Source organism: Thunnus maccoyii, chromosome 20 (assembly GCF_910596095.1).
Source record: "Thunnus maccoyii chromosome 20, fThuMac1.1, whole genome shotgun sequence".
Classification (NCBI taxonomy): Eukaryota; Metazoa; Chordata; class Actinopteri; order Scombriformes; family Scombridae; genus Thunnus; species Thunnus maccoyii.
The window spans coordinates 16,991,592-17,058,791 of record NC_056552.1 but is presented as its reverse complement, the minus strand read 5'-3'; the positions used below and the strand labels follow the sequence as shown (position 1 = coordinate 17,058,791).

Sequence of the window (67,200 nt, the reverse complement as noted above, 5' to 3'; positions counted from 1 at the left end):
GCCTTTGAATAGGCCTTGATGTTTCTGAGGCTGAAAATAAATGACCAAATCATTTACAAGCAGCAATTAAGCACAGAGGTCCCTATGGAGTCTGTTTCATGTGATATAATAGGGAAAATATGAAAACAAATCTTCCTGTAAATATTTTAAACCTTACAGAATCAGTTTCAAGGTAGTGGTGAAAGTCAAAGACACCATGATGAGCCTTTTTCTGACTTAATTATATTTACAATGACATTTGTGGTGTTCTTTAAATACATGAATACACAGTAATCGTCTGTGTAAAATGAAGTATGAAAAACTGCCCAGACCAGTTATATTTGTGCTGTTAAGCCATAGCAACATGCTGTTGGTAGAAACAGTGAAGGCGTGAAATCATGAAGCTGTTGACTCTGAAACAAGATGGACACAGACACACGGGACCACCAGCCATCTTCAAATGAACTTGAGGAGCGACTTCATGCTCTAACAGCGGAAAATGTAAGTAAATGAATAGTCTTGCTGTCAGTCAGTTGTCAGTCTTCATATGGTTGTTGTATTATTATTTTTATTTGCAACACAATCAACAGGTGATTTGGACAAATAATTTTGTTAACTGAAAGGATTTCAGGGAATGTACCTTCATTGTAAACAAGTCTGTTTCTTTTCACCTCACTGTAGTTGCAGCTATTTGACAAAAATGAACGACTTTTTGCTAAAGTGGGTTACTTAGAGAGCAGACTAGGTCATCTGGCCAGCTCCAACACAGATCTGTCCTGCAGGCTAGTCCAGAGTGAAGAGGAGAGACTGAAGGTACAATATGTCAAGTATACATTAACTATAGGTACAATGTGCTGTATCTGTTCAGTATATATAACCTAAAAGCAGAGGCATTTCTTTTTCCCGTCATCTTTCAGATATCTAAGGAGCTTGTGGAGGAGAAAATTCAGACAAACAAGACGAGAGAGCAGTTTGAAGAAGAGACATTTGAGCTAAAAAACAAGGTGAGGGTTTATCTGAAGTGATAAATAAAAACAGTGGATAAACTCAGGCCTTTATCTGATGAGTATAACAGATACTCATTTCAACTGAGCATACTTCTAATGAGTGTGATATATCTGTATACAGCACTAATCTTTACTTTTTTGTTTCACAATAAAAGGATTTGAGGACAAGAAAGATTTAATCAGCCTAAAAAAGTCTGGGGAAACTGTATTCTATGTGATGGAAATCTGGAGTTGTATTTCAGAAAGTACCAGGAAACCTTCAATGTCTTAAGCAAAATAATTTACTGACACTTATTTGATTAACACGACATTTGGATACAGTTTTAGTGCACAGAGTTGACACCATGAGATGCTACCTAAAATCTGAAGGCAGAGAGGTAAGCAACACCTAAAGTCCAGATCAGAATTAGTTTAGCAGAGTAGTTTTTGACTTTTTCACATCAAGGATCCCCAAACTGACACAAATTAGACAACGGATCCCCGTCTGATAAGATTTTGCTTTTAGATGTTTTATTACACAAAGTATATGAAACCCATGACCAAAATAATCAAACATTTTGTTATTGTGTTACTTATGGTTGGAATTATAGTGAAAATAAATTATTCCCCTTTTTGCTGGGGACCCCCTGGAACCCCCTCAAGCACCCCTAGGGGTACTCGGACCCCAATTTGAGAACCACTGGTTTAGCAGACAGCCTTGGCTTGAGTGATAACATAATATACTTAAGTGCAAGTTCCCATGAGAACAACCGTGAAGAGAAGTCAGCTTGACCCGCAGAAGGCCAGACAGCTGGGATGGAGAATTCCTTCACATTCTAAGGGTTAAATTGCATTTTCAGAGGTTTACCCTCCACTACAGCCCTGCTCAAAGTTTAATCCTGAAGCAATGAGGCTGTCTGTGCTGCTCTTTATTTCCCCTGCTTAGATACTGAACCAAAACAGTGTGATAACAGAGCTCGAGATGGCGCGAGACAAGTTACTCGGGGAACTCCAGTCAGCCGAGGCTCGACTGAAAGTGGGAGAGAAGAGTGGCCAAGAATTGACAGAGGAGTACGCCACACTCAAGAAGAACTACCTGGCTCTGGTTGAGGCCCATGACAAAGAGCTCGCTCAAAGCGAGGAGCTGAGTGCCGAGTTGCTGGCCTTGGCCCAAGCTCAGGACGTCCTCCGCAGACAGCTGGAGGAGCAGCAGCAGAGTGTTAAGAATACCACCCAGGGCCTTCACAGAGAGCTGGACAGGGTGCGGGCCTTAATCAGCCGCATGTCACATAACAGAGTTAAGGTGAGACAGTAATAGTGGTACTTTAAAGGTAAATTAAAGATCCCCTCCAGACATGTATTGAGATGTTTAAAAATACTCTGTGACATGTTTTTTCCACAAAAAAGTATAATTACCACGTTAAAATCCTTAAAATTACTCCCTCATTAAAAAATTCTAGATTCTATGAATATGCAAATATATTTCATTTTAAAAGTTTAACTGCTGGACACAAGATGTCTCCTACTTCACTGTAAAGTTCATTCTCAGTGTTTGTGCACTGAAGGCTTCAAGTTTCCACATCACACTTGTGTAAGTTGAATATTGGACTAAAATCGGCTCCAAATTGGCATGATGTCACAAATCACGCTCATAGGCCCAACCCTTAAAATCGGATTTTCAATAAGCACAAAGAAATTTTCCACTTTCAGTAGTTAAATGTGAAAACAGCCTTCTAGTGTCAAACTGCACATAAATCATTCTGCACAGTGAAGCTCAAGCATCCAACTGTATGAACAAGAGGAAAAACATATTTTTAAGTGGAGGGGGACTTTAAGATAGAATCATTTCTTAAAATAAACAGACACAAAGCATGCTGGTCCCACTCCAGACATCCAAAAGAAAATTCCTATTGACACTCCAACATAAGCAGAATATGTTTCTCACATTTCTACATGCAATGTGAGGAACATGATGATGTACCTCTGGTCTTGTTTTTTACTCACTGAGAAAGCCTCGGTCACACAAAATTAACCGTTGTTTTGGGATTGTAAAAGTACTATGTATGTATATAATATTCTCATTTGACCAGTTTTAATTTTAGGATAAACTGGGCTAAATATTAAATTTGAAATATTACAGTTGCCCACTTTTACACTGTATTAACAGCCCGAGGATCTGGCAGCTTTGGACAAGGAGCAAAAAACTATAGAAAAAACTGTGAGTATCTCTGTACAAAATACATTATATCTCCTTGTTGGAACAGTGGCCAGCCCGTTTGTTTTACAGTAAGAAAACTGTTTGACTGGAGTTTCAGTAGCTTCCCCTATGCCATTTCTTTCCTCTATTCTCACATAGCTACTTGGAAACCAAGATGAGATCAAAGACATGCTGGAGAAAATGAAGAACAGCTACAAGGAGCAGCAGAAGAAACTAGAAGAGCAAGTGTGAGGGCCCGTGAATGTTTGTCATTTACTCGTGCACAAGCCTAATTAAGATGAAACGTCATTATCTTTCCATTTCCAGTCATTGATACACATCTCTGGATGTATGTCCTGGTGTTCATCACATCTGCTCTGCGGTTTCCTCTTTGATTTTTAGCTCTTAGTTCTAGTTTAAAGCTGCGGCTTTATTTGCTGTGTGTGTGTGTGATGTGGTCTCTTTGCCTCCTCCTGTGATGTGGCTGTCTTTGGATTTTGGTCACTAGTCTTTTGTGGTTGAGCCTGTGTTTGGTCATCAGGGAGGCCATGGGTAAAGAGCACCAGGAGAACAAGAGAGCAATCCATAATAGTCAGCAGAAGCTATCAGAGCAGAGTGCGGTGAGCATGAAGCATCCCAGCTACTGATACTTTACATAACATTCCTACGATCATTAAAGATACTATCACTGTCCTGCAGCCTCTGATTGAATGTTAAAGAAATTTCTTTTGCAAGTTACAGAAGTTACATGGAGGACATGTGTTCAAATTCAAATCACTTGGATGATTTTGTGTTTGTGTTGCTTCCTTTCAAGGCCCTCATGTGCTCTCAGAGCCAAGTGAAGGAGGTAGAAGAAGAGAACTCAAAGCTGCAGCTGCAAGTCAAAGAGCTTAATGAGGAATACCGCACAAGACTGGTGTGTTATTTACAGGACTTAGCTGTGAGTAGCAGTACAAACACTTATATGTCGGTAAAGTCCTTCAGCACAACATCCGCCCCCACCATGACATCTATCTGCATGTGTTTCATTCAGGATTACATCGATGCATGTGGAGAAAATAAAACCCCTTCAGAGGGAAGTAAGATGAAGGTGTTTGTGGACGACATGCTGCAAGATGTTCGTTCATCCTACAGGGTCAGAGAGGAGCAGCTCGCCTCTGCTGCTCGCTCCTATAAGAAGAGACTACAAAAGATCACCAAGACCCATCACGCCCTACTTATTGCATACAGGTGACAGTTTGTACATTATATGTTCTGCTATTTTTTGCTTTGGACACGTGTGTTTACTTGTCTATTAGTACTATTCAGGTTATATACACCAAGCCACAAACATCTTGCTATACATATTAAGCTTCATATTTTGTATAGTTTTTCTGCATTATTGGCCCTGAAGTTTGCGAAAAGAAAAGGTTGCATCTCAAAAATCAATCTCAAACATGGTGCTATAAGGCTCCATCTGCAGAACATCAATCAGATCTCTGGATGTAGACAGGAGGAGAATCAGGTTCTGCCTCTCTGGTTAAAGGAGCTGAAAAGCTCTTAAGTTTTGAAACCTCCAAATTGATTATTTTATCAGAATAATTATGTATGACACTGATACAAACACTGAGTTAAAGTCAGTTTTTTTTTCTAATCTTGTTTGAGCTCAGTGAGAAGCAAATTAGCTACCATGCTAGTCAGCTAGCTTGCTGAGTTTAATTACACAGTTAGCACAGTTGTTACCAAAAATTACTGTTATTATTAACGACTTAAGTTACTTAAGTAAATTTGGGAGCAGAAAAGGACAAGAAAGGCTCTGCAATGAAGAGAAATAGAGACTGCAGTAAAACAACAACAACAACAACAAATGAGTGTTTTTTTTCCAATTTTCTTGAATTTTGTTGTCAGTAAAACTTGATTAACAGTATTATCAGGTCAAATCTGTCAGTGAAAACCAAGTGTAGTTATGTCTAAATTTAAAGCAAACAGCTAAATTGTTGTCTGTGGCCAAATATTGTAAATTATAACTCCCTTCATTAGTTGATACACTGATTTTGTGTATTAAAAGAAAATAAGACTAATCTGTCTACTTTTTTCAACAAAATCACTTTCTGTGAGGCCTCGGCAGATCGAACCTTATAATCCCAAACAAAAAGAGTTCTCAGAGTTGAAATCTATTTGATTTATTTATTGATTGGGACAGTGTGCAGTTTTAAACATTAAAGATGCACTGCACCGGAGTTAGCTCGAAGCTAATTTGCATCCATAGTCCCCCACAATCAAAACATACAACAGCACAACAAAAAACAGTACAAAGCAAAAAAACAAACAAAAAAACAAACAAAAACAAAACAAAAAAAGAACCACCCAAAAAAACCACACAGAACACACCATACAAAATACAAAGCTACACACAACAGCACATCACATACACCCACAATGTCAATTATCACCTGACTATAACCCCATGTAAAATGTGATAGGATTTTGATATAATATTTTTAGAGTACATTACATTTTACAAATAAGAGATCTGTGGTGTGTATCAGTTTTGCTAACTAGGATGTCAAAACTTTGAACCTCAATAACTCAAAACCACTTGGAACACAGATAGAACCTGATAACTATGAGGGGATGAACAGTCTATAAATCAATACATCTGCACCTACATCTCACTCTATACATCATGATATTAGGGTTCAGAGGGAACAGATTTTGGCCAAACCAGAGAGCGGTCTGGACTCTGGACCCCCAGAAGCCCGCTTCAGCCTGGATCCCAGTGAGCTAAGAGATGAAACTGAGAAGGAGCTCCAGCACCTTTGGCAGGACAAGGCAAGGCTGGAGGGTCAGCTGCAGGTGGCCCGAGAGCAGGTAGTGCAAAAGAAAGATGGCTGCTTTGAAGTGGATTGATCTGCTTTTGTTTTGTCTGGTGAATGCTTGTATTTGGTCTGTGGGGATTCTTCTTTGTGTCCATACTTCCTCTATTATAAAGCCTTAGAGCATTTGTTTTGTGAGTGCTGAACTGGAAAAACATGACTTCAAAGTTTATGTCCTAGGGCGACAAAAAGCATTCCTGCTGCAGAGGCAGATTGCAGATCATGTAACAGTAACATGGACGGACGTGAGATTTGTTGCTGTTAAATCTTAACTTGGTGCTGTAACTCAATGAGTTTAGTGACTTCTTCAGTGATTTCACCAGTTAGATTTCTACTGGATGATTTCTTGGCCATGTATACAGCTATACCAGTTTCCTAATTGGCCTTTTAAATGCACACATGCACATGACGAAAACTTGCTGTATTGCTGTGACAGCAGAGAGGGTGGATGAAAGAGGAGATAATTACACATATTTGCACATATGGATCATTGAATTTTCTTTAACCTGTTTAGATGTGTGTTTCTTACTAAATTGCCTCCACCAATAAAGCTCCCATAACAATAAATAACAAATAAACAAAAGAAATAACAGTTTTTCCACTTTTTAGAGGCAAAATGTCACATACTCAAAATCTTTTATTGCTCCACTGGTTTACATGAATGTGTTGATGGTGACTTTTCTGTTCCAGGTGGCTGTCCTCAAAATGCCAGTTCAAACTCTAAGTCATCAGGAGTGAGTGTCATTTTTGTATTTTAATAACTGACAAAAGTGGTCAGCTGTGGCTGACATAGAAATTTATGAAAAATGTGACTCCATCAGGCCGGCAAAACTGGAGCAGATAAGCGAGGAATCCTGGCTGGACATACAGAAACAGCTGAAGGAGATCATAGACTCTACACTGGTAAACAAAACTCTCTCACCCCTTAAAATCTTCCTGTTTTACAACTTCACTTTTAAAGGCTTTTCCCTGATGAAATAGACTATTTCCTTTCATAAAGGTGGTTTGAAGAGTTCCTTTGTTTCCAACAGGGGAGCTCTGAGAAGGAGCGCGCTCTCCTCATCACCAGAGCTACAGTTGCAGAAGCGCAGGTGTCGGAGTTGCAGGAGTATATTGACAACCACCTGGGCAGGTCAGGAAGTCGCTGCATGTGTGAGTCATATAATGTTCACTTTCAGAGGAGTTGTTTTATCGAGCTTTACCTCTACCTGCAGGTATAAACAGGAGATCGCACATCTCCGCAGGCTGCATGGGATAGAGGAGGCTGAGCGCTCCCAAAGTGCTCGTTCATCACTCAGTTAAAAAACTCTGGCAACGAAATCTGTACTCAAATATTATTTAAACTATAGTTTTAACCTCACATATAAGCTGAAAATGAGAACATATGGTCTTAAACATTTATTTCTGTAAAATCATACTTCAACAAATCAAATCGGTAAGTGTAAGCTGTTTATAATCAATCTTTTTTAAATGGATTCTCCATATAAATCATAAAAACATGATGTTTGGGAATTGTCCAGGCACTAGGGGGTGCTGCTCATTCTAGTGCTTTTCTCTATGAAAGGCCCCCAAAGAAATCTGGCCTTGAGAAAAAAATGCCTGGAATGTTTGTAAAGCTTATGTCAATTTCACGAGCTCGGGAGAAGAAAGCGTGGTGACAATGAGGGGTCACCCTGGTGAGAATAATGTCATTACACGTTACCCAGACACATACACACCCGTGGATACTCTCCCCTCAATGCCGTGCTGTGAGCTGTGGCGCAAACAAGCCAGCCTTCTCCAGAAAGAGGATTTATATATATATTTATAACCTCAGTGTTGTTGTGAATACGCATACATTCCCTTTAAATCCCTTTAACGGTGAAAGAGTCTGCATTTTTTTTTCCTAGTGTGTTGGGTGGTTGGGTTCATGCCATAGTTCACAGCTGACATAGCTTTAAAAGCGGATGGTCCTTTTAAACGTGTAATTAATTGAAAAGTTTAGTTAAAAAGTGTCAAATCAACTCTTATGGTGAAAAAAACAAAAATCTTGAAATTAAAATACTCTGGGGAATGCTGGGAAAAAATAGAGGAGAGGGAAAGAGTCATATGCATGTCACCCCAATCCCCTTTTCAGGGGGCATGCCAGCCATGGGAGAGGGGGAGCAGGGGTGTGAAAGTTTGAGAGGAATGGGAAGTGGGATTTTGTTGGTAATGTATTACACTCCCAGGGCCCTGGGAAAAGGGGTGGGGGGTGTTCAGCTTGGGTTTGTGCCAACATAGTCACTGTGCCAAAGCGCTGGGTGCTGGGGACCACTCCTCTCACCGGTGGATCTGTGGGAAAATCAAAACCAGGTTGTTCTTTGCTGCTCCGCCAACAAAGACAGAGAGTGTCTGCAGAGGCTTCTGCAAACTTGTACAAATGAAATGTACTCTGAGTAAACAAAAGGCAGTCAGGGCAGTAGTAGAAACTGTCACAGACGCATCGAGTAAAAGTTGAAGTTTGCTGCAGCACAGCTGGTCCTTGAGGCAAAGTGCCAAGTTTTTTCTCCAACTTGGGCATTTTGGAAAAGTTGACTTCTTGGACTGTGAACAACTATTTACTGACCACTGTATGTGGTCACTATTATGATGTAAATAATCATCATAATAATGTGGTGACAAAAAAACTCCAGTTTGATTTTGGTTTAAAGCTTTAAAGATGTTGAAAATATGACAAAGATTAGTTTGTTTTTTTTAAAAAAGATCCCAAAAAAAGAAGCAGTGGCTGATATCATCTGCAGTTACTGTAAGATGAAACATTTGTGCCCAACATGCTGCAGGGTCAAGTGGCTTTTGATAAATACACTTATAAATTTATCTTAATAAAATCTTAATAATAACAATCAGATTCATTCAGTCAATTCACTTTTCTTAACCAAAATGTGGACAATGCCTCCACTTCCAATGTCATACATCAACCAAACCTCAAAAATTGCTTACGATAAATCAGTCTGAGTGAAACAATGATTGAGTCACAAGTTCTTACTTGTTCATGTGTTGAATGTCAGCTCAGAAGGAGAAAGAGTTAAAACTCATCATCCTCTGTCCTCCTCTGTCAGTTTCACTCCAGTTTCAAACCAGCAACAGCATCATTTAATCAGTGTGATAAGCAGCTTGTCTGTCCAGTTGACCAGTTCATCATATTTTATTCACATCCTATTGTTTCACCCTAATGAGTATTAATTTATCAGTTCAAGATGAATGCCAGTCACAGTTGACTGTCACATGAGGTTTCCTCCTAATCCTCTCATAGCTTCATTTAAATCATTAAAATAAGCATTTCTTACTATTTTAGTATTTAAACTGCTGCGTAAATTTAGCCTCTGTATTGATGAGCTCAATGGCTGCCTGGAGTAAAGCACATTAAGATAAGGTGTGAAGTTGCCAATTATTGATCATTACAATGATGGTTTTAATGTCTTACGTCTGGTCTTTGGTGAACCAGGGAGTTGCATTTGGTTCTTCAATGTAATGTAATCTACAACACTTAAAAAAACACAGCCTCAGATATTACCATGGAGTTCATTTACTGAACATTATACAGTAAGTTTCACAAAGGAAGCATGCAGGACTCTTCCACTGGATTGTGTAATATCGTAGAGGTGTTGCTGCATTCACCATCAGTAGTGAATAGTCCAGCACTCAGTTTCATTTTAGCCTATATTAGCAAGATAAAAGTCACTTGCATTACATTGTTAGTGTGTAATTGTCACACTTGCCCTCATTTGATGATAATGGTATTTTGCATTAAAATGTGGGAATTGAAAACATTTAAAACTTTTAATTACATAATAAAACATTAAGCTTGTCTACTGTCAAGCCAGTTTTTTACTATGACACTGCAAACACAGACAATAATACTTTTGTTGCTAACAGGAGGTTAAGTCAGATTTAATTTATTCATTTCATATTTAATTTATGTGAAAACTGCAACTGTTTTAAAGAAGAGAACGAGGACATTAGCATTGTGGTATATGTAAAATCATGACATTGTAAGACCCTGATTGTATACTCCTCAATCATACTAATCAACATTACAACTGCAAGTAAACATCTGATGCTTATCCACTTCCTCTACACTCATCTATTTTGTTGGTGATGCTTATTCGGCCACAGATTTGTTTTGTGACCAGCACAGTGGGGAAAAAAGGGATGAATGTGTCGTTCTGAGGATGGGAAGCAGGGTGGAGCGAGCGATGCAGAGGAAGTACCTCACATGGCCTGCGATGGGCTGCTCGTCAAGAGGCCCTTTGTTTTAGGAGGTTAATGCCTAATTGATACAGGCTTAATGAGAGCGAGCTGTGTGTGCAGAGTGTGTGAGCCGGGGGGCAGGACGGCCCAGCCATAATTGGAACGGACAAGCCTTGTGTGGAGGAGTGCACAGGGAAGAGATTTATGGGAACGCAAGGAAAGGAGAGAGAGAGTGGGAACCAGGAAGAAAAGGTGACAATGAGTACGAGGAATGCGGAGGCAGTGGGAGAGGAATCCGGTATGATAGTGAGAGTATCGAAAGATCATGAGAAAGAAATGGAATGACAATGGAAAAGTGAGCATGAAGGACATTCCCATGGAAGTTTACTCAATGCTCATTCAAGTTTCATGGGCTGTTTCTTATACTTTCCTTGATATGGTGATTTTTTTAGATTGCTGCATATTGTTTGTGCAATATACCAATGATGAGGTTAGATTTAGTACTTTTTTTGTGTTTGATATTAATAGATTAATGCAAAGTTGCCAACGTAAACTGTAACTGTCTGTTTTCTGAGACACCTGTCTTTTCTTTTCTGATGAGCTGTCTTTTCGCCCCCTTTTTTCAGTCTGACAGTCTCAGACTATTCATGTAAGAGTCCCCAGCTTCCCTTCCAGACAAGCTTTCAGTATGAAGGCTGGAGAGGCATTAAGAGGGAGGAGGGAAGGGGCAAGAGAGGGGAGCACAGAAGAACCGTGCACTTCAGAAAACCTTGAAGAATTAGGACTGAAAGCTATGGAGATTCTGGGTGGCTACAAGCGAGGGGGAAAAAAATAATGAAAAGAATAAAATATAAAGGAGGGCAGTGTGTATAATTATAAAGATAAGAGAGGAGATTTACCAGGGAAACAATAAAAAAATACTTTTGGAAGTTAGGATTAAGAGAGTTAGCTGTGAAAATATATACTAAAAGGTAAAAAAAAAAAAAAAAAAAGTATGTGGTGGAAAGAATATAGGGTGAGAAAAGAGAGGAGGAAGATAGTTACAGTAAGGGTGAGAAAGGCAGGGGAGGGAGGCAGCTCGATGAACAAGAGCGAGTGAGAATGAGGCTGAGTGTCGGTGAGGGAAGGAGAGAGGGACAGACCCTCTGCTTTCCCACACTCAGCCGGTTCCCACAGTGGTCCCGGCTAATCCCTGTCTTAATTGGGGGAGAATTCCAGCGCACATGTTCCCCTGGAATGAGTGTGGAGCGAAGGAAAAGGAAGGCTCGGGAGCTTCTGACACATCAGACGGGCCACAACGGCTGGGCTGATGCACAATGTGTGAGTGCACTTTGTTGGAATATAAACATGCCGTCTGACTGTCAGCACGTCTGATGCATAAATGGCTTCACAACTTTCTCGTCTTTTTTTTTCACGCAATCCAACATGAAAAGTGCTCTTAGCAACCACTTAGTTTTGCATAGTCACATTCCACCATGACAGAAGAATGTAACTTAAAAGTTTGTTAAAAGCATAAATATATCCGAAAACATTCTCAGACTGTTAAAGGGTTAGTTCACCCTAATTCCTTAGTGGTATCTAGCCATGAACAGTTTCAGTAATACGTGCCAAAGTTTTAAGATAGTTGTCTCTAAGATTCCTGGTAGTGTCCAATAAAATGTTGGTGAAAAGAATTTTGTTTATGGTGCTCAAAATCTTATTAAATGCTATTTCACCAGGAAATTCTTGCTATAAAAACTGTTGACAATTAGATATGTGGATTATCCAGAGCAACTGGTATGTTTTCTGTAGAGAAATGTCACTGTAGAGTTTTTCAAATGTATTTATTTAATGATCTGAGGATCACACACTTAAATCCCTTTACCCCCATTGTATTGGATTGGCAGCAGAAGTTTCAGCGGTTAGATATCTTAAAATCTGAGCACTAAGACTGAAATTATCTGGATGGCCACACTCCTCTAGGGGTAAACAAGAAAACCTATTCTTGTAATTTGGGTTAAGTGACCTTTAACTGTCCCAGCTGGCCAAACATGGAGAACTTTGACAACAAGTTAAGATGTTGCTGGCATAGCTTAAAGGAAAAGTTTGACATCATGGGAAATATTACTAGTTTAATATACTATTCGATATCTGATGGAGAGTTAGATGAGAAGATCCATACCACTTTCATGTTTCTCTATTAAATATAGGGATATAGCCAGTAGCTGGATAGCTTAGCTTAGCATAAAGACTGGAAACGGGGGGAAATGGCTAGCATGGCACTGTCAACAACAACAGAATCTCACAATCATTTGTTTAATCTGTAAGAAAAACCAAAGTGTAAAAATAGAAATTTTCAGTTTTATGGGGGAATATATATTGGAATAAGTGGGATTCAGTTAAAGAGTTTTAAAATGTTCTGTGTGATCTAAAATACCAACCGTTAAAGTTGGGTTTTTGAGGGTCCCTAGAATCAAAGTACAAGAGCTTCTTTCTAGAGTCACCATACTTACTTATAAAGAGGAAATCTGTAGTAGAAAGACTCATTTTCCATCAACAGTAACCTCAATAGACCAGAATGCAATGCAGCTATAAGACATGTTGAGCTTTGATGAAGGGATTGTGATCAAAGATATGCAGCATCGCTCATGGATTAGTTTGCTAACAGTATGCAAAGCAACAACATTATAGTTTTACTCTGGCTATTGATGAAAGTAATTCTGGGAAATGTAGGATTATTTTGTGTGTGAGAGGCTGGTTGAGAGACTAGTTTAGAGGAACATTGGAATTAACTACTTTGTCAATATAAATGTTATTTATTAATAATAGCTAGCACCTTTCCATGTCAAGTGATGTATTTTTCCTTTAATACTAATAAATAAACACCTGTACAAGTTTCATAATGAGAGTGGTTTTAAATGTCATTGTCATGTTTTCACCTATTTCACAGCACTGTGCACCAAGCATATCTGTTGACAAATCCTACCCTGAAGCTGCAAAATGCAAAAGAAAAATGCAAGGAGATACTAGTGACATAACAAAACAACTGTGAGTGGCAGTTTCGTTCCTGCCTACCTCTTTCCTTAATAAACAAGTCGAACAAAAGGCAAAGTGCAATATGTCTCTGAGGAGGTAACCCAAGACAACTTCTCTGAGGGGGAAGATAGCAGGCAAAAAAAAATGGGTGCAAATGAGGGAGGCCGGGCAGCGCTGTAGTATTGCAGGATTAGACGAGAGAAACACAGGGGTGGGTGGCAGGTAGTGAGAGAAGAAATGAACTAATCTACTAGGGAAGTTTCTCCCCTTTGTGTTGACAATCAGACAGGTTTTGTCAGAAAACCATAATCCTCATGGTTATTTGGCAGGGTTTTAGAGCCCAACAAAAAACAGGTGTGTTTCTCCGTAGTGGGTAGACTCACAGTCTGGGGTTAAGTATCCAGAAGGCTGACGTCAGCCACACAAGGACACAACACAGAGAATTCAAGTTGTATAACAGAGAGTTCTGCAGACAGATGAGGATTTTGGCACAGACGAAACTGTAGGAAAATGCTATTTATCCTGTTGGTCTGTCGAGTGGTCAGTCAGTCAACCATTTAAGCCCAGGCTGAAATATCTCAACAACTATCAGATGTAGTGCCATGAAATTGTGTCTAATATTCATTGTCTCCAGAGGATGAAGCCCACAGACTTTGAGGATCCCCTGATTTTTCCTCAGGCATCACCAAGAGGATGGCCTCGTAGGATGCCGCCTGTTTTGACTCATCCTGACACAGTGAATAGCTCTAAGTAGCCTTATTAGTGCATGATGTCAGTGTTTGGGAGGTTTTTGTGATTGTACCCCCTGCAGGCTGATGTCAGCCCCAGGATACAGTGAGGAGATGGCAGCTGTGTTCAGTTCAAACGGAGGGGTAGCGGGCCTTCATTGGAGGGGGTCGCAATTCATTCCCTGTCTTTCCTTACAATACTTTTTTTGGCGGGAAAGCACCAAAGACGCTTGTTTGACCCAACTTGTGTTTCTTTGCGGGACCCCCTCCCTGAGAAAAGTGTCTCCCGCCTCCACTCTCATACACCATGTCCACTCTGTCTTGATTGATTTTCAGTGCGCATTTTGGAAGGGATTACAGCCATCTGCAGGCTCTTGAGGAACAAAGGGGGCTCCTCGCTCTCCTCCCTTCAGTACTTCAGAGGGATAACATGGCCAGATAAACATGCTCTTGCACCGCTCTACACTTGTTCTCTATTCTGCCCTGACCTCTCAACCCACCCAAACTGCCCACTCTATTTTAAAGCTGACCATGTTTTTCTCTCCCACCCTCACTTTCCTCCTTGAATAGGCTCCACTCTTTACTCATCAGTTTTTACAAACTGCTTACAACAGAAAGAAAATTGTGAGTCATTGCCTTACGAAAACTCTTGTGTTGCAAGACTACTGTCTGGCATTTTCCAAGCCTGAAAATGAGAATTAGTGAGTTGCAGGTTAGCATGGTCACATAATTTCCATTTGGGGATCATCACTCCCAGCTGTGCGAGGGTGTTATGGGAACAAGGAATCGTCAGCTGGGAAACTGGGATGCCAGTGTGGTCATGGACTTCATGCTCACGCTCAGCTGGTGCCGAGCTGATGGAGAGGGAGCAGGATGCACAACCACTGAGTCACAGGAAGAGGTGGACAGACCACTAGGCTTAATGTCTGGTTGCAGCGGGTTGGATTACCAGTTATGGCAAAATCATTTGTTTACGTGGACAATAAAGCCTCTTGAAATCCACAGCTGTTTCTTCATCATTACTCTACCATATGCAGAAACTGCAAAGAAGCCCTCAAATGTCTTCCCCTTGACGCCTTTTTTATCAGACTTGCTAGATAAGACCTTTTCAGCTAATTAGCTTCTCAGATATTTGTATATTTTTGGACAAACTTTGGGATATTCACAATGTAGACACCAAAGGCCATTTGAGTGTGCAGAGACTGAGAGTGCTTGAGGGGAAAAAATAACATAGATGGATTGTTATGTCTTGTCTGGTTCACAAGTGTTTGAAGGACGGTTAGTTCATGCAGAACACCAATCTCGCTCTCTCTCTCTCTCTCTCTTTCGACCTGACACTGAGAAAACAAGATTGATGTGGAAAAATGAAAAGCAGCAGAAGAGCAAATTGTCTGTTTAGTGATTCAGAGGCCTTAAGTTTCTTTTGGCAAAAACAGGGCGATATGATTTTGTATGATGTCAGAGCTTTGCAGCCACAGTTTCCAAATCAGCATCCGACACACCCAGCAGCTGTGGTCAACATTATGGGAAAGATCAGATTCTTGATCTCATGAAAAGAAAGTTACAGTTGATTGAAGTCCAAGTGAAGGATGAGTTTGAGAGGGCCCATCATGCACTGAGAGAAATCAAGCTATGGCACAGTAAGAAGCTGAAGCGAATCAACTGATATTCCTGCAGTTATACAACCTAACCTTGGTAAAGAAGCTGGTTTCAGATTTGGCATTTAAAGACAAACAGCCAAGATAAAATCATGTAAAATCCATAGACTGTAAAAAAAAAAAAGGATGTAGTCACCGTGATGTCATCCACTGGTGTGTGGACTCCTGTTTTGAACTCTTTATACATCCATGGTTTTGAAGCCTCAAGTTTGCATTTTGACTGTCGTCATCTTGGAATTTTGGAGCCAGAAGTGACCATATTTGGATGAGAGGATGGAGCTAACCCTAACACTAGCTGCTAGCTTGTTTAGCACGATGCGTTCACAATCTATGGTTTACTGTGATAATGCTAATGCTAATGCTATTTCACTAGCGAAAAACAGGCTTAAAACCATTAAAACAAAATGTACTTACTGGAAAAAAATGAACATCCCACTCCTTAGAGGGTCTTTTAGTACAACCAAATGCTGAACAAGGCAACGAAAATGTTACAATTAACTTTCATGAATTGAAGACACAGTGAAATAGCGTCAGCTATGGCTACGCCTATACTCCGTGAATTTGGGGTTATGCCATGGTTAACCAACGCTGTTGCCGTGGTAGCGACTTGCGTGTGACGGTACACCCCTGTCACTCAAAGCGGCAATTCCCTTAATTATGCATAACATTAAGCCTCAATAAAATTTAAATGAGTGAGTTTTCACTCATTTATTCACCCCCTGTATAGTTGTCATGAACAGCAAATTAGCTATAGAGACCAAATCTGTTTTTTGTACCAGCCTGTAAACATGTTTACTTCTGCTGAAAAGTTGAGCATTTTAACATGTGAGTCTATGGGGACTGACTCACTTTTGGAGCCTCAAGTGGCCATTTGAAGGGCCGCAGTTTTTGGCACTTCTGCTTTGGCTTCATTTTTCAGCCCCGGAGATTGCCGCTGGGTAAAATCATGTCCATGTATGTCAAATCTGACTTTGGTAACAATGATTTTATTGGAAAGAAAAAAAAGGAGAGTTACCTAACCAGGTATTAGTGGTGCAGCTGATTCTATGAAGTCATGCAGAAGTAAATATAGTGAAAATGCTCTAACAAAGTGCAACATCATGTTAACTGTGTAAATTTCAGCAATTCTGCAGACAATGATGACATTTTTAAATAATGTAAAAATGTATTTGTGCAAGCCATTATGATGGAGAAGAAGGAAAACTGCGAAAACCCGGAAGAGAGATTTCAAACAGAGATCTCCCACCCTCCATTGATGGCTGGGGTTGCAACAGGAGCTATTGAAGGGCTATGATGGTTACAAAAAATAAAGTAGATGCAATGAATATATATAAATAAGTCCCATTTTAGACTAGATAAGGAAGTCCATAATCAGTCTTAGTAGAAGTCTAACATCAGGGGTTTTTGGTCTGATTTATGAACCTTTATATAGTTGGTTATTAGGGGAAAGTTGCTGCTAGAAACACAGGACCTGTGTGCTGGGTGGAGTGTTGTTATGCCAGACTGCAAGGGAGTGTCCAGGAGCACTTTGCCCCCGCTTGTGCTCTCATCTCTGGAGCTTTGTCTCTGGCCACTTCCCTCAAACTCCCCCAGGGGCTGACGGAAGTCCACACCCAACAACTCTGTCCCATCTCTTCTGATTCCCCTTTCCTGAGTGCTTCCCGCACCTCACCTCAGCCACACAACAGGACAGAGTAAAGAGAGGTGTTGGGTGGATGGGGGAGGAGGGTTTACTGTGTGTCTGCAGCACTCTGCGGGGCCGCCAAATAACAGATGAAAATAAGTCAGCATTGAAATGGTGTGTGCAGTCATTTCCAGTGTTGGATGTAAACATTAGATGTGAAAATAATTTTTATTTGAATTGTGGACTGCATGCATGTAAACAGCAGTAATTCAAATAGCTTGTTTTAATATGTGCAACTATGCCACTGTGTCATTGTAGGTACACTGACATTAATACTGCAGTTTGAGGGGTTCAAGCCGAGGTCGCAAAGAAATGATAACAATGCAGGAAGTTGAGCTTTGTCAAAATGTCACTTGATGTATTAGTTGAGGGAGTATAATTTGAGTGCTCTTTGTTTTGGCTTATCAGCCTTGCAACAGTAACCTCAGATGGACTGGATGGGAGGGGGGCAGAGGAGGTTGTGTGCAGAGCCGAGCAGCTCGGGGCCCCCAGCTACGGGATGTTTTAAAGGAGCACTGAGGCAGTAAATAGCTGGGGAGGTTGGAGGTTCACTCACATGAACTACTGATGCGGTGGCAAACCAGTGTCAGGGTTTCTATGGGAGATAGCTTGCCAGACATGGGAAGCATGTCGTGCTTTTGTGAGTCTTTTCCATTTAAGCTAAACACCATGGTAATTCCCCAGCTGCTCTTTTTCAAATGGATTTACTGCTTACAGTAAATCTGAGATTTTACTGAGGTGTGTGCAGTACAAGTTTATGCAGAATTTTGCAAAGAGGAGAAACAGGTGGTGAATTTATCATAGAGATTCAGTCATATGGGTGTTTCTGGATTATCTAGCATGCAGCTCCTCATCTGTCAGAGCGGAAATATGTACCGTGGTCAACCACAGCAGGTAACAGATATGTTATGTGATGCTGTAGATAAAATCCAAGTTGAGGTTGGAAACAAACGTTTGCTCCAGGCTGAAGACACATGGCCAAGTGGAGTGGAAAAGAGATTTGGTTTGATTGTGTCCTTGTGCACACGTGGTCAGGATGGAGTGAGCGACTGTGTGGCACCTCAGCTCAGCCCAGTCTGCCATGCCGCTCCCTTAATGGCAATTTATTGCTTCCTGAATCCTGAAAATGGGAGGCCTAGGACAACAGAATTCCAACCTCTGTTTTCTACGTCCTTCCCTGTCTAAACGCGCTCAGGGTCCTAAACTCTCCCTAAATCTCTCTCTCAGCTTGCTCTCTCAGGCATGCCATTTGTTCTGAGCTTTCAGAGGTCTGATTCATGGGTACTTGAAGTGACTTATGTCTGAGAAAAGTTTACCATGGTAGAAAACCTTTGGTCGCACATACTCTAATGTAGGTTAAACAGTTTTGACACTAACAGAGAGTTAGTGTGCTGACAAACTAATGATCCAGCTGCATTTTGTTTATGGAGCATGAAATGACCACATTGAATTAAAAAGCCTTAAAGAATCAGCTAAACAAGAAAATAATTACATCCCAAAACATCCAGGTTGTTTTCTTAAAGTATATTTTAATGACACAGACAAACATGAAAATAATCCACAATACTGAGACAGTGTTTTTTTTTTTCCATAGGCGTTTTTCATGCCAACATTTCTAGAATTTCTTATTGACATATTTACATTCACATTGATATCAACATAAATTCACATAAAAAAGAAACAAACAGCAAAATGGCAGTGTATGCATTTAAGACATACCGCTTCAGCACATCATGGTCATTTGGTATGATCCCCTCTCCTTGTTGATATAGTGCACATTAGATATGAAATCATTTTACAGAACAGAATTTATACACATTAAATGCATATTTTGTGTTTGTCTTGAGCTAGCCTTGTTCAGTGTGATAACTTGTTTTTCCACCAATAACTGGTCACAGGATTTTTCTGTATATTCCTCCATTCTTACCTTTACAGCACAGAATATCACTGGACATCAGTCATGAATGGCTGTTGTCGTCAGTTCTATGAACATTGCTGATTATATACAGGTGAATAAAATCTTTTTTTTTTTTCTTTTTACTTCACAACATAAAATAGCTTCTTGGTTTTAATGTCTTGTTATGTGTGTCTTAATAATATGCTGCAGCATAATCGGAGAGCAGTAATTGACTTGACAACAATCAAACTTTTAACTGCTTTGGCTACACTGCTGCAATTTATCTCCAACACATGCTTTAAATAATTCTCTTTACAGTCCAATTACCGTACATAAAATCTTGCAGACATATTGGATGGCTAGTGACATGAAACTATGACATGAAAGGTGTGATATCTTACAAAATGACTTATTTAACAAACTGCTCTTAAAAGCCTGCATCTCCTTACAGAAGTAAAATCTCAGAGTTGGCGAGAGTATGAAAAGTGCTTTCAGCACTAGTTTGAGCTGCTCAGATAGCCTCAGCTTTGTGTTACTTCTGTATGTGCTCAAATTATCTGTACATATATTAAAATTCTCAATCGCTCCACTATGCTACATATAGTTGCTTTTTATTTGGTTTTCAGTGCTTGCAGCATCACTTTCCAGATCATTCCCTTTCCTTTATCAGTGCAAATATTTTTTTTTTTACATTTCCTTTTGTGAGGACCTTTTATAATCTCCTTAATAATAATAGTAACACTGAGGAGGACCCCAGCAAAGGGGTGGCCACCAAAACATGCTAAACTCACTGTCCTATGGCTGTCTGACTGCTCAATATGTAGGCCAGACATTTTCCGAACAAAAACACTGTGGGAAAAGGTAGGAAATTTGAAATCTTGGACCACAGCAACACCTGCCTAGGGTTTTATCCTCACTGGGATAGCAACTAAGGCAGTAAGCTTTCTATAGAACTTTTCATAAATTTTCCTGAGTTTCAAAGCAATGACTCTCAATAGGCCTGAATTAATGGCTTGACTTAATTTATCCCAAATGGAAACCCTTTCAAGAGATTTCCTCTGAATCTGCATAATGGCATCACTCAAACCATCCAATGCCAAATGCGTATAATCTTCATTTCAACCATGTCCCTCATGTCACAACTTCACCAGGTCTTGGGGACCCGGAGACTGCATATTGCACTGAGATGGTGTTGGAAAAAAGCCCATTTCACTCCTCAGTCCTTTGGGGAAGACGATATCCATTGGTGGCGCCATGGCTACATCGGCCATTGCTCTTCGTGGCTTCTTCCAAAACATGGAACAGGGCTGAGTTTGGCCTGACTTTCAGTACAGCCTCGATTCTGCGTGGTAGACAAGCTGCTGGAAAGTTTTTCAGCTCAGTCTACTGGCAGTTCACAAGGTATCTGCTGGGCTGCTTTGGCCATCATGTATGCCTGCTGGAAGTCCTTGTAGCGGGGAGCGCAGCCCAACCAGGCCTCCCCAAAGTGGACCCGACCGGTGAAAAGGAAGCTGCCGGGCCCCGGTTTGACACCACACTGCAGCAGAGTCCTGATTTCACCCCGGCTGGTCAGGCGACTGTTGCCGGTGAACAGGGCGTACTTTTGACGAAACACCCGAGTGGCGCTGACCTTGATCACTGCTGCCCGTAGGTTCTCGTCTTCTTCCACTGACTTGATGTTACCTCGCACAACTGTGGATAAAGAGCACATTCTGGTTAATTTCCAATTCATTTCTGTGATTATTTTTTTACAATGTGTTTCTTTTTGTTCACATAAAATGCTTTGCTGTATTTTTGCCATCTTGCAAATGTTATGTTGTCAAATTCCAGCAAGAGATACGGTTCTTTGTGGGATACCAACTGATGGTAAAAGCCGTCCCAAAACCAAAGCCTGTCCACTAATCTTTCTAACTTTTGTTGCCAGCTGAACTTCCCCTCAGTCCTGTTACAGCTCAATCAGGGGCCTGGAGATTAGTCCACTGCTTCTTCTCTAGGGGGGTGATGTGAGGATTAGTCCACTACAGCGCCTTCATTAGGGGTTCTTGTGTGTGTGGGTGTGTTATGTGTGTGTGTTGGGGCTGCAGAGAGCTGCTGTTTCACCTTTAACCTTTGCACTTTTGAGAGGAGAGGATTTGGAGGCACTGGGGTGCTCTGCCTTTAAACCAATTCGATACAACCGATTTGTAGATCCTGACAAGAAATCATTATTTTCTGTGGATTTGCTGCAAGGACTTCTTGCCATTTGGTGGTCTGGTTAAATATGATAATCCTGACTGAATTAGAGGGAGGAGATTTCTGTGTGACAATGACATATCATTCCTGATTTGCTGTGTTCTTCCATGTGTGATCGGCAGCTCTTTATATCAGGTAACTTACCAAAGTCACTGGTACAGACAGCCATCAGAATCTCTGTGTTGTTGCAGGGTCTGCAGGCTTCTGGAGAGACAAGGAGAGGAGGAAAAAGAGAGAAAAGAGAGTCAGTTGGTGACCTCACATAAAACTCTTAACTGTTAGAAAACACCTATATGCTAATACTTCTAATCAGCCTCTGGAAATCAAAGACCGTATTTCCAGATAAAAGATCACATGCACAGGAATGTGAGATGTGAATCTAGACTTAATACTCCACGCAAAGACGAGCAACAAAGGAACGACCAACCACCGCGTTCTAACAGACAGCTGCTACTTTTACAGTTGGCAGAGGAGGACCAGTGGAGCTTTAAGGTGCGAGGCTCTTCCACCCCAGACAATTTAAAGGCCAAATGAAACTTCCCCCCTAAAGCCTTCCAGGGTGTCTACAGTCACACCTCATCAAAGCCTGCTCGACAGGGTCTGGGGAGAGGGAGTGGGGGAGCACTTCAAAGATTTTTTTTAAGGACCACAATCCCACTTCTCATAAAATACTGCCCTTCCTTCCTGCTGAGGCCTTTTTGAAAACTGGGGAAAAAATACTATCTATAATATATATCTATATCTATAAATCTATCTATCTATCTATCTATAAAATGCACCTTTCTGAAATTCATAGCAGGATAGCCAGACAACCACAACTAAAGATTAAAATCAAACCAGCAATGCTCTGGCTGTCTGAATGACTGAACTGTGGGTAGAATAAAAAAGAGTCATGGCATTTTTTAAAGTTCTCTTCTCCTTGTGGTTCTTTGGAGGCCCCTTACCCACCCCACACATTCTCCTCCATAGTGAAAAACCTCTTGATAAATGAGATTCCTTCCTCTCTAGTCCACAGCAAACCCCCATCCAAACCTAATCAGTGTGTGTGTGTGTGTGTGTGAGAGAGAGTGTGGGGGGGGGAGTACACTCCTACAGACAAGTCTCCCCACAGAGAGGCAGCTCAACAAAAGAGGGGAGCATCTCAGCTGGGTAGAGGCCTCCCTGTCGCCTAGGCGACGGCAGTAATCCCAGAATACTCATGCGGCACCCATTCAAAGGGCTCTGGACTCTGGAGAAAGCCCCACATACTGTGCTTTTGTCCCCCTCCCTCCCCACTCCACGTCTCCCCTTCTCCTGCTCCAAACCAGCACGCCTCTGGGGAAAGTTTGGCCACTTCCTCCTCTCTGCACTCTGCATGGGCTATGGAAAGTCCAGCCAGCCCACAGAGGCCTGTTATTAATTATGAATCATCTACGGAGAAGAGTTTATATCATCATCACTGGTGGGTTAAAACCTTACATCTCCTGACCTTTTCAGGATGGAAGAAAAAGCACTTTGACCACATTTTGGTGGTTTTTGTGAAGAGTTTTATGTAACCAAGAAGTCAGATATTTTTTGCCTTTTAAAAATTTTTTTGAGGTGTTCACACAGCAACAGACACATACTGTAGATTAGTGAGATTAGAGTAAACTGAGATTTAAGTTTTCCGTTACAAAGAAATAAAACTTCTCCCAAGTTCTTCTGTACTTACTCTGTTCAGTAAAAGCTCACTAGAAATGACAAATTGAAGTGAAAAACTTCACTGTGTCTAATTCTGTTTGACTCAAAGCAGCTCTGCTCAAATCAACATGGCTGACTAATGCCTCACTGACTCACCTTCACTGCTGATGGGGTTGGAGTCAAGTGACAGGCGAGCAGTCCAATCCCCTCTCAGCTCATAGCGAAAAGATGCGATCCGCCGGCTGATATCCTGGTGAGGTGTAGCTTGCAGGAAGAGAGCCACCCTCTCCCCCGGCAGGCGGCTAAAGCAGCGAACCCTCGGCGGGGGAGAGGATTCCAAGCGGTCCCCTACCAGGAGCTCCAGGACCCCATCTCTCTCCAGGTATAGCTGGGCTCCGTGGAACTGCTCAGAGGGCTTGACGCAGGCTGTGATGAGGCCTGAGCTGCTCCCGCCGGGCCCCACCGCCACAGAGGGCAGGCGGGGTGACAGGGTGAGGCGCAGGGCTCCTTTGGGATACAGCCAGTCCAGAGTGCCCTCAGAGCAGTGGAGGGAGATCTGCTCCACGCTGCCCTGCTGCTGGGACAAACCACTGTGTGAGGGGAAGAAGAGGGGATGGTTAAACAAAGATTTTGGTATTATTTTTCCATTTACAAATTGCTGTCACAGTATGGGCTTGAAACCTTCCTAAGTTCCTAACATCATCATCATCAGTGGATACTTTCCTAAAACAATCACACTGATTAGCTGCAGGATGGTTTGAGATGGTTTAAACACAAGTCATGCAAACAGCTAACCAAAATGCTCGTAAGAAAATTGTAGAAAACCCAAATTATTTTTTAGTTAGAGAGAAGTAAAAAAACCCAAAAAGTTTAATAAGAGAAAGCGCCGCCTAGTGGCAGCTCTGTGAGACCAAGGGCCCTTCACATCATCTATAGGGCCAAACTTATGTGTAAGTATATACATGTATCCTAAAAGTCCTCTGCAGGCATTTTAATAATATCGCTACTATGAAGCTGACTTCAATAACGACATCCACAGTATGTATCTTCTCCAGTTATCAGAATTAATCCTTCCGTCTCCTGTCTGTCTGGACCCTTCATGCCTCCTGCAGACAGCCCGGAGGCGCAATCGCAGCAGAGCTCGAAAACATTTTAATTGCGTCCTAATGACTAGTCTCAACATGTTGTTGCATTCAAACAAGCATCCTTTCACGCACTCCAAAAAAACAAGCAAACAAGCAAAAAACAATAAAGAAGAGCCACCTGTAACATCTCTGAGCGACATTTGAAATAATGTTTTCATTTAGCGCAAAAATAGCGAATAGAGGAAATATAAAGTACTTGCCTGCCTCTCCAGCTGCACTGGTCTTCCGAATAGTTCGAGAGAGCCGCGTCAAAAAGGACCAAAAGTAAAATCCAAATTGTGTAAATCCGAACTCCAAAACCAGACATTTTCGACAGATGATGATGCAAAGTAAAAAAAAAATTGAAAAAGATTATTCCAAAAGCTGCAAATTCCTCTATGAAACAAATCTAATCCTATCTCTGATAACCTCCATAGTTTTGTATCCTCTTACCCTGATGTGTGAGATAAGAGAACACCGCTGCAGCCCACAACGCTCCGAGCTGCTGTGCGTCAGGGGACGCGCAGCTCTGAAGTTTATTCCCCCTCAGAAAAACTTCAGCGACCAATCAGAGAGCGACCAGAGAAACTTTAAACCACTCACACAGAGGAGGGGGAGGTACGTCTGACCTGCAGAATGAGCAACAGTTTGCATAAGATAAACCATGTTACAATTCACTATTGTGTTGGACATGTCTGCATAGAAAATACTAATTAACTGATGCTGAGTGAGTTTGTGAGTAAGGAAAGTTTAAAGTCCCATCCAAACATGTTTTAAGACATTAAAAATGCTGTACTTTGAATAATAATTTGTGTTTGACATGTCCCCCCCCCCCCCCCCCAAAAAAAAAAAAAAGTTTTATTAACTTGTTTACATATCCTGCTTCTCCCTCACTGAAAAATCCAGAAATATTGTTGTATACAAATATAAAACAGATTCAGCTCTTGAAGTGGATGATATCATCATCAACTAAACATTTTTGGGTTTTGAACTGTTGGTCGGACAAAACAAGGTCGATTTGAAGATGTTATCTTGGGATCTGGGAAATTAATGGACAGTTTTTCATTACTTTTTGACATTTTATAGACTAAACAAGTAATCATCGAAAAGATTTTCATTCTGCACAGTGAAGCTCAATAAAAATCCAAGTGAAGTAACAATAAGCAAAAAAAAACAAAACAAAAACATTTTTGAGTGAAGGGGGACTTTAAATATTATATAAAACAAGTGTGTTTGCTGCTTTGTGATGCTGCTTCAGGCTTTAGAGCTGAGATATCTTCGTTTTCAAAATGTTCTTTTCTTTTTCTTTATAAACGCATAAAATACTTTTTATAATTATAATGAGTTGTGTTTGTCTTTTTTAAAATCCCAAATCCCCTGACCTTGAATAACCTTGTCATAAAGCTTTACATCAGCAGCCCGTTTTACATCTGTTTCATTCTGCAACATTTTATACTTAAAAAAAAGGTCTTGCCATCTCAAGAGCTTCTGAAATGTAATAAAATATTGACTTCTTAAGATCCAGAGGTGATATTGGAGATGATATTGGTGAAACAGACAAAACAGGAGACATAAAGCACTGGTCACAGTTCAATAATGCTAACTTGATTTTCAGGAGCGACATATATGATGGTGAGGATGATGAAGATTTTGCCTCCTCTGGTTGTCGTGCCCTCTGCCCTTTCCCCCGCTGGGCTTCTCTTTCATGTTGCGGTATTTATAACCAAATCAAATATTCTTTTGTGCCTATATTGCCCATCCATCTCCCCGAGCCAGTGACTTTGAGTGTACTTGTGTGTGTGTGCGTGTGTGTGTGTGTGTGTTTGATGAAAGTCTAGGCTCTCTGATGGAGTTATGACAAGGCCTCAGACCAAGACAAAGGCACATGTGCAGAAATCCAGCTGCTTTATTGTCTGCGGCAGGACAGAGCTTTGTTTTCCACAGGGCATTTCAAAGCAGCAGAGTTTAAAGCGCAGAGCGACAGGGGGGTGACCCACTCAAAGAAAAATGAATACATTAGTGCCTAAACTTAGTTATGGACTTCACAAATATGTCAGAGCATCCACGTGTGTGCAGAGTTTTCAGACGCCAACACTCAGATTTACACACTTTGTCAAACACATCAGTGTGCGTGTATTTATACGCGTGTCTATTAAAACATTAGCACACACGCGCTTTGTGACCCGCATGACCTGATCTACAGTCTTATCCAGTCTGGATCATATTCAATGCTTTCATGTGGCTGTTTAGTGTTCTGCCATGAACACAAGGATCTTATAGTTCCAGCATTCTGAGAATAAACTCACTTGATGTGGTTATCAACAGTTTCAAATTTCATTCCCACTCTCATTTAATGAGGGTTTTCCTCATGAAAAAATAGTAATAGAGCAAAGAACGGAGAAGACAAAACTTATGTGAAAATGACATTTATTTTAGTTTAAACATACATGAACTCATATGCAGAGTAAAACCAGTGCATGTAATATTGTCGTCAAAAACTGGATGCCTTGGTGCCAAGGAAATTGTTTGACATTTTGGGAAATACGCTTATTTGCTTTCTTGCAGAGAGTTTGATGAGAAGATTGATACCACTCACATGGTTAATATGAAGCAACAGCCAGTAGCCAGTTAGCTTAGCTTAGTATGAAGACTGGAAACATGGGGAAACAGCTAACTTGGCTCTGTACAAAGGTTCAAAAAAACTCTGCATACCAGCACGGATTAAACAAACAAGATATAAAATGTTAATTAGTGAACTTGAACTTTGTTTACTTTGGACAGAGCAAGGTTAGCTGTTTCTCTCTGTTTCTAGTCTTTATGTTAAGCAAAGTAGAGCTGCAACTAATTATTATTTTCATTATTGGTTAATCTACTTATCATTTTTTTGATTAATCCATTAATAGCTTTGTCTATGTCAAAAAATAGTGAAAAATATCTGTTATAGTTCCCTAGAGTCCAAGGTGACATCGTCAAATTTGTTTTGTTCGATCAACAGTGAAAAATAAAAAGATATTCAGTTTACCATCATGTAGGACAAAGAAAAGTGATAAAGTTGAAACTAGCTAATTTTAGGCATATTTGCTTAAAAAATGACATAAATGATTATTTAATTATCAACCTGTCGATTGATTAATCGACTAATTGTTGCTGCTCTAAAGCTAAGCTAGCTGTCTGCTAGTTGTAGCTTCATATTAAACGGACAGACAGGACACTAGCCTTGGCATAGACACATCTTCTCATCTAACTCTCGGCAAGAAAGACCTATTCCTAGACCTGTAGTTCGTTTTTTGCCTTAATCATTGATACATCAATATATCAACTAAAATTCATGCTGGCTAATTATAATAAAAACATTTCATTTGTTTATCAGAAATACAACAAACTTTATTTGGCTTCACTAGAATCTTTGTATTCCACCTGGTTGTATCACAGGACCATTGTGTGCACAGAAAAGAATCACAAATTACACACCAGTGTGCAGAGCTGCAACCAAGCAGTGTTTGAGGTTAGTTTGAGTGTGTGAACCGTCAGACCTGGTTGCTTCTGTTCTACATCGAGAACAATGCCATCTTTGACTGTAATGGCTGCCCTCATACTTTAACCACTGAACCAGATTCCCGCTGTTGTAGAGTTTCAGCTCTCTGTGTCTGCTGCATTCTCACTGGCCCGCCAATGAGAGTGTCTTCAAACAGTGCTGCTGTATGCATACGAGAGTTGCATGCATGTGTTAGAGCTGTGTCTATTTGCGTGGTATTCTTTATTCCTCTATGTGTGTGTGTGTGTGTGTGTGTGTGTATGCAAACACAGAGAGGATGTAGTGACAGTGTGGTGTCACCGGTATTTATGGGACTTTGACATTGTGTGTAACTTTCTCTCACTGTCTCTTCTCGCTGTCTCGGGCACATAGAGACTCTTTTCAAGGCTAAAAAACAAGACTTATAAGCATATTTTAGGGTTATAAACATGTTTAAAGAACTAGTAGAAATGCACCAATTATTTCAGTAATTTGAATGTTTGTTGAGTTTTCTCCTTTGAATTTTAGCTAGGAAATCCCCTCTGCTGCATGTTCCCAGTTAAAAATTAATCAGAGTTCAACACTTCCTGTCTTCTTCTGTAACACCACACAAGTCTAACATGACTGACATCTAGAGACCTAATCCTGTAGTTTTGTACGAGAGAAGGCCGATGGGGTGCAGAAGTTCTATATTATTCAGAGAGGTTTGGTGTAACAGTATTATACTATCTAAAACATCATCGACGTTTTAGATAGTAGATCAACACCAGAGGGAGACTAAACTGAGTTGGAAAGATGAGATGTCGCCGTTCCCAGACTTTTCAGCAGCTTCCCATGGCACCTCAGTGCTAATCCGGCTGATCTGACATCGCTGCTGTTTGTTTTCCAGCACAGAGTCATCTATCTGCTGGTAATGAGATCTAAGACCTTGTCCGGACACTCTGATAATCAGCCTACGTTCAGGGTGGCAGAAAATATGCCCTTCCCTTTACTGGATTGTGCTGCGTCTGATGTTTTATCTGGTTAGTTTGCGGTTTGTTCATGGGAAACAGGCTACGTTTGATTGACTGATTTGTATATTATTTTCGGCCAACAAGTGAAAAATCTTGATATCCTGAGTGCCAGAATGCAGAATACATTTAGTGAAGACTCACATATTTTACATACACTTGTGGTGTTGAAGGAAATTATCATGCATTGTTGTCCTGGATCATAGCCCCAGATATTAATGAATAAAATTCACTTGTCAAACTGAAAACAGGGCCAAAGAAAATTAAGTTCTTGCTTCATTTATGACTGAAAACCAACATTTAGTAGAGGCATGTGGATTTTGTCACTATTACAGCAATTTTTTCTTTATTATTTTCACTTTATTATTATGTCACTGCAATTACAGTGTAGCTGTACAGCCTGTCATGCCTTTGGTAAAAAAAAAATGAAATTATGAATATTTTCTAACAACTTGAAAGCACAACACCTCTTATATATCTGTTAGCTGTAAGGGACTCTCTATGGTGACTCATGTATGCAGTTACAGGACAGACGCTAAGTAAACAACTCCAAAACTCCACTGGAGTAAGTTGTTGTGATGAGTCAGTGAGAGCAGTGAAGTTGGCATTTTCTCACCTCTTCATGCAGGTGAGGGAACTCTTCAGTCAGAGTCGAATGGCGGCCAGAGGCCTGTGAGAAGAGCCAACGCTATTGGAGCACGGAAAAACTTGCGCTGATATTTACCCTCCGAGCCCCCATGAGAGCCGCATGTGAAAACTGACACCTGCTCTCTCATTGCACTTTCTCAGGATCCTGATTGTGCTTGTGTTTGTTTGTATGACAGTAAATTTCTCTTTGTGCCTCCCATCTTGGTTTGTGTAGTTTGTGTGTGTGTGTGTGTGTGGGACAGTGTGTGTGTGTGTGTGTGTGTGTGTGTGTGTGTGTGTGTGTGTGTGTGTGTGTGTGTTAGTGTAAAGCCCATTGGGAAACCGAATACAAGAGGGCCATATACCAGATAAACAGAGTCAGAGAGGGTTGATAGCAAACGCAGCTGGAAACGCGCAGACACCCTGAGAATGCTCTCTAATGCTTTTCTAAACATGTAATAGATCACTTAGCTCCACTGTCACAATACTCTTATGCGGCCCTTGTGTGCTTTAATCTTGTCCATCGGGATCTCACATAACTTTTGCATGAAGATATGGTCCACGTGTTGTTGCATTGAAAGGGCTCAGATAAATTATCTCATGTTTTTGACACAAATCACAAGAGATTTGTTTGTGGCAGCTGAGGTCAAGTGTCAGTTTACACATTTTCTGTGAGGATATGCGGTACTCTCTCACACATATTTGCATGAACTTGCTCCTCTTTCTGTGTCTATCTCTCCTTTTTTTTTAACTCACAGTCTTACACACATGGTTTTGTTTTAGTTTATTGTACTTATTTAGTCTCATTCATCACTGCCATGTGTGTTTGCGTCTCTTTAAAGTACTTTGTGGAAAATTAATTTTTTAAAAGTTCTTTTATTTGTTTCAGTGCCATAGCTCTACACGCTGACTATCCACTTTTGGCATTCAGCAGCTCCAAATATAAGCTAATTATAGTGTCTGAGGTCAGAGGTCACAGCTGGGTGCCCTGGGGACTTTTCATTAGCAAAATGGAGGGAAGAGGCTGCAGGTGTCTAAAATGACCCTCTACATATTCTGTGCCCTAATCCAGGCGATTCTTTATTGCTCTTTGCATTTTTGCAGTTTGTCTGTCTTTAAAAAACATTTCAATAATAAATACACTTTTTTCCACTTTGAAATTCAAACAAATCATTTGTGCATTGTGCATTTTGTTGAAAAGACATTTTGACTTTTGACAAAACAGAATTAGCAATGAGAAATTTCAAAACTATGTGCTGTCTTTACATGGCTTGAGCAGAACATTGATCTGATTCAACCCTGGAATTGTTCAGCAATGCAGCTTGAAGTGCTGATTAATGACAGCAGAGAGCTCAACATGCCAGTATCCCACTGCAGCATCTCTGCCAACTAACTTCTCTAACAAACATCTGCAGACATTCAGTTTCATTCAGCTTTGGTTGGACTACTTTTTTGAACTTAGCTTCGGTCAACATATACATTTATTATCTCTCTAAACATTAAATTAAAGTAATATAATGGTAGGGTTAAGACATTTATCTCCACTGTTTGTGCACCTCACAGCTCTTCTAAATTGCTCTCAAAGTGCTTTTGTGATAAAAATTGATCATCCTTGAAGCCTGATAATTATTGTATTCATATGTTGACAAAGAGGTTAGATCCAAACCCTTATCTCAGTTTAAACAGATAATGATAGTGTCATTGCACTGAGACTGACTTTAAACAGGGACAGCGTCAATAGTGCAGCCAACCTTGATGTCCTTTTGCACTGATCCTCACATTCCTTAGTGTTCAAAAGCACACAAGGGAATAGTTTAGCTTCAGGGAAAACAGGCCAGACTCTTTTTAAGTGGTTCTTCACACAATGTTGCTACCACCACTAAGTCAGAAGATTTTTCTTTTGACAGTCAGTGCTTGATTGCGAGCAGCAGACGGGTGGAATAACAGATGAAGAAGGCAAAAAACCCCCCCATTGCAATCACCGCAGAATGCACAGGAAGTTTCCTGCGGTACATGAGGTTTGAGGGTAAATTTAGACTACTAAGCATCTGCAGCCAGCACCACAGCTTTTGATTGTAGCCAGATTGGAGTAAGCATGTGTCGTGCTACTTCATGAAGGTTGCATTCCCTTATTAGTGTGTGTGTGTGGGTGAGCTTGTCTTGATTGTCTGACATTTAACAACAAAATCAGGTCTGTGAACGACGTGGTCTGTCTTGTTTTTTGGAGGGAAACGCGCTTTGTTAAGACGGCATTTCCAGCCCCTTTCACTTCACATTTATGACTCTCATTAGCTGCAATTAACAGAGCATCACCCAGTCCCACTATTTGTAATCCAGATGGGAGTATTGTCACCAGCAGCCCAGCGGTGCTATAGCAATGCCTCGGGCTTGAGGGGGTTGATAAGCAGTGTTGTTGGAGCCCAGCTGGGGGTCAGACAGAGGTTCTCCTCTGTCTGTCTTGTTTGTTGCTCCCCTACCCCCACACCTCTTCTAATTGGCTGAATCAATTTGGAGGGAAACTTAACAAGTAGCAGGATCCCTCCAAAATTGACAATAGGTAGAGTGTTTTACATATGTCCACAGGAAAGACAGATGTTATCGTTCTCGACCACATCCACATTTGAATACCCTTATTGGAATACAATGGAAGACAATACAAAAGGGTTATATTTTGGCGGTCAAGGCAGATGCATAAATTTGGCGGTCAAGACAGGTCCATGTTCTTAAAGTTGCAGCGATAGACTCCTTGTAATTTTGATGCTGTTGAGTGGATCGTTTTGAAATGCTTTTAATCCATCAGTAGATTCAAATTCAATGTCCACATCTGTGTCAACATGTGTCAACATCAGTTCGTTTATAAGGCTCTTCCTGTCTTCAGGATAGTTCTGAGATATTGAACTTAAAAATGTGCACCAATTGCATTCGACAGTGACAGGGGCTTTCTTTTAGAAATTACAGCCTCCAAAAATCCTTATCTAAAAATAATACAACATGCAGACTTCAATTAGAATAAATGTGACTAACTAACTAACTAATCTGTAAAACCTTATAATACTATTGTCACAAATGCTGCCATTACATCACAAAACATTTAATATGATACACTTTTATACAATATTCTATTATAATAGAATAGATTTAAAAAAAACAAACAACAACCTGCATAACATACAAATAAAAACTAGTATAACTTAAAGTACCCCTCCACTCAAAAATGTGTTTTTCTTCTTTAAAGACCCCCTCCAAACATGTTTTGAGTCATATAAAGATAGTGTGATTTGATTAATAATGTGTGTTTGATATGATTTCCACAAGAAATTTCATTTAAAAATTTTTAAAATTACATCTACTCCTTCCCTGTCACTGAAAAATTAATGAAAAATTTTCTTTTAAAAAGTTTAATTGCTGAACATAAGATGTCTTCTGCTTTACCGAAAAATCCCTTCTGTGCACTGGAGGGAAGTTTCCACATCACATATGTGTATGTTGCATGCTGGACAACAATGGTTTCCAAAGTAGTTTTGTTGGTATGTTCATGTCTTAAAACTCAGATTAAAGACATGCACATACAGACAAAGTTTCCACTCTCAATAGATGAAGGTGAAAACATCCTTCTAGTGTCAAACTCTGCTCATGTTTGTCTCACTGAACAACAATTGTGCTCACGCATCACATTCAAACAGACACGCATCAAAAACTCACATTTATAAAAAGCTACAAACTAAAAAACAAAAAGAATGGATGGTCAGTTTTTTTTTTTCCCTCTTTTGCTGCCTGACTGCACTCAGTCTCCTCCTCCGCCTCCTCCTCTGCACTGCATCCTGCTCTGTGAATTGAGTTTGGTCAGTGTAGGTCATCCTTGGCTGTGCAGAATATAATTAGCCTGCCTACACACATACACACACAGACACACATACAGACTTTAAAGTTTAAACCCCCCCCCTATACAAAGGCCTGGTTAGACAATAGACACATGCCAATACTCTGACCCCCTCGGCTATCTCCCCATGCACAAAAACCTCCCTGTTCATCCTCAAACTCTCCACCTTCCTGCTCACTCAGCAGAATAATGAGACTGATAAGATTACATTTTTACATATCAGATTTCACATCATATCATAGAAATAATAAAGAGCTTAACAGGTGCTGAATCTCAGCTGTTCTTGTGGAGATTTGAAATCTGGCCGGTGGTCAGACTTACTCTTGACATCGTCTTGATGAATTACATTTGTGAGAGTGATAAAGTTAATAAAATTTTACGGCTTCAAAGCTGGATGCTGTGAAGTTTGTAACCAAAGATGGAGCTGAGTGTTTCCCTCATAATCCATTGAAAGTAATGATCTGAGGTCAGTGCTTTCTATTTTAAGATTTTGCCTTTTTTGACTGCTGCATACTTGCAGTATTTTTTTGTTTGCAAGTATAACAAAGTTCTTAACACTAATGAAATGATATAGCATGATCATAAACTTGGATTAAATGCAAACACCAAAGGACAAGGGCTGAGTGAGAGACAATATGGGAATAAAAATAACAGGATTAAGGCATCACATAATAGCCCACGCGATGTGATTTAATGATCATTCTGCAAGCCTTAGCAGTAATCCACCAATCTTTACATTTCAGCCCCCCAGATGATAATTAAAATCTCTGAATAGGGACTCAGTGTGACCATAATTGCGCACCAAATCTGATTCTTTTATCCCCCCCCCCCACCACCTTTCATCAACTCCATTCAGTCTCCTTGGTGACCTGCAGCTTGTCCCTGAGCCTCTTTTGATCTAATTTTTAAAATGCCATCGCATACAGGCATGCCCTCCCCTTTGCTCTCTCAGCACCTGCACTTCAGTGTCCTCCGGCTCATCAATGGAACCTGTCTTTTAAAAATGTATACATCTGTTGCAAATGAGGAGCCTTTGTTGGCGGGGGGAAACCCTTGAGGGGACCGCCAAAATTTGGTGTCTCCCTGGCTCCATCCATTTGAGTAAACCCCCCACCCCGACTTCTCTGCCACACTCACTCACACACCTCCTTACTTCAGGGATATCATATCACTTATCCCTTGGGGTGTACTGGTGTGCAAGGCTGGATGTTCTCATGATAACAGGTGTATTTGAATGTATACAACAGGTGGGATGAATGTCGGAAGAGAAAACAACAGATGTTTTCTTGGATTTTCTAAAGTTTTCTGTGAGTTTTATTTGAAAGAAGCAATGCAGCCATGTGTTTTATGGGTACTTTCAAATGCTGGACTTCAATAACGAACACTTTGCGATATTTATTATTGATGTTTTACATTTTGGACAAGAGATTGGTGGTGTCATTGCTACCTGTAGTGGCAATTAACTCCTTATTTTTCTCTTTTGAGGATATTAGGAATTCAGCAAGGCACGCCAGAGTTGATAAATATTTATCTCACAGCTCCGTGTGGTTATTTTGCTTTATTTTCTTTATGTGGCCCAAGACTAAAGCTGATAGAGGTGAAAAAGGAGAGGGACAAAACAGAGCCTGTCTGAGTGACTCTTCTATAGAGAAGGTTTCTTTATGCTGTGAACTGTGTCGTCCTGCAGCGAAGTGCAGATGAGTGAGAAAGCAAAGGAGGGATCGAAAAGAGGAAAAGGGAACTTGCTGAATAATTAGAGCATGGAGGATAGTCCTGAATTGCCTGACACATTCATGCATGCACACAGACTTTTTGTCCTCTATATTCTGTACATGCACGTACGCACACACACACACACACACACACACACACACACACACACACACACATACACAAATTCATACATAGTCCCGACTTGAGGATTTTGGGCCTATCTGCACATTTATGCAGGCTAATCAGGGCCTCTTCACAGACAGAAAGCAAAGGGTCACTCAGGGTGAGATGTTTGTGATGGAAATTTGGACGGCAGGCGTAGGAAAACAAAGCTAGAGACAGGACGCCCCAGAGACTACATACTTTACACATGAGATAACACACATTGAGGAGTTACAAAAAAAAATCCTTAAAATAGGATCACAAAGCCGTTCTAACGAATTTCACTCATAAAGAGTTCAACTGCAGGTACTTTCATGAAATTATAAGAGGAAAGTCGGATTCTAAAACATTTTTGTCTGTAGATTTAATTCTGAGAGATAAAATAAGATAGATAAGATAAACTTAAATGCCTCAGTAGGGAAATTTGTTCTAGACTCTGTCCTGCAGTTACACAAAAGATAAAATCATACATACTGCATAGTAAAAGAAAAAACATCAACATCTTAACATCACATGGCTTCCGTACACAGTTTGCCTGTACACATATACACATACACACTTGCTGACAATGGCAACATATTGCACAACCCTCATAGCCAACATCTACATTACATGTTAGTGTTGAGAAGTTTAATGGACGTAGGCAGGAATGATTATTTATAACAGTTTAGCCTGCTCTGGGGAACCTTGAATCTTTTACCAGGCAGTAACTCTGGGTGGAGAATGTGAGTTGGATCAGACACTATTTTCTGTGCCTGTCTGATTATAGACTGATCATAATTTGTTTGGAAGGACAAGAATTTTTAACCTCCATAATTTTTATAGCAGTCTGTACCAGACGAGTGATCTATGATTTCAACTGTCACGTCAAGTTACCATACCAGGCTGGCAAGAAAAAGCATTTCATCAAGTTCTAAGATAAGAAATTGCTTGAAGTTGGATTTATACAGACAGACACACAAGGTTAAGGACAAACCTCAGCTTAATTTTGGTATGGGTTGCACAGAATCATAAATCCAGCCAAATGCATGACTTTCTCATTAGTATTTTTCCTAAAATTGTTCAAAATAGTCATATATGGGCTGTTTTCTTTCTCTCCACGTTGCTTCAGACATTCTGTTTTCAGCTATTTTCCATCTTGTCTCCATCCAAGAACAAGGATGTTACTTTCTAGATTGCATATGATCCAACAGTGAAGGTATAATGCCGATCCGGTCACTCATTCCTTATTGGAGCCAAGTACATATAGATTTTACTGGGCGTAGTGGGTACACTGGGGGTATCCAATGGAACCTCCGCGCCACTCACTGAGAAATCACACAAAGATGGGATTTAATGGCCCTTCGATTGAGCGGTTCTGAAAAGCCAACCTCTGACCGCCAGCCTTGACCCCTGGCAACCCCTCCCATCCTCCAGGGTCCAGTGCTTGTCATTGGTCATTTGTCAAACTCCTCACACTGATCTGATTACCGTCCAATTTGGGATCTGCCGACTACACACTTCTAGGATCAAGACAAGCGGCTTTCAGCAACTTTACATGACAACAAATAGCTGGATTGTTGCAGGAAGAGTTAAGGAACGAGTATTTGTTCTATTCAGGCAAGAGAGACAGAAAAACTTTAAATAGACACCAAACCGTGGTGTCTTCTAATGGCTTTACATTCTTCATCTAATGAAGAACTGATGCAAATAGGATACAAATAGGCAGATTTGTATAAAAAATGTTCAAGAAAACACACCATAGTCATATTTCATTTTAAATCAGGCATCATAACAAAGAGAATGATGTCAAACTATGGAAAATAAACAGATGAATCATCGTATGAATCACAGAAACTAAACATATCTCATGCTGATCCCATCCAAATCTGATGATTAACAGTAACCAGACACAGGAAATTTAAGCTAAAAGCTAAGCAACAGCACGCTTTCAGTGCAGCGCAAATGATGATTCTTAATAGACTAAAATCTAAATTTACTGCTCAATATAGAGTAAACCTATGGGTATATATACAGTATGTAGAGAATAGTGAATGACTGAACAAGGGAGTAATTTCAGATGGAGTGGTAGAGGCCTGGTGATGTGGGTACCACTCATTAGAGTTTATGTACTAATGTAGGTAATAATCTAACAGCTAATATACTAGCCAGCTGGGAACCTGTCAGAATAGCTTTCTGAGCTTCTTCCTATTTTCTCTGTACTTTGTACCTTTAATCCTCAACAGCATTTTTTTTTCTCAGCATTGTCCCTCATTTCATACAATAAAGATGATGTAGGGGAAAAGCTCTCTGGCTAGCTTGCTACACTGTTAGTTAACTAGAATTAACTGCTAGTTCTTGCCAGCTCTTCATTCCCTCGAAGGTCACTACTATCAACATAATTTGCCATTGGTCAATGGCACAAATTCATGTGTCAAAGTTCACCAAAGTTGAAGTGGACGCACTGATCCCAGCAATTCCATTTGAATGAATGGTGTGAACGGGCCTTAATATTGGATTTGCTTCAGCTTTATGAGTGAACAAACCATCCTGTTGAACAGCTTAGATGTCAGAAATGACCACAGACAGTGGGAAAGGTGCTTTGTAGGTCTGAACCTACTGTTTGTACTTTGGATGGTGGTATAAATGATGGAAGAGCAGTTTGTGTGTCACTATTAATGTGTCTCTTCATGACTGACTGCTCTGAAAATCTTTGGTAAAGGACTGTCAGTAAATCAGATAAATGTCCTTTTCCAATTCTTCCTGAAGGACACACACACGCATACACACACACACACACACACACACACACACACACACACACACACACACACACACACACACCGCTCTACCCTCAAAACAAACCTCTGTCTGGCCAACACACACACACACACACACACACACAATTAGCCCATACCTCATTATGTCTGCTTTAGCTCCTCTGGATTGTGTTGGATGGTGGGGAGGGAGGGGCGGGGGGGGGGGGGGGGGGTGTGGGGGGTGGGGGGGTTGTTTGGTGACCCTGGAGAGCATGACCTGAGGGGACATTCAGGGAGTTAAGGGGGGGAGGAGCACAGTGAGACAGGGGGATGGGGCATCACACAGGGAGGGAAAGTAACTTCTTGGTGCCCCTGCTGGTTGTGTTCACTCCTGTGAAGATCCCCATTGATTTTCTAAGTTAAAACACACTGATTTGTCATCACTAGTAAACTGAATGAGCTTTACCAGAACAATTGCTTTTGAGTTGATAATGTGATGAGATACTACTAAAACAAAGCTCATTATAATTATAAAAAAAACCTCACTTTTGTCTTCTGCAGCCTGCAATTAATAACAACCAATAAACATATTGTTTCCATCTGGAGGTAGTTGTCAGATATATTTATGGTTATGCTTTTTTTTATATGGGAATGTAATGGTGAAGGGTGGGAGGATGAATTTCCCTCCGCATCCCTGAATTAGTCAGCCACAAGAGTTTCAATTTCCCTCCAAAAACTCTCTATTGTAAAACTTCTCCCCCACTACTTATACAAACTACACAGCAGCCGCCTCCACCCCCAGCCGTCACATATCACTCCATGGTGTGTCTGTGTGTGTGTGTGTGTTTTGAGAAGGTGGGGGTGTCACAGCCAGTGTTCTGTTAACCCCCCAGGGTGTAAAAAGATTTTTGGACTAACTCAGCAGTTTTCAAAAACAAACTCTTTGATTTCAGTTTATTTTAGCTTTTTTGGGTGGGTGGGTGGGGGTCTTTACCCAACAGGCCTGTAACACAAGTTATTGCATCATCCTGTCTTAATGCAAACATGCAATTTCATTTGCTGGCTAAAAAAAAAAAATCTCATGAAGTACCCTGATTGATTGCTCAAGATTTTGTTCATTCACATTTTAAAACATAAGTTTAAATTGAATCAATTTAACATGAGTACTGGAAATGTATCTCTCTATCCACATTTTCTTGTCTCCCTTTTTGTGTATGTGTGTGATCAAAATAAGGATCTGAAAGCAGATAGATCTATCCTTTGGTAGGGAGATGAGTTATTCCACAACCTCTCTTTGTCAGGAAGCTTGATCAGGGCTGCAGAGGTGTATGGACGACCTTTGACCCTTTGATGTATTTCTGGCTTTTCTCTTACTTGCCTTTAAGTTAGCATCAGGATATCCCTCATTTAACTCTTAACCCGAGGAGTCCAAGAAGATTCTGCTGAATAGTCAGATGTAGTGTGTAGCTGTGGCCCTTATTCACAAAGTACAAGTCACTTATTGCGTTTATCCCTGTTACTGTACACAAGTAGCTTTCCTGCACACTTTCTGGAGTGTAATTATTTAAGTTTATTTAAATACGCATATATCAAAAAATAATTCCTCATGTGAGTTTAAATACAATCTACTGAGGAGTATAAATGTGGTTGTCGTCAATGAGCAAAATGCATATATTTGAGGCGATTTTAGATTCACTTAGAAACTTAGTGCACTTCATTGTGTTATTTCCAATTTTCCACTGAAAACACACGTCTTCCAATCCTTTTTAGGTCATTACAATCACACCCAACAATGTACTTATTCTAAAAGTGGCTCAGTAACTTTCGGCACATGTTAAAATTAGTTACTATTTACTTGTAATTTGTAATACATCTACTTACATGTTACATGTAAATACATGTTAACACTAATAATTCTACCAGATAAGTGTAACCTACCTTTACATTAGTGGGACCGTGCTGAACTTTTTCCACCTATGCTCAGTTCAGAAAAGAATTGACATATGGGACTGATACAGGAATAGTTTATAACCACTTTGCAAAAATGTGGCAAATTGGTTTCTGGCAAGACAATAAAACTCGTCAGTAGTAGTTTTTAGTCATTTGTGATTTCTCAACCCAACCAGTTGAGGCACAGATGGCGGCCAACCTAGAGTTCTGCTTGTGGTTTCTTCCCGTTAAAGGGGAGTTTTTCCTTTCCACTGTTCGCCAAGTGCTTGCTCATGGGGGAATTGTTGGGTCTCTGTAAATGAAAGAGAACGGTCTTGACCTGCTCTATGTGAAAAGTGCCCTGAGATAAGTTTTGTTATGATTTGGAACTATATAAATAACATTGAATTGAATTGAATTGAATTTGAAAATGTTGCACAATGACTACTAGAGCTCATTTATGGATGCTTGTTGCATTCAGGTGTTCAGTTATTAAAAAGCTGTAAAAACGTGTCTGCTCAGGCAGAGTTCTCTTAAGCAGCAGTCAAAGTAACAGAGGCAAAGTGGACATAGGCAGCATATTAACTGTCCATGGTTAATTTATGCAGCTTTAAATACTTGATGGACATAAAAGTTTCAGTTGGTGTCTGTGTTCGAGAGTTCTGGCAAAAGAGCTTATTATAGGGGTGATTAAGTGGATGTAAGGGGGGGAGATGTGATTGACAGCAGGGCATGTTTGTGCATTTTGGTGTCTGTGTAAGCAGATTTCTTTGGTGTCAGTGTTAGTAGTAGTTACAGAGTGTACACGCAGGCGTATGTGTTTGAATTGGGTATAGAAGAGTTTATAAAAGAAGACAATATGCAAACATTTTTTTGTCAAACGAACAGTGACATAAATTATTTATACTGACAGTACAACAATATAAGCTCAGGTCTGACTCTCTCGCAATCAAAATGCATTTCCTTTTATTGAAAGAAACTGTGTCTCTTTGATCAGTTTAGACATAAATTCAAACAGTAATTTCCTGCATTTTCATTGTCTTTCAGCTAAAACTGGAACTATTATTTTACTTTTTTGTTCATGTTGCATTCAGACCCACTTGAACAAACTGCAACAAGTCTATGAGCCTTTCCCCTTCTCGAAATGAGCAAACCCACCAAACAAAGAGCGACCATTGTGGATAAATGCTGCTTTTGTTTTACCCATTTGAACCTGAGGTTTCCCTTAACGCTAAGGAGAGTGTGTTCACCCTTTTTCTCTTTTCAGGCGCTTTGGCGCTGAATAGCGGAGCCCACTGCCAAATGGGAAAACGACTACACAGGCAAAAAGAAAGACCAGAATCAATCAGGAAATGGCAGCTTTTCAGCTGTGCCAGAAGAACCGGGCAACTTCCTGGTCACGTTGCCAAGGTGACTGGAAGCTCAGCCAGCTGGTGAGGTGGGCAGCAGTTGGATTTGATGGGGGAGGATGGTGGAGGATGGCGGTTGGGATATTGGACACAAAAAGAGAGCAGATGACTGGTTGGTGAGTGAGGGAGAGGCAGTTCAAATGTAAACACTGAGCACTTCAAACAGCATTCATATGAACCATCACAATGTGGCGAGTTTGTTTCTATTTTGTTCATAATCCTTTACAAACAAATCCCTCAAATTACCCCCAGCTCCTGGTATGTAGGGTTTCCTCACACAATACTTAGTGGTAGAATTTTGTATGATCTATAAACTTTTTTATGGCAGTGAAATGCACAGAAATTATATAAAAGACTGATTTTCATCTCTTTTTTTCTGTCGGGAACATGGTCTTTAAAGAGGAGTAAATACTGTATAATTGTTCATAAATAATCACATAAACTCTGAGCAAGAGGAGCAGGGTGATGAAAAGAAGATTGTGGCACATACTGAGCAACTTCTAAACCTCACTCATATCTGTGAGGAAAAGTTATGTAGATATTATAAAAAAAACACCTCTATTGAGATGTAAATCAAAGATTAGGGTCAGTCAAACTGACATTAAGTCTCTCTATATATGATTAAGTATTTTTCTTGTGAGAAAAAAATAATATTTAACATTATTTCTAAATTCTGGGTACATTAGGGGACATTTTGAGCAGAGAAAAATAATTATTGCAAACACATATTTTTCAGAAAGAGAAACACTTTATGTAAGTGCCAAAGGGTTTGCAGGCACACAGATCAGGGAATTTTAGAGAAGGCAGTTGAGTAAAACTGAGTAAGAGAGGTTATTATTGTACACTTACTGTATGTGCATAATGGATAATGAATAAAAGATGATTTGTGTTCTATTTATTCTTTGCATGATAACAATTTCTATGCAAAATGTAAGTATTGTTCTGAGCTCAAAATGTTCCAGTGTGAGACACAAATATAATGCTGTAAACTACACTCAGTTGTCAGTTTATTAGGTACACCTAATCAAAACTAATGCAGTGTAATACAGTAATCTTGCAATGAATCCTACATGAAGGCTATAATGATTGTTTTTTTTGTTGAAACTGTTTTAGGGAGGTGTTGATTCAACTTTATGGCAATTTTGGGGACTGTTAGTTTGTAATACTTCAAATATTTTGTCCTCTTTTATGTCAGTAAGGGTAGATTTTGAGTTTAAAAGGCAAGTATATGAAAGGCAGAGGCAAAAAAGTATAAGAGAGGGAAAAATTGATCGTCATTTGATAACTGCTTGGTGTTGCCAAAATTAGTGTCACTGATTATAGCAGATTATAGTGCATCAGTCTGTGTCTACGGTCTAAAATCCCACTTTTACAGAGATGTTAATTGGGGGTGGGTGGGTTGGTGGGTGTTCTAGGGGATCAGGGGACCAGACTGGCGCAGATAGGTAAACACAGCTGGGGACACACAGCGCTGGTGGGGTCTGTGCCTCAGCGGCCCCCCTCACACATTTATCAGTGTGTTTGCTCAGGGGATGTGCCTTAATCTTCATCACACTGATCTCTGTGCGGAGCCTTCACAGAAGCCCGCCAGGCTGGGTGACCCTGTCCACAGCCACAGCCTTGCTAATTCCTCCATGGCTAAACTTGAATGTTCTTCTTATTGTAAAGGCCTATGTGGATTCAGAGGTCATCTACGGATGTGTATGTGTGTGGTTGAATTTCTCTGTGGGTGGGATGGCCCTGATAATATATACTAAATTCTTGATCATAATCTGACCTTTCTCTCAACACGCCTCCAACAAATGAATAGATTGTTGTCCTGTCAGAATTTACAGGCAAAAAAAGACATAACAAGTGTCCTCAATATTTGGCTACTGCTTACTGCTTTCATTATCGTCACTTATGGTGGCTGTAGGTAGCTGTAAGTGAGCCACATTAATGTGAGTTAAATCTCCAGTGTTCAGTGTTCAGGGTTGTGTTTGTTTTTTTCAGATTCTTGCCCCTAGTGCTTCAAAGAGCAGCGGCACTCCTCAAAAAATCTGTATCTATCTATCCATCCATCCACCATCCATCCATCCATCCATCCATTCTGTCTGTCAGTTACGATTTAGCAAAAAGTTTTTCCAATACGCATTTGCACCTGTGTCAGTTTTACAGGTTGGATTAAACAAGTGATTATAGAGCGCCATCTGCTGACATCACTTTGCACTTTGCTGCTTGTAGATGGGCAGATGTTGTAAATTGGCTTTAAAAGGCAGAACTGGTGGAAGTGCGGATACATTACCGAGAATATATTGTGTTTTGTTTGAAACATGGTTAACACGAGGGGGTCGTCATTGATTCAATAGTTTTATTAAATGACAGTTTGTCACTCATTTAATTATTTTTTCCGAAATAAAAAAACCCTTTCGGCTTCCGTCGACTTCGCGTAAGCGCTTGACGTCAGCATAACAACAACCTGTCATGACAGCTCTTATGGGAGAAAAATAATCGAATAAGATTTGATATTGGATTATATGAAGTCAGCTTCCGTTTGATGTAGGGCTTCTTTTAAAAGGTGAGCACTAAAAACCGCAACGATTGGCAGAAAGAATCGAACCATAACTTGCATCGAAAGAGCTGAAATAAAAGTGATTAGCATAAAAGGTAACCTAGCGTTAGCTATTTTCTATTTTCTCAGGTTGCCGAGCGGCGTTGAGCCAAGGCGACTTGTTAAGGCCCACAGTAAGATATATTCCAAACTTTCTAAACAGCAGCTGCTTACATTACCTTTTTTGTAACTGTAGTTAATGGCGCTGAATTGGCATAGTTGCCATGTTAGTAGCCATCCGCCCGGTGTAGACCGACAACATACCTTATGCTAGGTACGTTAGCTAACAAGCTATCGTTACCATCACCGATCTCCTGTTTCAGTGATCTAACGTTAGTTAGCGACATTGTCACTGTCTGTGCTTCATCAACTGTGTCTCGCTGCTACGTGTGAGCCATGATTTCTAACTTTATCCTACTACAGTCTCTAACTACCATCGTATACCAGCGGTGTAACGTTGTAGTTCAAAGCCTTGCACCGGTCTGCTGCTAACGGTGAGGACCGTCAGTGTACATTGTTTTCCGATGGCTGACCAGCTAGCTGTGCAGCTCATTTAGTCACCACTGATGTCCGTCACATGAATAGTTAATTCGCCGGCAGTGTAGCCACCTCGCTGTGTTCGGCTGTGTGCACAGTCAGCGAATTAAACGAATTCCTTTTGGGTGGCATCGAGGACTGCACCTAAGTTAATCCGCTCAAGACGCGCATTGCAGGTGCATTGCAGTGAATGCACGGCGGCAACACTGGCTAAACTTTGCATGCATGCCCTCTCTCTGATTTAGTTTTGGAAATCCAGGAGGGACGGGGCATTCTTGAACCTGTCCAGTTAGCCAGCCGGAGAGACGGGGAACAGGATAGGGAAGCAGGGCGAGGCGGGCCCCGCGGAGCCGGTGGAGAAGATGGCCGGCAGCCCGGAGAAGAGTTCCACCGCGCAGGAGCTGAAGGAGCAGGGGAACCGGCTGTTCCTCTGCCGCAAGTACCAGGAGGCTGCTACATGCTACAGCAAAGCTATTGTGAGTATCTGTTATTGTAAAAGAAATTATATCAGTGGTTGAATTACATCTTCTTAACTAAACCACATTAAAAAATGTAGTAATGTCCTTGTTTGAAGAACAGAATTGATAAATTTCACTCTGTGTGTATTTGTGATTGCAAAGAAGAGCAAATTCTATGGTGCCATCCGTATGTGTGTTGTGATGTCTGGTATGTCCTGCCTTCCAGAACCGTAATCCATCTGTGGCAGTGTACTACACCAACAGGGCTCTCTGCCATGTGAAGCTGCAGCAGCATGACAAGGCTCTGGCGGATTGTAAGCACGCGCTGGAGCTGGACAGTCAGTCAGTCAAGGCCCACTTCTTCTTGGGCCAGTGTCACCTGGAGCTGGAGAACTATGACGAGGCCATTGGCAACCTGCAGAAAGGTCAGAGCAAAATCCTAAAGATGATAAAACTTTTTCATCTTTTTATGGCAGCATAGAAAGGTAACTTTCTCATAAATTGCATAATTTTAGGCTTTAATTTCCTCCTATTTTGTATTGTCCATGGGTTTATTTTGAAACTCGTATTGGTCCCACATCCCTTCTGTCAGTGGCCTTAGAGTCAAAGTGTAACTTCTTCAGGTCATTGCCGTGTATAATTAATTAACAGATGAAACTGTTGCTCTTGTATCAGCTTTTCTGCTCTGAGTCACACTATGGGCTCAAGATATGTGTATTTACAGAGTTGGATTACAGCAGGCTCTGTCAAGGTTTCCATCATTTTAATATATTGATGATATTTTACAGTGGAAAGGAATGGCCCTAGAAATTTCAGAAAGAAAAGAAGTATTACATTTTATTGATAATTCTGCATTTCTATAATTACATTTTTGTTTACACAGCTTATAACCTGGCAAAAGAACAAAGGCTGAATTTTGGAGATGACATCCCCAGCGCCTTGCGCATTGCTAAGAAGAAGCGTTGGAACAGCATCGAGGAGAAGCGAATCAACCAGGAGAACGAGTTACATGCCTACCTGACCAAACTCATATTGGCTGAGAAGGAAAGGTGAGACTGGGCAGTGGGGAGGCAGTCGAATATCTTGCTTGCTTATTCATCAGGTATTGATCTCTTATGTGTTGTGATGAGAACGAATCTGTCACGTGGGTTTCATTATTATTTTGTTCTGAATGTGTAGAGAATTAGAAGAATACAAAGAAAAACAGGACGACAATCAAAGTGGAGGCGATGCTGGCAAGATTGCATCAAAACATGTAAGTATTACTCATGTCTTGGTCTTGCTTAGTTGTCATTCATTTGCTGAACAAATTTAGGAATTCTATGGTTTGATATGTAATGAATTTTTATGAATACGTTTCATTATTTTGGTAACGTGTAGCATTTTGGTAACATTTGGAAATGTTTCCTACTTAGGATAAGTATCTAATGGACATGGATGAGCTGTTCTCTCAAGTGGATGAGAAAAGAAAAGTGAGTATGAAAATGATTATTTTAACATTATTAATACTCAGTGAGCATGTAACACATAATGTATTTATGATCATTTTATTTATTCACTCAGTCATTTCCCATACCCGCTTATTCCTAATATCCCAGCATGCACTGGGCAAAACCATCCTGGATATTTCACCAGTCGATCGTAGAGCTAACACACACACAGACTGACAAACACTGATCGCATTCACCCACACAAATGTGTCTTTGTTAACAGCACACACCTACCTCACACTTTCTTCTTTGATCACCAACATACAGTAGCAACAACAGAAATAGACTCACACACATTGAGAGTTGTGTGCGGTCATGATGGCGCATCTCAGATTTCTTTAGTGTGTGTACATTCTGCGTGCTTTGTTCTACATGCTACTGTGAATGTATGTTAATGCATCTGTGAGAAATGCACCTATACCATAGGCAGACCATTATGTCCTATTTCCAGCCCAAACTGTTGCTATGGCAACCATCACTGTTTGTTTGCCAAGGCTTGCGGTGATTAATTAGCCTTGCTATAGATAGTTGTTGGCTCAACTGAGGTAGTTGTAAGTTGACATTACTCTGAGCTGGCTGCCAGCAGGGTGTTTCTCTAATGTGCGTGTTAGAAGGTGTACGAGCTGGAGGGTTCACTATAGAGATGAGTGATACTGAGAAAAGAAAAGCCCACAATATTTTTGAGAGTAACTTGATGTCAATGATTTGAGAATATCTTCAATATGAGCGTTGGTGCTTTTATACAGTATTTAATGTAAAATTGGAATGGGTGATGTGGGTTTCAAGAGAAAAACATGTGGATATGATCGCCAGGCAGCAGTTTGTCATTAAACTGTAATGAACCTTGTAAGACCAGATTGTAACAGTTGTATCATATCATCCATCTCTCAGCATTAGATCAGAGAGACTCTTGGTGTGTGTGTTTTGTCCCTCCAGAAGCGAGAGATTCCAGATTATCTGTGTGGTAAGATCAGTTTTGAGTTAATGAGGGAGCCCTGCATCACACCCAGTGGAATCACCTATGATCGCAAGGACATTGAAGAGCACCTACAGGTACAGATCATCTCAGATTTAACATTTTTTGCTTATGACCACTGATTTTCATGGTAAATGGCACTTTTCTATCTTAACGGACAAAGCGCTTTACAATTCTTTGCCTCTCATTCACCCATTCACACACACACACTCACACACCGATGCTATGCAAGCAGGGTGGGAACATCTACCAGCCACTGACAGATAAATGTTCAAATACACCAACCACTCAATAAATAATTATTTTGTGTCTGAAATCTATCAGCCACTTTCATATTTTACCAGCATTTGGCTGGTGGCTGGTGCTGATTTCCCACTCTGCATGCAAGGCGCTGGCATGACCACTGGGAGCAACTAGGGGGTCAGTGTCTTGCTCAAGGACACTTCGACACCTGGACAGGAGGAGCTGGGGATCGAACCACCAACCCTGCAGTTAGTGGACGACCCGCTCTACCTCCTGAGCCACAGCCGCACATAAACTTAAAAGTTGGTTGTGACGAGTTCATAAACATCAGTTAAATGTGCACATAATGCTCATAAACTAATATCTTCAGGGTTTTATATTAATATATACATTTCTGAATTATGTATCTTTTGGATGAACAGTAGATGCTAATTAAAACATAAACACTGTTGGCAATTTCAGTTATTAAGTGGTTGGTAAGAAGAATCAGAACTGATATTTTAATCAAAACAGAGACAACTTGTCGGATTCACCAATTTTCTTATTCGTAGAATTCGTAGAATTTACGATACGAACAAAATTGATCGGTCCAGACCTGCCGTACAAGTCCTGTACAGACAGTCTGCTTCTCTCTACTGGGGGGGAAACACTGGATTGACTTAATAATAATGCCTTAAGCTGAATGAATTTGGAGTTTGTTACAGAAATCAACTAAAATAAACACATATACCTAAAATAAACATGTAAATGTTTTTATTTATTTGGCGTATATAGTATGGCAACTTATACAGTACAGTAGTTGGAACATCCTTTGTTATAACACCAGACAGTGTAACATCACCTACTGTAAAATATTCTCCTCTCATGATAACATCTCCTTGACCGCCTCCTTTTTAACTAATGGACCACTTTGCTTTTTAAAGACATTTTTATATTATCTGACTTCATTATCTCTTTATTTTTGTCCTGTATGGCGCTGCTCTGATAACAGATCGTTGACAGCTGTATGTTAATTTTCCAATTGTTTTGGGTCCCCTAATAAAACTAAAAAGACACTGCTGAACTTGTTTTCACCTGCTGATTTCTGACAGCAGGACTTGAAACTCCGTGGTCTTCTTTTTAGTCTCTGGTGACAATGTTGTGAAGGACACTTGCCCACAAACGGAGCTGAACAAGTAGCTTTGTATAGCTTTGTATGGGTTTGGATTATTCTACTCATCAAAACGCCTCACCACATCATGAACAGGTGGTAACCATTAGGTCGAAACAAATAATTTACGGCAAGTTTGTGCCGATAAGAGAAATTGGTGAATCCGACTTGGAATTTCAGGATTACTTGTGAAATCTTAAGGTGTGCCTTAGATGCTTTTCAGCGGTTTTAATATCACAACTTCTAACAATACCAAATAACCTGCTCTCTGTGCAGCGAGTGGGTCATTTCGACCCAGTCACCAGGAGTCCCCTGACCCAGGACCAGCTGATCCCCAACCTGGCCATGAAAGAAGTGATTGATGCCTTTATCCAGGAGAACGGCTGGGTGGAGGACTACTGAAGGGGGCCCCGCCCCTCTTCCCATTTCTCCATCATACCCTGATGACTCAACACAAAGCCTGGACAACACAAGACTTTAGCAAACCGATCACCCCTTGCCTGGATATGTACTTTACACAAGCGGGGAAAAACCACACTAGACTGGACTACCGAACAGGAGCCGTGTATCTCAGTCTGCCTCTCCTCCCCACATCTTCGCTGTAAAACTTCCCGCTCCAAACATACAAGGCTTGGTGTTCATGGCCTGCTGCTCCCTTTAAGACTCCTCCTTCATTCTACTCTTTCCATACTGTCTCTCTTACATCCTCTTCTTTTCTGTCATTGCTGTTTCTCCTCCTCTAAGCCTGACTCCTTTCTTTGCTCAAAATAAGGGGCCAAATTCTCAGGTCTCTCTCGCCTCCTCCCTTCTCTCTTATCGCTATGTCTTTCTATCTCTGAGTGCCACAAAATCCTAGGAAAACATCAGCATTGCACTCCAGTGTTTTCATACATACCACCAATATAAAACAAATCCACATTTTTGATGGCAGAATTCATTAAGACATTGACCTTTTTATTTGGCGATTTTTTTTTTTTTTTCTCCAGTATTTCTTTCATTAAACAACATCATCGGAGCATTTGCCCTCATTTGCTGAAGTGGTGACAAAAAAAATGCCAAAATCCTCTTCTCAATGAGGGTGACCAGTTTGTATGCAAGGTTTACATGATGATCATTGAAAAAGAGCGTATCATAAGTGTGTCAGCTGGCATGATCGGAGGGAACCAAGTCCTTCTCCACCTCCAGGCGGCGCTCCAAACACACCCACCCGTGTCACCATACTGTAAGATTTTGAGTAGTTCATTTTTTTTCTTTGCATATCAATCACACCCCAAATACAGACAATTGAAATAAGTTGAATGTATGCATAATGTATTCTTCTGTTTCACCTACAGTAATTCAAAATGTTTTTTATCAGGACAATGTAAGATTTTCATGAAAAGCGGCCTTGAACTGGATACAGAAAATGAATGAAAATGACCGCTACATAACAAAAAAAAAAAGAAAAAAAAAAAGTTTTCACATTGCTGGATATTAATTCAAAAAAATGTTGAAGTGTTTGAAATTTTCATAGATGACATCAGCTGGCAGGGTTGATGCTACAATGTGCTTTTAAAGAATGGTCTTTGTGTCGTTCATAGAAGCAAATATGTGCTCGGACATTGTGCTGTTTGCCTGGAATGACAGTAGATGCTCACATCAAGCATGAAGTGAATTGTTTCTTTTCCTTTGCAAAGGCAAGAAGATGATTTTTCACACCCTGAGCCTCTTGCTGTTAATTTTATACACCTCCTTCTCCTCACAGCGCCACAGTTAAGAAGAAAATGGTTGCAACGACTAACGTAAAAGCGATCGGCAGTGTGAAACTAACTTTAAGTAGTGGAATATCCTTCGACAAGGATTGAGGTTCACTAGCATCACTGTATCGACCTCCTCCGTGTTAGAAATGCTGGAAGAGTTACGACCATCTTATCTCATCCATACCTCAGTCCGAGTTTTTTCGCGTGCTGGTTCCCCGGCGGCCTCTGTAAAACACATTTTCAGTTCAGTGCCATTAGTTTACAGGTTGTTTCAGCTGAATGTGTGTCTGTGGTGAATTAGGCCTGTTGGTGGTTCGTGTCGGGGTGCAGACAGTGTAAATAATTTGCTTGTGTATCTCAGATTTTATTTCTTGACAAAATAGGTTTCTTTGTTTTTTTCTTGAGAAATCCTAGAGCTTGAGAAACTGTATTAAATGTAGATATGTTGATAACATAAATGCCTGGTTCAGTTTTCATTTGTCCCCATTAAACCATGAACTTTGAGTTTGTTTGTTGTGATGTTTCTGACATTAGAGTATCATTAAAGAGACACTAGTGACATTAACAACATGGTAACTCTGCTGCACATTAGAATTCTATTGATTGATATATGACATGAGATTAAAAAAAGATGATTATAGCCACACTACAAAACAAAATAAATGATATGAGCCTAGAAATAAATGATAGTCTGGTGAAAACAATTAGTTTTGTATTAGTATCGGAGGCATCTGACTGGACTAACTGTAGTTTGTTATAAACAAAAGTCCCATTAACATGTTTCTGAGTCAGTGCTGGTGTGCGTCTGTGGCCACTGTTCTGAAGTGCTAATTCAGATCTCCTGAATGTTTCAGATTTTCTCTATTCTATGAGGAGAAGTCACTTAATTTACAGAAGTAAGTTTCTGGCCTTCATCCTTGTCACAACTATGCAGTACAGATGGTTATTACATTGCAAGAAAACACAGGCAATCCCTTTTAAGTTAATTGTGTGATTGTTGCACCTGCAGCAATCACACTGTTCTTCATTCTCCTCATTATTTTTATAGTTTCTGACTATTCCCACTGGCTTACAGCTAGAAATGGCTCCAATTCTAACAATTCTAACAATCTAATGTGCTATTACTTTTATTTTTCTAGCATATTCCAGTGATTTTATTTTATTTTTTTTAAATGTTGAAATTTTTAATGGCAGTTTATGGGAGGAATGATAGACCTTAGTTAGAAAAGTTGGAAACTCTTACTTAGAAACTCACGTGCTCGGACGTACGTCGGCCTACAGACCTCGTGCAAACTTTAAAACGTTGCAGACTCTCAATATTTAAAGTTGTGTTCTGTGTTTTGATACTTTTTGTTCTTTTGGAGCAATTTATGTCCAAAGCGAGGCCTGTACAGCAGTTTTCAGCAGCAGCTTTTTTAGAAAAAAAAGAAAAATCATGAGTACGTCTAACTCACTGTTTTAACTGTTCAAGCACATATCATGCCTCAAGATGTCGCTACAAGCCTCCTCTCTCTCAAAATGTAAACTATATTTCCCATACGAGTTATGGTTTTAGAGATCTAACCCTTAATTGATAGGGAGAGCGCTGTAATACAGTCTGCAAGTTCTCTACAGATTCTCTCTTCCTTCAAACACTGAGTACAGATATTGTACATCCTCATCCTCAGCAATTCCTGCTGCCACTAAAGATGTACAAATCTCTTTTTCTCACATGTGAGGGATTGTCTGCTAGCTCACTGTTCTCGTGGTCAGCTCGCGAGACCCCAGAACGATGAGGAAGTCACCCCTGAGCTTTCGTGGAGAAGAGCATGGATGTATAAAGAGAACTGTTATCGTTGTACATCCATGGAGAAGAGCTGCACCGATACCTTCTTAAATCGGGACGAGGATGAAGTTGGCGTCTGATTCACAGCTTCCGACTGGAATGTTCCAGTCCACCTTAAAAGTGTCATAACGCCTGTAGCTGGCGTTGTTTAATCATTTTCAAGCTAATTCGTGAACTGAAAAACGTAACACAGGGGGGAAATAAAAAGAGAATGCATTAAAATAAAGATTTAAATTGTCTTAAATTTTGATCATTTTAACTGTAGCATGTTTTTCTTATTGCCTTTACACATAGTAAACTGATTTTCAGTCTTACTGCTATTTCTGCCTATTTGCTGTGGTCCTACCTGCTCAGTATTAAAAAGTATTAAGAAACTAATACTCCAATATGACAGGGGACATCACAGGGTATCATAATCTTGAATTTTATTCATTTTTACTCGTGGTAGGATTAGCCCAAAGCTTCAAGTACTTTTGGCTGAAGGGCGTATAAAACAATTTGCTTTCAAAAACAAAAACCTCTGAGTGGTGAAAAGGCTGCTCCTTTGAAGACATTTAGCGTATCCCGTAATCACAAAGAAATGTTAAAAAACTACAAGGCATACAACAACTGGGATGGAAAGGGGCGAATCTTTAAAGACTATTAAATACAGCTAAAAATAATGGAGAGGCAGAGTTCAAAAGTAGTGCAAGAGACAGTTAGACAAAACCACACAGCTATAAAGTCTTATCTTAATAGAAACCACACGAGTTAGGCATGAGCAGCACATGGCTGGCATTTCATAATTTATTTTAAGTCAGATCTTTGTTTCTGCAAAAGTAATTCTGAGATCTATATTTAACAGCTTCAAGCAACACAGTGGGAAAATATTTATAAATCCTTGGACACTATTTGCTGTATTCCAGAACATGTTTTGGTTGAAATACCTTATTAAATGTTGGATTTTTAATTGTTCTAAAATGGAGATATCACTGAATAATGGAGACAAGAATGGTGATAACAACGTTTCATTTATGCACAAACTAGCACACATTAACTGTGCATGTTTCCAACGCAAATGACCCAAATCTTGCAAATTCATGTAAATCTTTGGTATCAGTATTGTTCGCTCCTTTATGAACAGTCTTATCTGCCCTTTTACTGAAGCCCTTGTGACAGCCGCTCTCCTCAGTAAGACTGTTAGACCAGCAGGTAACAAGAAAATAATGTTTCTGGGGATTTGTGTTTGGTTTTTTTTAGTGTATGATTTCAGGGAAGAGATTGCACTTCAGTACAATTCAAAATGTACAACTTGATTTCTTTTTAACAAATTATATTGTCAGTTATGACAAAGACAAGCAACACAAATGAAATGAACTGAGGGTGCTGGAACAGCACTGAAAAAAGATAAAAACTGGATTGTAAAAAGACAGACAGCCTCTGTCTCCTTCTATCATTCAGGGGAACAATGGTCTACTTGGTGAGTGAAATTTGCAACAGACATCTCTATCATACAAACGTATGCAAACACCTTTCACAAATTCTCAGATGAAATATTCCCATTATGACTCTTTGGATCGTTAGAAGTGTTGGCATAGATACTCAACAAGATAGAGGTGCACACATTTCTTACACACCTTTCATTCAGCTGCATAAACACACACACACACACACACACACACACACACACACTCTATCTTGTTATTCCCCCTGGCTCTTATCAGTTGCATGATGGGTGTAAATTTGTAGATGATTAATATGTGCCCACTGTGTGTATTATGTTTTTAGTTCATATGTTGTACTGCTTGAAATGTTATGGCACCTTTGAAAACAGGACATCAGCCATAGACAGAGGGCCACTGACGCCCCTGTCCCATTTTTAAAATAAGTCTGGAGTCCCATTATAAAGAGAGGGGGACAAGGCCAGAGGTATTTGCAGGTTTTGGAAGAATTTGAATTCTGCTTTCAATATTTTCTTTGAGTACATTGTTATACTCCCAAAATTCCTATTCTAATATACTTAACCACTTTAGAATGATTTGTTAATTGTTAACTACACAGGGATGCAACTTCCACGAAAAAATATATTTCCACTTCAGGTTCCACTTCACTCAGCTGCCCGTCAGACCTGCTGCTTCTTCCCACTTTAACCTGAATAACAAACCGGGGCTCGGTGCTCTGGTTGGATCCACATGGAGAGCCGGGGCTAAGGTTAGCTGGGAGGCACAGCCAGCTAACCTCTGCTAGCCTCCCGGCTCTCCATGTGGATCTAACTGGAGCACCGAGCACCGGTTTGTTATTCAGATTAAAGTGGGAAGAAGGTGTGGAAAGGAGCCTGCGGAGGAAGCACCGGGATCGTCAGGATGACACAGTCCGTTGAGGGAAGCACAGTGAGGTGGCGGAGGGGAAGGCGACATATCGGCCTCCCATAATCTGCAGAATTCGCCGATGCCAATATTTCATTTTATCGGCCGATACCGATGACATGCCGATAATATCGTGCATCCTTAATAAAATGTTATTTTCTGATTGTTTCACAGTGGTTTTGTTCTGTAGCCAAAATAAAAACGCACATATTCCCACACACCTTCATGCAACCCTGTTGTGGTGCGCCATATGATTTGGTCTAAATACAGCCTATCTCTTTCTGTCTCTCTCTCTCTGTCCCTCTCTCTCGTCCCCTCCCCCACTCTAATACACACCTGGCAGTTCAGACACACCTACACCAGATCCCCTCTTTTGCATAAAAACGAGTCAAGTCAAACTAGATTCTCTGCTCCTGATGTCAGTCCAGGGGTCTCTGCAGTCAGTTTCCTCACAACTCCTCTCTGCCATGTCTAAAACACACACACACACACACACACACACACACACACACACACACACACACACACACACACACACACACACAATGCTGGTACGGTCTCTGGGGGAGATGATCGTGAAGGGACAGGCTGCTTTAATTCTTTAATTCAGAGTGTGCGGGAGGCCTACACTGCGAATTATTCTTTCAAATGAACCTTTCTTTGCCTGAATGCTGTATGGATTTTAAAGGGCTTTTAAATTTGCGCTCTGTGCTCTCAATTTTGGGAACATATTTGGCCTATGTTTAATTCCAAAAGACTCTAATACTCTGATGATATAAAAACTAAAAAAAAACTAAAAAAAAACCTTACTATAGCTACTTTATAAAACTATTATACTAGTTCTCTATAATATTATAGTTTTCTATAATATAAACAGCTCCAGCATGTTCAGACTCTGAGAGCACTGGATTAAGTCAACACCTCTTACATTCCCTCTCTCTCTCTCTCTCTCATTGATAACAGTGATGAATTACCCGCAATGATGAGAACAGTCCTCCTCTAAGTAAAGAAATACTTTCCTGCTACTGTGTCCAGACTGCACCGGTTGTAACAAAAAATTCGATACAAGAGGAAATAAATACATAAAAAATATGATCTGCTCCTAAATCCTAAAGTACTGTGAAACCTGCCCAGTAAGTATTCTTCAACATCTCCCTTCATTAGTCAAACACTTATCTTAACTACTAACAGTCTCACCCTCTAAAACATTCTAAAACTGTCTATAAATGACCAAAGGTCAGTCAACACTGTAACACTGTCTGAAACTAAAGAGATCATAGATCTCCCTAAGAGCATCAATCTGTCTGTTTGTTTGTTTGTGGATGACTGTGAGTGTGATGATTACATTTTTGTAAGGTAACACTGCAACTGCACAAGTATCTAGTTAAACTGTTATTCACTTGGGGCATTACGGAGAGGGATAATGTACTCCAGAATTTCTCTTCTGCACTTATTATGGGCCTAATGCTTTTCAACATCAGGCATCAGATTGGATCTCAGTAAGTTTGAGGATGGTGATGATGACTGTAGTAATGTCTGATAATTCATAATGAAATACAAAATGCTGCCATCAAACAACTAGATGAGTCTCAATCATCAACTCTTACAATATCAAACAGTCTGCTCTCATAATGAGAATGGGGCGCACTTTCTCTCTTATCTTCAGTCATGTCCGATATCATGCCAGTGTCACTTGCTACATGAAACATCTAACGTCACATTGTGAATACTAACATAAGTTATTATAAATGCCCACGCTTTGCTTTATAAATATGATATGCAATGCTTGCACAAGTCTTATGAAGTCCATATGTAGGTAGCCTTATAAAGTGTTACCAAACTGACACAGAAACATGACATATGGCAAATTTCATTTGCATGCATGCAATTTGATACTGAGGAATTCATTCCACGTGTCATGCGATGTTCAGCAGAACTGCCCCTCTGTAGGTATGAATGTCTCTGGAGTACGTGATGAAACCTGATTGGTCCAAGCAGGATAAGAGCTGATAAAAAAAACATTTAAAAATGAGCAACGATTTGACCCAGGCATCAGAGAAGTGGAATGAGAAGGAAGACCATGATGAAGAGTTTGATCCCTCTGCTCCTCTTAGCGTCAGCAGGTAAGGTCAACCATTCACTCTGCCTGTTACAAATTCTTCACCTGCTAATCCACTGAGAGCACTACTTAATTCTTTCAGCACTGATCAACACAATACTAATGTGTTGAGAACATGATTTTAAAGTAATTATCAAAAAAACATATGTATGTTGTAATGTACATTGAGAGAGTTGCATTTTAAGACATTTAGCCTTTGTCTTTAAGTTCTCAAGATATGCCATTAACAGGTGTACTTTTTAAAATATTTTAAAATAATGAAAAACAAACTGACAGGGGAGACAATACAATTTAAAAGTTATTTGAGTCTTGAAGTTGGAGCCAAAGTGACAAGCGGGGCAAATCTTTTGAAGCATTCACCACCTGATTTCAACTTCTAATATACTATACTACTTCTCCACAATATAATGTATTTATTATTATTATGGTCACTTTTAGGGACATTACATTACCTTTACCACTGACCCAAAAATCAGCTTTTTCCCAATTGGGAACACTGCTTTTGCCCCCCATTGGAACAAACTATCCCCAATTAACTGGTCCTAAGTCTGAAATTTGTCCCCAAAACTAGCCTATGACAGACTACATGCACAAACACACACACACACACACACTCATCTGTGTTTGTTTTCTCTGTAGTTGCTGGTGTTGTGGACATCCAGAAAAGAGTATTAAATGCAAGTCCTTGCCCTGATGATAAGGGTAGGCATTACGTGGTTCTGATGCAACCTGTACATGATGTAGCGTTCTGTGGAGGGAATCTGATCAATCAAGAATGGGTCCTGACTGCTGAGCACTGTAATATAGGGTAAGAATACTGTTTTTAGACATTGTTAGCTAGAGCATGCAGAATTACCGGTTAGCAAGCCTAACCTAATTGATTAAAATGCACAAAAGTGAACACTTTGTCACGGATATAATTAACTAGTGTGAGCATCTCTTTATCAGCTTAGAGGAACCAAGGATTGTTGTTACAAGCAGGATATTATTTCATTTTTGAAAAGTAGAGATAGGATCAGTGTTGTGTTGTCTCACTTTGAAAATCTCTTTAAGCTTGAAGGAAGGCATTAGGGATTTGCCAAAGAGTTGTGCTGCACCAGACTACACCTTTGAAAGATGTTTATATACATGAAGGGTAATACAGAGGTCTGGAGACAACTACATTTTATCAATATACTAAATTATGAAATAATAAGCCTGTGGAAAAACAGGGAGAAAAACATCAAATAGGCACTGAACAGTGAGAAACCTCCAAAAATATGCAAACTTGAATTTTGCTTGAAAATATGTGTCTGGTTTAACATTTAACATTTTTTCTCTCTCTTCTCAGAGCGTTTCGTGTGGTTTTGGGCAGACATACATCTGAAAAAGAAATAGTGATGCGGTTTATCAACACAGATGAAGGAAAGTATTTCTTTGACGATGATGACAAACACCGTCATGACATCATGCTTCTTAAACTGCCCAATAAACCCTCAGTGACGCTTCCCATCATCAAAGTCCCTGATATCGGATGTACATCACCTGATGCTTTACCTGAACACAATCCCTACACTATCATAGGATGGTCCTACACAGCTACTGACTCTTCTGGGCAAAAAAGTGAGTAGAAGCCAGACTGCAAGAAATTTGAATATTTTATATTGTAATGTAATACAAAAAGCTATATTTGACTCTTTAAATCCACAGACAAGGATAAACCAGACAAGCTGCAATGTGGTGATATTCCACTGCATTCAGACTGCACTGGTCGTAACAAAGATCTCCATGCAGTCGACCGTGAATACGTAAAAGAACATATGATCTGCTCCAAAAGCGTCCTTCACTGTGAAACCTGCAAAGTAAGTATTCCTTAACATGTCCCTCCATTGGTCAAACACTTGTCTTAACCACTAACAGTCTCACCCTCCATCATTGTCTCACCCTCTCTCTTTGTCTCACTCTTTCTCTTTCTGTCTTGACACAACTCTTTTTCATTTTCTCTCTCTCCCTCCATCTCTCATCCACTCAGGGGGACTCTGGTGGCAGTCTGGTGAAGGGTGATATTCTGTATGGAGTGACTGTCGCTGGTACTGAAGTCCCCTCGGGAATTTCTTACTTCATGGATGTCTGTGCATACAGGAAGTGGATTAAAGATACTGCAAAATTCTAAAACTGTCTATAACTGACCAAAGTTCAGTCAACACTGTAACACTGTCTGAAAATAAAGAGATCATAGATCTCCCTAAGAGCATCAATCTGTCTGTTTGTTTGTTTGTGGATGACTGAGTGTGATGATTACATTTTTGGTATAACACTGTCACTGTCACCTGCTACATGAAACATCTAATATCACATTGTGAATACGGACATAAGTTATAATAAAAGCCCAAGAACTGCTTTATAAATGTGTTATGCAACACTTGTGCATAACACATGACTTATGAAGTCCTTATGTTGCCCATAGCCTTCAACTAAAGTGTTACCAAGCTGACACAGAAACATACGGCAAACATTGTGATCTGACTCTTGTTTTAAGGGGTCATTTACATGCATGTTATTTGATTCTGAGGGAATTTAAACATTGAACATCACTCATCATGTGACATCTGAGGAGCAGTGTGGGAGAGAAGACCATAATGATGATCCCAATTTAAGAGTGTGATGACGACCACGCTAAGGAGTGTGATTCCTCTGCTCCTTTCGGTGTCAGCAGGTATTTCACTCCATTTACTCAGAAAAAAATAACTTATTGTTCTAACTTAGTTAACATTTGTTTTGAACTTTTACTGTATTTCAACTGGAACTGTAAAGTCTGTATCGCACTTTTATTCATCAGACACAGTAATCAGTTAGGTCATCCATGGTGCAGCACCTCAGTGATGATGAGATGAGAGTAAGTGTTGTGAAGTCAGCTTGGCCAGATAGCCACATCAATCATCTTTCTCTTAAATATGATTGGGTAGGTATTTATAAGGTAATAAATTCCCTAGTTTAGCCCCACCCAACTGCAACCCAGTAACAAGGCAAGGGAGAGAAACTTTCTAAAGAATTACAAAGGCTATGTCAAAGCCTATGTTCTCAAACGTTTTAGGTGTTTACTATATGCAAATTAGATCCCAAATTACATGATTAATAGCCAATCATGGATTTGCCTTTCCAGGGGCTTTAAAGCGTTAGCTTAGCCTCTATGAGTGGTCCCTTGTAGATTACTTACAAACTATCAACAGACTATCAGAAACATAAAAACAACACATCAATAACTAATATCAGTTGACTGAGGCCATTATCTGTTGAATATGAATAATTAGCTTTATTGGAATGAATGTCACAACAACAATATTGCCAAAGCATAAAGAGTCAATGAAACAAAATAACATTAACAAAACATTAGGATTGATATATATTAATTATATGTAGTATATCTATCTATCTATCTATCTATCTATATATATATATATATATATATATATATATATATATATATATATATATATATATATATACACACACACACACACACACACACACACACATATATATATATACACATACATACAGTATATCCTATGCATATATTTGTGTGTGTGTGTGTGTATAACTCATTCACTGTCCCTCAGGCTGTGGCATGTTGATACATATTAGGCAGCAAGACAAGTCCTGCCTCCTCTCTCTCTCTCTCTCTCTCTCTCTCTCTCTCTCTCTCTCTCTCTCTCTCTCTCTCTCTCTCTCTCTCTGTGAGTGGGTGTCTGAGAGCGTTTGGAGAGTGTAAGTTTGAGTTTCCTCATTCTTTTTGCTTGTTTTTTTTTGTCATTTCCTCTGTGTTAATGTGTTCATACTTTATTGCTCTGAATATCAGTGTTTTGATAGAATAGTTTTGTTGTTTTCTCCGGTGGCAGAGGCGGCATGACTGCAGGTGGCGGCTTTGGTTTGGATAAACTGACCCACCGACATGTGATAAATCTTCCGCCACATCACATTTTGGCAAGTGGAAAGGTGCATTTTATCGGTTGCATTGGCCCTTTAAAGATATTTCAACTGGTAAAAGGACTGGTTGAGCTATAGTCTTTAAAATATAACACCTGTGAGTGAATTCAAGTAAATTTGAGGCAGAAAAAAACCTTTCAGCCCCATATTAGGAACTGGAATCACTTTTTGATAAGTGGAAAACGGCATTTTACGAGTTGTATTGGCGTTACTTGTTATGATAACACTGAGGCTTGCTACATTGTTAGCTAAAGCATGCAGAATTACCGGTTAGCAAGCCTAACTTAATTGATTAAAATGTACAAAAGTGAACAAAATGAACAGTATTTACGCTTCGTGAAACAGTGACCCAAGTTCAACTTCCTTCACGTTCGTACTGCGGCTGCAGCAATCTTGCATCAACCTTATGGTTCTACTAAACCTCTACAGATGTTATATAATTTTGTTCATAGTATGCGCTTAGTAGCCATTTTATGCGTTTACGGCGGTTTTTTCGGTTTCCAGTGCTAGTCCGGACTGATATCGACTAATTAGTGCTACGCTGTGTGGACATTGCTAACCAGTACGTTATGTTTAGTTGAATGAAAAAATAAACAATGAACGAGCAGGTAGTAATATTATGTCTTGGCTGTCTGTCTAAGGTTTTTCTGTTTACGCTACTGCTTTGAAGTTAGTCGTGGTTCTTCAACTTGTCTTTCCTCTGGTTGAGGGATGAGAATGATGGTTTCTCTATTTCTTCTACCAGCAAGGTCTAGTAAGATACTGCTCCAATAAGGTTTTAAAACTTATGGTGTTGAAGGTCTGACAAACCCAAAAATGCCCTTCAAAGATTAATAGAAAGATTAGTAGATGAATTGATTAGTTGTCAACCATATTTTGATAATCAATTAATCATATTGTGTCATTTAAAAAAAAAAAGAATCCAAATTCTCTGATTTCAGCTTCTCAGATGTGAATATTTTCTGGTCTCTTTAGTCCTCTATGACAGTAAACTGAATATCTGTTGGTATTGTTGGTCAGGACAAAACAACATTTGAGGAAGTCACCTTGGGCTTTGGGAAACAATGACTGAGAAAATGATAAAACACATTAATTGATAATCAAAAAAGTTTAGTTACAGCCCTAAAATAAATTCTGTTTTTTTTGTGTTGTGTGTGACCATTGCTTCCATGTGTTTATTTAATATTATGACTGTTACTGTTGTCATGAGTGTTTAATAAACATTTAATTCATTAATGTCTACATGTCTCATTAATAAACGAATAATAATTACAATTTCAATTTAAAGCTGTTACACTGAGTAAGAAAAGTCTGTAATATTATTTAATAGCCATAAGTAAGTCCGATATTTGATATAACTATGAAATTACATATCAAGTTTTGTTTTGCTTTACTATTATTTGTCTTTATGTGCTGTTTTTGACTTCAGGGCTCATTTGCATGAAGAATTATATGGGTTTTTTTCTTTTAAATTGCTAGATTCAGTTCAAAACTGCTTCAGTCCCCCCCCCCCCTTTCTCTCTCTCTCTCACACACACACACACACACACACACACACACACACACACACACACACACACACTGATACAAAGGCACACTAAGGTACTGGCATGCACAAACACACACACAAACCTCCCTCCTCGTCTCCTCCTCTCTTCAAATTAAGTTGTGTAGAAAAAGTGTTAGCTTATTTGAATATACTTCCCAGCATGCATTGGGGTGAAAGAAATGAACAATGGGTGTCCAGAAACCCTTTTGTCTGAACAACGTGTCTCAGAGGAGTCAGATGATGATCAACATGAAAACAATGTAAGTCATGATGAAGATAGATATGCACTTTAAAAAAAAAAAAAGATTATCATCAGATAATAGCATATCTGAATAGTCCAGTGGTAAAAGACTTTTAGATCCCAAAGTTGTGAGTTTGATTCTTGTTAAGGGCAACACTCATAAGAGTTGAAGGTGAGAAAAACGCAGACGCATAAAGGCAATCTGCTGACTGAGACAGCAAAACACAGTCCTTCTGATAGTCCTCTTTATCTGTTATTCAACTCCAATCTTCAGGCTTTATTAACAATTCAAAACTGCCTGTATCTCATAAACACAAACAAACAATAAATACAAAAAACAACATAACATACAGCCATGCACTGGCACAAACACAAACAACCCCTCCTTGCCATGTTTTCTCCTCTTCAAATTAAGTTGTTTAGAAACAGTGTTAACTTATATGAATATACTTCCCAGCATGCATTGCAGTGGTGTGAAAATTGTCCAGAAAACCTTTTTTTCTGGATAATTTACATGATAGAGGCCATTGTCTGTCTAAACATGTGTGTCAGAGGAGTCATGGTTTTCTCTCTGATTGACATTAGATATGCATGTTATTGACTTGCCTCACACTGGCACAGTAGTTGATTTTGTACAACTTCATCTGCAAGTGATGCTACAACATCAAAAGAAAGTGCTGTGGGAGCAGCAGCTTGCAGCTGCTAGCAGTCTAATCAACCAGCACCTTTTAAATGCATGTTGTAGTTGAAATTGCACTTAGCAAGGTAATCAGCTATTTACAAACAGTATCAACCAATCAGCATCTTGCATTGCAAGACTGTGGAAACTAGTTCCCAGTAAAAAAAATATTAGTGCCATCTACCTGCTAATCCATGTCATCTCTTCACATATCAAATATTGATACATATTAAAATGGTGAATAGACACCATGGATTTAAATGATTTTAGCAATATCTCTAAAAGTGTCTACATTGGGATCATACAGTCTATGATTAGGATATAAAGATGGGAAGGACTTGCATTATATTTAAAACCCTACAAAAAGATAGTTTAGACTGTGGACATCAGCTGAGAACCCGCTTATTAAACAGTGAATACCTGAGTCTAAAGGCAAAATAACAGAAAGAGCCCTGGATTATATTCAGGCCATCTGGGGTTAAAGTTCACTTTTCTTCCTGCCATATGCATCATTTTCCTGTGTTAGCAATACAGTTAGCAACTGTCAGGCCTCTATATACCTCTGTAAATTGGATTATGCTTTTTTGAGAATGCTAATCAGAATCAGAAACAGGTTAAGGCCAAGACATTTTGACTGGCAGCTCTGTATAGATTTGATTTGTGTAGCTTCCTTTGAAATTGTGGTCTACTGCAGAGCCACTGTAGGTGATTATTTTGTCAGATTTGCTAACAAATCAGTGTCACTATCAACTTAGTGTCCTGAGGTTTTAGGTTTGGTTAAACAAATGCAGTTGTCCTCCTCTGCATAAAAGATACTCCAATATTCTCAGTTACTGATATCCCAAAACATTATCTATTAGCCGCAAGAGAAAAAATATGTCTTTTTGTAATTTGGGTGAACTGACCCTTTGAGATTCCCAAATAAACATACTGACAACAAACACAGAGTGACATCACAGCCTAAAACTCTAAAGTGTCATAGATATAAAGCTAGAGACATCTGCTTGCTATAAATCATTTGCCCTGCTGTAAACACTGTAGGCTGGTCTATCATGTGATACAGACACACATAGGTGAAGTGTGTGCGTGTGTGTGTGTGTGTGTGTGTGTGTGTGTGTGTTTGTGTGTGTATGCATCAGTCACACAGACAGGACAGTGTCATCCAACCCTCACACACCAGGCCTATTGTCAAAGCATCCACTGAAGAGCTGACGTCATGGCCTGTGCTAGGAGGGAAGAGGACTGAGCACTGGAGCATTATGGGACTGACTTAGCAACACAGAAGAACAACAAAACATCAAAATGGTAAGAAAAGCTGTTTTCCTTTGTAACTTTTCACATAATTTAGTCTCTGACTTCAGTGTTCGATAATCAGTATGAGTTTGTTTTGCCTTGTTATCAGATGATGGCTGATCATGGATGTCCTGTGTGTGTTTGCAGAGTGTCAACAGTGACATGTTTGCTGTGGTTCTGCTTGGTGTCTTTGGTTTCTCTTTGACTCTCCCCTCAGCTACACAAAGTATGGTTTTAAGAACAGAATTTCATTAGAAAAAAATTATAATTTTACTTAGATTTGTGCATAATCATCATCTTCAGAAGTATACTTATGTTGGTCACAAACTGATAGAGTTAGAGTCTTATTAATTCTGTCTTTCCTGTCTGTTTTGTTCCAGTGGGTTTAACTGACAAAGTCCTGGTCTTCCCATATGAGACGGACTTCAGCTTCGTGGCCCTGATCCCCCAGAAGGAGATGGGGCTGAGGGCCTTCACCCTCTGCATGCGTGTGGCCACTGAGCTGCCAGAAGAACGTCAGATCATCCTGTTCGCCTACCGTACAGCTGACTATGACGAACTCAACGTGTGGCGTGAGAAGGACGGACGCGTCTCCTTTTATATGAGTGGTGACGGCGTCTTCTTCAACCTGCCGCCCCTCACCACCTTCCGCACCAGCCTCTGCCTGACCTGGGAGTCTCGCACTGGCCTCGCTGCTTTTTGGGTGGAAGGGAAGCGCAGCACCTACCAGGTCTACAAACCTGGACACTCCATCCGCCCAAAAGGCAGCATCATTTTGGGGCAGGACCCAGACAAACACCTGGGGGGCTTAGAGGCCGTGCAGAGCTTTGTAGGGGAGATGACCGATCTGAATATGTGGGACTTTGTGCTCTCCAGGAGCATGATCCAGGCCTGGCACTATGGGCACAGGGTCCCTAAAGGCAACATCTTTGACTGGGGCACTATTGATTTTGAGCTGAACGGGAACGTGATGGTGGTGGATGATGACTGACTCAGTGCAGAGTCGAATGCAGAGAAGGATGAGGCTTCAGAGATCTGTGTTCAACTGATACTGATATGTGTGATTGTCTTTCTTAGATTCAGTATTGTTTTATGTTAAGGCCCTTCAGTTGTTCCTCTGCAGAAGTGTTTGGGGAGATCAGTATCTTGGTAGCTTACAACTATTTTCAGCAGCAATGCAAGTAAATGCATGGTGGTGCACAGAGATCAGTTGTCAGTTGTTTTACATCAGCTATTCTATGCATCACTTTAACCTTTTGCTAAATGTTAACCTAATTTATGATCTTTTAAAAGTCATACATATCTCAAACTGTCATCATTTGCTGCAAGAGAAAACTGGTGAGAATCAAGCACATATTGTTGATGTGCCAGATGTATCCATAGGGTGGCACTCTGCACTAATTCACATCAAACAGAAAGTTCAGTCAAACAGAGCTTGATCATACAAGCTAATTTGATTTGGGATAGTTGATTAACTGAGGCCACAATAGCTGATTAAAAGCTTAAGAAAAAGTGCTTAATTACTACAATCCAGACTCATTTGGAATTATTCAATTTTGTTTGCAGTAGATGAAGATTTTGCAGATAAAGAAGACATCAGCATACATTACCATAATGCATTTAAGAGCAAACCACAACAGACTTTATATAAGATGCATTTTAAAATTGACAACTGCAATGCTACTATCAGTTAAAGGTAAAGGATGATTTCAGTAAAATTAAAGTGTCCTTTTTTTGTTGGAATATAACATATTGTAACTAAAAAAAGAAAGAAAAAAGAAAACTCTATCTACTGTACTGTAATTTTCCCACATTTGTTTTTGCAGGCTGTTTGTCCACTGATATCGATTATAAAAATGTGAATGAGATACATACATTCATACAATAGAATTCATTTATTGTCATTGCACAAAGGACAACAAAACTGAGTCGCAACGGTGCATTCACACATAACAAACAGCTATTAAAGATAGAAAAAGAGTCCAAACTAAACTAATTTAAGGTGCTAAATATATAACCTATAATATACCGTATGCTGTAACCTATAAAACTAAGATAAAAAAAATTATTAGCAGTAAAACATTAATTAAATTAAAAATTAAAACAGCAAACTGGGGGGATGCATTATTTCTACAGTAGACTTAATGATTTAACTGCACTCAGAGACAAATAGCAATTATCATGTTTAAAATCCATTGCCATAATGTTGCCTTTGGTTAGCATACTTACTCATGAATTTTCCATGTTTCAACTGATGTAAGAACGCTTTTGGGTCTGAAATAGAATCTTGCCATGTGCATAACTAATAATGTTTGTAATTAAAGAGAATATTTCTTCTTTGAACTCTTGCAGCTTCCTTTCTATAACCATCGTCTTTTGACGTATTCTAAAGATATAATCACTTGAATACATAATTCCAAAAGGGGAGTAATTATATTTGTTTTGTCTTGTTTTTTTTATTGAGGAAATAATCGTATACATGTTTTAAAAGAATTGCACCTGTTCATCTGGAGAAGTCCTTAAAGACAGAAAAATGTTTTATGGAGAAAGTGGAAATGACATTTCTTAGATGGATTGTCATTTTCATAAATTTTGTATTCCTTGTGCTCCATTGATGAAATCTCAAATTTCAGAAGACCATTTTCCAGACCATTTTTTATCTACCTAAATAACCTGTCCCCATAATTTCCAATTTCTCCAGCACTCCTCAGTAAACCATGGCAAAGAGACATAATAAGATGGATGTGTTACATGTTACTTGCAGAAATCAAGTCATATGGAGTTGCTTCACT

The 67,200-nt window shown here is 39.9% G+C and overlaps 5 protein-coding genes and 1 long non-coding RNA gene across 9 annotated transcripts; 5 read left to right on the top strand and 1 right to left on the bottom strand.

The window, feature by feature from the left end:
- Positions 1-578: 578 nt before the first annotated feature.
- On the top strand, positions 579-1,165 carry LOC121887427. Its single transcript, XR_006092965.1, has 2 exons — positions 579-792; positions 897-1,165. It is a non-coding gene; the product is annotated as an uncharacterized LOC121887427 (long non-coding RNA).
- Positions 1,166-1,910: 745 nt separating this feature from the next.
- On the top strand, positions 1,911-9,773 carry ccdc78 (coiled-coil domain containing 78). The gene is made up of 11 exons (XM_042398160.1): positions 1,911-2,268; positions 3,133-3,183; positions 3,322-3,410; positions 3,704-3,782; positions 3,977-4,102; positions 4,196-4,392; positions 5,838-6,012; positions 6,708-6,751; positions 6,839-6,920; positions 7,049-7,149; positions 7,232-9,773. The coding sequence occupies exons 1-11, from the start codon at positions 1,948-1,950 to the stop codon at positions 7,317-7,319; spliced, it is 1,353 nt and encodes a 450-aa protein (XP_042254094.1). The 5' UTR covers positions 1,911-1,947; the 3' UTR covers positions 7,320-9,773.
- Positions 9,774-18,837: 9,064 nt separating this feature from the next.
- On the bottom strand, positions 18,838-24,826 carry metrn (meteorin, glial cell differentiation regulator). 2 transcript variants are annotated; one of them, XM_042398177.1, is made up of 4 exons: positions 24,448-24,826; positions 23,259-23,692; positions 21,588-21,647; positions 18,838-20,903 (listed from the first exon to the last, which is right to left on the bottom strand). In XM_042398177.1, exons 1-4 carry the CDS (start codon positions 24,552-24,554, stop codon positions 20,590-20,592), a joined length of 915 nt encoding a protein of 304 aa, XP_042254111.1. In that variant the 5' UTR covers positions 24,555-24,826; the 3' UTR covers positions 18,838-20,589. The 2 variants fall into 2 exon arrangements, with proteins under 2 accessions (XP_042254111.1, XP_042254110.1); XM_042398176.1 differs by lacking the exon at positions 24,448-24,826 and adding an exon at positions 24,122-24,361.
- An 18,795-nt stretch (positions 24,827-43,621) lies between these two features.
- stub1 (STIP1 homology and U-Box containing protein 1) lies at positions 43,622-50,895 on the top strand. 2 transcript variants are annotated; one of them, XM_042398181.1, is made up of 8 exons: positions 43,622-43,765; positions 44,581-44,811; positions 45,020-45,218; positions 45,677-45,842; positions 45,973-46,048; positions 46,209-46,265; positions 47,220-47,336; positions 48,929-50,895. In XM_042398181.1, the coding sequence occupies exons 2-8, from the start codon at positions 44,698-44,700 to the stop codon at positions 49,052-49,054; spliced, it is 855 nt and encodes a 284-aa protein (XP_042254115.1). In that variant the 5' UTR covers positions 43,622-43,765; positions 44,581-44,697; the 3' UTR covers positions 49,055-50,895. The 2 variants fall into 2 exon arrangements, with proteins under 2 accessions (XP_042254115.1, XP_042254116.1); XM_042398182.1 differs by lacking the exon at positions 43,622-43,765 and adding an exon at positions 43,819-43,932.
- Positions 50,896-55,643: 4,748 nt separating this feature from the next.
- Positions 55,644-58,903, top strand: LOC121887422 (anionic trypsin-2-like). 2 transcript variants are annotated; one of them, XM_042398184.1, is made up of 6 exons: positions 55,644-55,694; positions 56,512-56,684; positions 57,320-57,488; positions 58,011-58,282; positions 58,370-58,521; positions 58,692-58,903. In XM_042398184.1, the coding sequence occupies exons 2-6, from the start codon at positions 56,627-56,629 to the stop codon at positions 58,830-58,832; spliced, it is 792 nt and encodes a 263-aa protein (XP_042254118.1). In that variant the 5' UTR covers positions 55,644-55,694; positions 56,512-56,626; the 3' UTR covers positions 58,833-58,903. The 2 variants fall into 2 exon arrangements, with proteins under 2 accessions (XP_042254118.1, XP_042254117.1); XM_042398183.1 differs by lacking the exon at positions 55,644-55,694 and having other exon boundaries at positions 56,433-56,684.
- Positions 58,904-60,390: 1,487 nt separating this feature from the next.
- Positions 60,391-66,693, top strand: crp1 (C-reactive protein 1). Its single transcript, XM_042398185.1, has 4 exons — positions 60,391-60,427; positions 64,255-64,420; positions 64,556-64,634; positions 64,789-66,693. The coding sequence occupies exons 2-4, from the start codon at positions 64,418-64,420 to the stop codon at positions 65,397-65,399; spliced, it is 693 nt and encodes a 230-aa protein (XP_042254119.1). The 5' UTR covers positions 60,391-60,427; positions 64,255-64,417; the 3' UTR covers positions 65,400-66,693.
- Positions 66,694-67,200: the final 507 nt, after the last annotated feature.

Excerpts from the sequence above, each read along its gene's own strand:
- ccdc78 (XM_042398160.1), top strand. The coding sequence starts at position 1,948 with ATGGCGCGAGACAAGTTACTCGGGGAACTCCAGTCAGCCGAGGCTCGA. Across the intron at positions 3,783-3,976 it reads AGCTATCAGAGCAGAGTGCG|GCCCTCATGTGCTCTCAGAG; the intron begins GTGAGCATGAAG and ends CTTCCTTTCAAG. Across the intron at positions 6,921-7,048 it reads AGATCATAGACTCTACACTG|GGGAGCTCTGAGAAGGAGCG; the intron begins GTAAACAAAACT and ends TGTTTCCAACAG.
- metrn (XM_042398176.1), bottom strand. The coding sequence starts at position 24,285 with ATGTTGAGACTAGTCATTAGGACGCAATTAAAATGTTTTCGAGCTCTG. Across the intron at positions 21,648-23,258 it reads CAACCCCATCAGCAGTGAAG|AAGCCTGCAGACCCTGCAAC; the intron begins GTGAGTCAGTGA and ends TTGTCTCTCCAG. Across the intron at positions 20,904-21,587 it reads TGTCTGTACCAGTGACTTTG|TTGTGCGAGGTAACATCAAG; the intron begins GTAAGTTACCTG and ends CTTTATCCACAG.
- stub1 (XM_042398181.1), top strand. The coding sequence starts at position 44,698 with ATGGCCGGCAGCCCGGAGAAGAGTTCCACCGCGCAGGAGCTGAAGGAG. Across the intron at positions 44,812-45,019 it reads CATGCTACAGCAAAGCTATT|AACCGTAATCCATCTGTGGC; the intron begins GTGAGTATCTGT and ends CCTGCCTTCCAG. Across the intron at positions 45,843-45,972 it reads ATATTGGCTGAGAAGGAAAG|AGAATTAGAAGAATACAAAG; the intron begins GTGAGACTGGGC and ends CTGAATGTGTAG.
- LOC121887422 (XM_042398184.1), top strand. The coding sequence starts at position 56,627 with ATGAGAAGGAAGACCATGATGAAGAGTTTGATCCCTCTGCTCCTCTTA. Across the intron at positions 57,489-58,010 it reads GCTGAGCACTGTAATATAGG|AGCGTTTCGTGTGGTTTTGG; the intron begins GTAAGAATACTG and ends CTCTCTTCTCAG. Across the intron at positions 58,283-58,369 it reads TGACTCTTCTGGGCAAAAAA|ACAAGGATAAACCAGACAAG; the intron begins GTGAGTAGAAGC and ends TTAAATCCACAG.
- crp1 (XM_042398185.1), top strand. Across the intron at positions 64,635-64,788 it reads TCTCCCCTCAGCTACACAAA|TGGGTTTAACTGACAAAGTC; the intron begins GTATGGTTTTAA and ends GTTTTGTTCCAG.